Below are 72,089 nucleotides of genomic sequence, written 5' to 3'. Positions count from 1 at the left end.
GTATGCTATATATTTACATGATCACCTATTATTACAGCATTTGACACCTTTTCTTTATTTAGAGCTGGGCACACTGGGCTGCTATTTTAATATGGAACAGAGGGAGCTCTGAAGCTAGCCTTGTGTCTCACGTTTTGGCTTTTTAGAGGGGTTTCATCAATGGTAAAGATCATTCAATCATCTTTTTGTAATTAACTAATCAACTTGGAGCCAAATGATGCTCCAAAACACAATGTTGTTTTACTTTAATGCATACAAACCCCACACTGGAGAATAAAGGGTTAAGGAGCAGCTCTGGGGCCAGGCGGCCCTACCCTGCTACACCTGCAAAACCTGCACAAGCTGAAGATGGAACTTAAAAGGGGAAGCAGAGCAGCCCAGAGGGATGCAGCCCATGGAAGGGAGCAGACGAGTGCTCTGAGCTCTTGAGAAGAAAGAGGACCCTAGGAGCTCTTGCTGCTTGAGGCTTGGAGATACTGACCTGACCAAGCCTGCAAAGCAGGGATGAGTGACTTTTGAAGGTCAGAAACTTTATTTTTGTGTTTGGTTCTTTATTTTACCCTGCAGGAAGAGGGGACCCTGGTAGGAAGTGATCAAGGGAGGCAAGTGCATAGCACCCCAAGGTGTGCAGATCTTACCTACCTACTATTTGGCCCTCCCCCTCCCAACCCCCTAAAGAGGGGACAATAAAAGAAATCTATCCCTTGGAGGGGGTCCTAGTTGGGGAAGATCCTAAAAGTGCAAGAGTCTAGACCCTTAGGCCCTGAGCCAAGGGGGGAGCCTTGAAACCCTTACTGACTTCTGAAGATTTCCACATCCTTGGACTCTTTATGTGTACCCTGAAAGGGGTGAACCCTCAGAGAGCTGAGTTGCTAAAAGGATAGACATGACAGATCTATAGTGAGTCAGAAGAAGACAACCTGCTACACCCTGGTCTGACCATTAGGCAGCCCTGCTGGTGAGGTTCCCCTTCACACTCCCATAAGTGTTGCAATGAGAGTTGAATTCTTCAGAAAATCTGGCCCCAATTATGAGTGCAGATCACTAAAAAATCTGGCACTTGGAATCAGTTTTAGTCCTGGGATTTGTGGGCTCAACTGACTTCAAGAAGAGTTGCGTCCACTTACGCCAGGGCTGAATTTGGCCCTACATGTCTTTAAACATATCCAGATTTGTAGCCTAACGTCACTGAAGATTTAATAACTAGAATAATATTTCTATTAACTAGAAGAAAAGGCCCTTAATTTTTTTTAATTAACCTTGAAACTCTAAGATGATGAATGACAGATTAAAACCCAAATAATTACACTGGGAAGACTATTAACTACAATGCGAAGACTAGTCATTGAGGGCCCAATCCTGGAAGCCTTACAGGAGCAAAACCTGCACTGCAGGTTAGGCTTTAGTTCTTTTTTCTTAATTTTTGTAATATTTTTCCTCTTTTCTTATCAGAGATATATCTGTATAAGGAAAAACGTCTCAAATCCTAGCTATTTTCTGTGGGTCAGATTCTGTCACAGACACCTTGTACTTTCTGGACAGCTAGGAAAATATAGCTGGTATGTTCAGAGGTAACTGAACACTTCCGTGTTCAGCAGGCTGGGATATTTTACTGGGCATAATCCCCTTCTTCCATGGATTATGCCCAGTGCCCAGCTGTTCTACTTGCTCCGGGCACTGTGCTGAGGATTTGACCCTTAATCACTATTTGGGCTTATGTTTTACAGAGGATTATATTGCTGTCCATAACATGGTACTGGATGCAATCTGAGTGTATGTGCACTCCCAGACTTGCACACTATTCTGAGACTACTTTTGTGCAAGATACTTTCGAAAATAAAGGTTATGGAGCCAGATCCTTTGCTGGTGTAAATCAACATCATATACCCCATACATTACCCCAGCTGAGGATATGGCACTTTGAATCACCATGACTATGATTAAATATTAGAAAGAGAAGGTTGAAAGCCCATCAGTATAAACTGGTGACGTGCAGTACCACAAACGTTTTGGGAAAGTTCACACAGTTGAGTCTGGCGTCAAAAGTGGAACCATTGTGTACAAAACTGCTGATTTGTGTACAAGATTAAAATTGAGAAAATACCATGTATTTAGAATTATGTGGGCACTGGAACATGAATCTAAACATTTCCCAGTCCAGTCGCTCCTACTTGTGAAACTTAATCAGGAGAACAAGAATCGTAAAATAAATCCATAGAGCTGCCAAGTTGGTGTCTTTTGGTAGGCTGGCAAAAGTTCTTTGAGTTTTGAGCACAAACAGAGCTGGCTTTAGGAGTGTTAAAGGAGGGAATGAGGGGGAAGAGGGTCAACAGAAACAATATATTTCAGATAAACACATACACAAATCACATCCTTTGTAGCAACCTCTGAGTACAAGCTAGCAGGAGGGATGCAAAATAGAAAGAAAAATTATCACCTTAATGATGACAGGCATTTCTCCCTTTCCATTTAAAAAAAACATTTCCCCCCATTCTATTTTGTAGTTTAATTCTTTTATTTGATCTCCACTTATTTTTTCCTCCCCTGCGGGAAAACTCCCAACCTCTCTCTCCTTGTCTGCCTTCACTCTCCAGTCCTGGAGTGTCTCCCTTCCCTCTCTGAGTTCACTCATGTGCACGGACTCTGCACACGCACTTGCCCACATCCTGCTTCTATCACTCCCTTCCCCCTCACCCAGAGGACACAAAAATACCTTTGGGACCAGCTCTCAGATCTGCCTGGCTCCCACTCTGCCAGCTCTTCTGCCATTTCCATGTCTCTACCCCTTCTCCCTTCATCCCATGTGCCCCGGGAGGGAAGAAGATGCTTGTGGAAAGTCATCGATCTTATCTGTCTTTCTCTCTTAGTTAGTTCTAAGATCTCTATCATCAAACCCCTTTCCACAGGTATGGATATGACATGGCATTCTCCATAAAGAATTCAGCCTTCTGTGCCCCTGGTGCACTTCTGGCCACCTGGTATTCAGAAGTAGCTTTTGGGATGGGGAAAAGAGATGATGATGGTGCCTCCTAAAGTGTGGCACCCATCTGTAAAACTCCATATACCTAATTAAGATGAGAGCACCTTAACAAAGAACACAGGAAACCTTTGAGAAGTAAAGCACTTTTCACCCAGTGCTGCTTGCTTGTGCTGTGTTTTGCTTTTTGCCAGAGAAATGGAGCTAACCTTCAAAGTACGTATTTCAGGGATCATATTTTAAGCATTTTTTTTCAGCATTCTAACCAGCAGCAGTAATAATTCTTCGTCCTGATAATGAAGTGATGCTATTCAGTTTGAATCAGGGAAAATAACTCCTGATCAACTTCAAACTGAGTCTTTATAAGAGAGCTGTCCAGCAACATCCATTTTACATTAGTCCCACAACGTTTCCTGAGTTAAAATATGAAAAGTATTTTGGCTCTATACAGGTGAGTGAAGGTGGGTGGAAGATAGTGTTTCCATAGTGGGGTTTTTTTTGCCTCTCCTTCTGTGTTATAGTCATTAAGTTCTAATATGCTCATCTCATTTGCTCTCAATTAGTTCCAAATGTGCCTATCACCTGAATTGTTAAACAGATTTTATTTTGGCAGCTGAGGTTACTATTACAAGAAAGAAGGATCCCAAGTAAACCCCGGTGTGCAATGATTTCAAAGAACTGTTTTCAGAAATCCCAATCTTTCTTTCTAATCCAGAAAAAAGATTTCTAGCAACATTTTTTAAATTCATAGATTTTCTGCTAGAATTTTATTCCTTTTTTTAAAAATTGAGTAAAAAATTCCTTTGTTGCCTAGAAATAGAAAATGTCAGGGAGATAAATCAATGTAAGTGAGTTTATATCTGCCAAAGTTAAATTTAGATGTACCTAGGACATGTGCCTAATCTACTAACTGAAAGGTATAAATATGAGATAGTGGAGAAGGTACAAAGGCTTACAGTTCTTTCCAGGCTTGAGTTCAAGTTTCCTTTTTCATTGCTTTTTCTCACGTAAGTGGTGTCCTTGAGCAAAATCCCTACTGTGGGTGAAGGGGGCCAACACAAGGCTATGTATTATGTAGCCTTAGCCTCCACAATGGAGGAAACTAGCTTGGTAGCTCTTGTGTTAGCCCTCTGAATTTCATCCTGGGTTGCTTTTGTGCTTCGGAAGTGTCTAAGATCCATAGAATGCATTATGGCAGAAAAGCATAAGAGGTTCTATACAATATTTTCATTATTTGAATCAACTGGTTCTCAAAAACTGTGAGTTCTTGCAAAAAAAAAAAAAATCTGTAACACATATTCAACCTCCCAGGTGCCAAACACAGTCCAAGTGGTTGAATCAGGATCTACCTAAAGTAGTTTTGGACAGTTGTCCTGTGTAACAGTGTGGCTTGCCCCTTTAAGGGCTAGAGGCTACAGCCAGCCAGCTGTATTTAGGAGGCACACCTGAGAAGGGATCCACTGATTCCCTTATAACAAGTAGCACAGAGGGGGAGTTCTTAAGGACAAAGTGTAGTATAGAAGCTGCTGCTGGTTCCAGCAGAGAAACCTGTACACTGGGGAGTGACACACAAGCAGGAAAGGCCTGGGAGTGAGCTGATAAGGAGGTAAGCGGATGGACTTGAGAACTTTTTGAATGTTTTGTTAATTTAAGAAACTGAGAAGTGCTGTGAATAGATAAAAGAGTTAGTGACTAACTGAAGAAGCCCCTTGAAGGGGGAAACTGAGGCAAGGGCCTGCCTCCACGTCTGCTTTGAAGCTACCAGAGGGTGTGTGGGAGGTGACCACCTGATGACACCCTTTGACCTGCATGATGGCTTTTTGAATGGCTAGCAGCTAATGAGACTTTTGCACATGTAGAATGATTTTTATTTAAGGCCCTCATGGCGTGTTGCAGTTAAGCTTTAAGCATTACCTGTGGCTGGCATTATCATGATTTTTTTTTTAAAACAAATGGTTGAGGTAAGGGACAGAAGTTATGCACCTAAGGTGAAGACTACATTAAATAGTGATTCTGGGGAAAGGCTGGGAATGGAAATAGTCCCCTGCTTTAACCACTAGTCAGCTGTCCTATGACAGAGGACAGTTATTTGATACTCTGTCCTAAAATAGTTCCATGATCACTGTACTTAAAGGAAAAAGACTCCTTACGTAAGACATTTAAATTTATCCCCCACTTTAGGGCAAATTCTAGTTTTAGTCACCATATATACAGCTCCCAGTGAAATCAGTGGGAATTCTATGAGTGTATCAGCATACAGAATTTTGTTCTTAGACCAGCATTTGGTAGCAACAGTGCATGTTTTTCCTCATTACCCTTTACACAAACTCCTGGGGCAACCCACTGCAAGTGAATGCTGAACAGGGCCACATACACTTGTTCAGGTTCCTCCTCTGCAAGGTGGACCCCCCTGAATGCATTCAGGGGCACCACAAGTTGGGGTAGCCCATGACAACACAGAGTCACCACGCCAAGAAGCTGGATGTGGCACAGGGCTTCCAATAGCTCTCCCTGGAGATTGTTTTGCGGGTCCTGTCTGTTGGTTGTAGGGGAAACAACTTCCCCCTCCCGCTCAAACACAATGGAGGAAACTCAACAAGTACAAACTCACAGAGGGCCTGATCCAAACCCAGGAGAAGTCAATGAAAAGATTCCTATTGGCTTCAATGGACTCTGAATCAGTCCCAGAGTTTCCAGTTCCCTTAAGGTGGTGGTTGCACATACTGGAGCATGAGGTCCTATGTTTAATACTTGTTTGTTTTTTCTTTAATGACAAAGGAAATGTTTTTCATCAAAAACTCAATACATTAAATGAAGTTATGTTTGAACTCCACTAAGCAAAACAACTCTAAACATATTCAGAAACTACCCAGAACATGGTTTGGTCATTTTTGAGTTACCTGATCAAGAGCAAAGAGATCATCTTCAGAAATTCACATTCGGTCTGAGAATAAGAATTAGACACATCAATCCGAAGTGTAATTTCTTAACTATTTACAGACCTATGGTCTTAGGCGCACATCCTCAAATTCCATTGATTTCAGTGGAATTTAGGAGTCAAAATACCTTTTGAGGATCTGGGCCTTAGAGCACTCTTTTCACAATATACACCTGAAAAATAAGAGATTAGGATGAAATTTCTTCTTGCCCTCTGCATTTCACTGGTTTTATGCAGAGTTCAGTGGAGTTATACCAGAGCAAAACTGGTGTAACTGAATAGAGAATGTGGTCCTAATCTCTAACGTGGTGGCAACAAATCTATAATATGTAAATGTAGATCCTACAGAAGGCTCAAAACATGGCAGATAAGCTTGCAACAAATAATTCACTTTTAAAAAATCCTGTAGAAATTAGAAGATGGAATTATGAACAAGGCTATGGCAGAGGCACTGCTGATAAACAGAGTTTTCAACTTAACCCCCATTATCAGGAGTTTTGAAAGTGCTTGACGAATGAGATTACTGTGCCATTCTGCATCTTTTTAATTGTTTTACAGTAATTCAGAGCAGAAGCATGGGGATGGGGCTGTGCATAAAAATGCAATTTAGTTTTCCATTGTTGGCAAGGAATAACTCTATTTTGTCATGTACCATATGTTTAGGGAACCAGCTGGCTCCACAATTAAATAAAACATTTTATAATGTGGGAGCTTGACTTTATTTCTCCCCACCCTCACATTTTACAAAAACAGAACCTTAAAACTCCCAGAAATTTCAATGGGCCAGGATTTCACCCCATATGTCTAGGTGATATGGTGCTCAGTCAAATTTAACCATACCCTTCTCCATGAGTTTAAACTGGTAGCCTAAAAAAACACAACATTTATATCTTTTCAAAGAGAAACCACACTTTTCAGGCTACACTGGTGCCAATATGCCTTGTTAACTTCTGTAAAGAAATATAAATGATGGAGCTAAAATCACAAGATGTGCCCTCACCTGGAGACATGGGCAGCAAGAAGTACATAACTTTTACAGGTCAAAAATAGTGTTTGTGACGCTAAGAACCCCTCAATGCCAACTGGCAAAGGGTTCACTGTTCTGTAACAACAACTCCTATCAGGACTGGCCAACTCATTGCACTCCACATGCTCTTTTCTTAGTATTTACCCAAAAAGGGTCATGTAAAGTGTCTAATAAAGGTTTATACCATACTGATCTTCATCATCATTGTGGGATGTGTGTACAAATGATTTTGAAGGAGTTGTATGTACTGAAAATATGTTTAGAGACTGTGGAGACAGAGCTGACAAGCAGGCTTCTTCATACCTTATCTCCTGCCTGGATCTCTCTATTAGATGTAAATTAAGCACTGTAAGTGAAGACAATGGAAGTCCCATCTGCATACAGAATAAACAGAAGTATGTGAAGATACCTTGAAGCCAGCACTCCAGGAAAGGAAGCCTAGGGAACCATCCCAACTCGGGGAAAAAAACAATGGACTTTGGGATAGAAGAGGAAGGCACAAGGACACTTTTTTTAACTCCATCACTGAGGGAGCATCTGTGAATAGTGGATCCTGGCCAGGTGGGTTGGTGATGCTGGGAGTTTTCTGGTGGTGAGAAACTACTTTAAACAAGGATTTTAACCTGTTAAAGTTGAACTCTACATCTAAAGTTAGACTCTGAGAAGTGTGGTGTACTTTTTATTTGATATGTGTAACCATTTCTGTTTCCATTATCCTTACTCAGTATCTCTTAAAACTTACTTACAATTGTTTCACTATAAATATATTTCAATGCCAGAATGTTATAGAGGACCTGATCCTGAATTGTGCCCGTCAAGCTGTGTGTACACTGTCCGTTGGTGGACAGCTTATGTGGCAACTTCTGCGAGTGTCCAGTGACGGGCTGGATGCTGCAGGGAGCACTCCAAAGCCTTGGCGGTTGGTGAGTGTCTGTCACTAGCCTGGGCAAAAAGGGCGAGGTCCATGGAGACCTGGAAATCAGTGCATGTGTGTGGCCAGAGGCTGTTGCTTTCGGGGAGATGAACTACTTCAGGGACAGACAAGACTGCTTCAAGCTAAGCTCAGGTAGTTGTGAGGTGCCTCAGAACCCTAGGTAACTCTGGGGGAGCATCACAGTGTCTCTGATGCCCTTTTAAACCAATTTGAAAAATAAACAAAAGGAGACTTTGCATACGTTGGGCCTGGTTCCCTAGTATATTGGAGTTGCTTACCACCATTTTGCTGGCACAAAGCTGTTCTAAAGCTAGCTTAGCTAGCCATTGGGTGATCCTACTGCACAGGGAGATCCTTGTGTGCTCTAGAATTCCTATAGTGCTACTACCCCTCATCCCCTTCAAGGCCACTGGTGTAGGAGGCATGGCAAAGGGTTCCTTGTGCATGATTGATCCCTAGCATTCAGGGGATGCTAACTGCTGGCATGAATTGGGCAGCCCTTAGGTAGCTCTAAGTGATGCTGAAGACTTTACCGGCTTCAGAACATTACTGATATTCGAAGACTGCAAAGGTGACATTGCATTAGAGAAATAAATAATGATCCTTCCATTTAAACTCCCCCCACCATTAAGATGCACCAATCATTTCTCAGCCACAGTGCAGAATCTGGGCCACTGTTTCTATGGCACATGAGAAACACCCCTGACTGCAATAATGGATATAGGCATGATAAAAATAGAGATCATCGTGGAGATTGTAGGAGAGATCTGTGTTACTTTGTATGACTATTATATGTGCCTTGATTTATGTGCTTGATATTATTCTGACTAGCTGTACGGAGTTAAATCAAAGGAGGCTGTTAGGTGGGAGCAAACAGGACATAAAACAATGATAGACAATAGGTGTCTGCAGGAAGAACACCCAGTGTCCTTAAGAGAAACAGTGGGTGAGCTAATAATTGGAGAATGCCTACCTGCCAGAAGGTGGCAGGCCTATTTTTTTCAAGGCCAGAAAATAAAATCAAAATAACACTATGCCATAAAATTGCCCCATCCTAGAAGAAAAGATGTGGGAAACTGGGAGTAGTTTCTTGAGGAGACACACTGATATAGACAGTAGATAGGGCATGTGGCTGGGCTGTGGAACTAAGGCAGGGGCTCTGATAGGCTTGCCTAAGTTTTGAGAGTGGTGATGGGCTCTGCAGGGAAGCTCCAGATATAGGAGAGTGTCAGGGTTCCCTCTGGGGTACAGATGTGGGGACCCACATGAAAGACCCCCTAAGCTTATTTCTATCAGCTTAGGTTAAAATTTCCCCAAGGCACAAATCCTTTTCTTGTCCTTGGACGGTATTGCTGCCACCACCAAGTGATTTTGACAAAAATCCAGGAAAAAGGACCACTTGGAGTCCCTGTTTTCCCAAAATATTCCCCCAAGCACCTTCACCCCCTTTCCTGGGGAGGCTTGAGAATAATATACTAACCAATTGGTTACAAGGTGAGCACAGACCAAATCCCTGGGTTTTTAGGACACTGAAAATCAATCAGATTCTTAAAAGAAGAATTTTATGTTTTTAAAAAAATAAAAGAATCACACCTGTAAAATCAGGATGGAAGGTAACTTTACAGGGTAAATAAAAAGATTTAAAACACAGAGATTTCCCCTCTGACTTTTCATTCCTGTTTTGTAACTTGAAAGCAATTACCTCTTAGCATAAGGAAAATTCACAAGCTAAAACAAAAGATAATCTAATGCATTTCCTTGCCTTTACTTACAATTTCTGTAATTTTAGATGTATCATTTCAGGTATCTTTTCTGGACATGGTTTACCTGCTTGGTCTCTCTCTCTGTCCCGAGAGGGAACAAAACAAAGAGAGCACAAACAAAACCTTCCCCCCCCCCCCATTTTAAAGTATCTTCTTTCCTTATTGGTCCTTTTGGTCAGGTGCCAACCAGGTTATTTGAGCTTCTTAACCCCTTACAAGTAAGGTGGTTCCGTACCTCTGGCCAGGAGGGATTTTATGTTATTGCATATATAAAGGTTGTTATCCTTCTCTTTATATTTATGACAGAGAGTGTTGTGGGTAACCCTCTCTCCCTGCTTGATGTGTCGCCTTGGGCAAATGGACAATACATCTGTTGGAAGGAGCTGTTGTGAGTCACTTGGATCAGCTGCTGGTCACAGACACCCAAAGAGCAGGGTCCTGAAAGTATCAACTGCAGTTTGGCCTCTTATGTTAACACAGCTGTAAACAGGGAGGAGTCCGCTGCACTGAGATCCATTCTAAGCATGGTTGAACTGTGGGGATCCCCCTGGAGTGAGGTGAATATAGGGAAGCTTATCAAATGAGGTGTGCACTCGTGCCTTATACTCCCTTGCAGTCCCTCACCTTGTAACTTGTGGCAGGATGGTGGAAGTAGGGGTGTTGTAGCCTGGTAAGCAAGTCTAAAGTGGGATGAACCACAGAGTTTCACTGTGGGGGGAGGAATGCAGGTTGAGGCCTGTTAGTGGGAGGGAGAGCAGGCTGAGGCCTGTCACTTGGAAAGAGTACACATGAAAGAGAGAGAGAACAGGTACAGCTCACCCCTGAGCTGTCAAAATAATATTACGGCAGGAGTCACCAGCTGGTGATGTTATACAGGCTTGGAAAGTTCACTTTCTTAGTGTGTGAGTGTTGTGCTTTCTTTGAAGAAGCACCAGTGGTTATTAGTTTTGTAATGAAGTTTAATTCTGAACGCGCAGTTGCAAGCAGCAGGAGAGTTCGCTCTCTGCTTTAATCTCTCTAACTGGAGTCAATTCTTGAGGCAGGGTTGCTGGCTGAGAACAGGACACTAGTATTTTGTCTGTGGTCCTGAAAGAAGGAATTGCCTGTGTTCTGTTTGTCACCACCTCTGGCCAAAGACAGCTGTATATAATGTAAAATAAACACATTGCACTTAGAATATACCAGACTCCCCATCACTGATTTCCCCCCCCTCCAATTCGAAGCTGACCTGCAAGGCCCCCCAAATCTGCTACTGCTTGGCACAGAGAAGAACAACAACAATAATAATGTATCAGTCCCTCGTAACTTAATCATGCTGCATGTACATTCACTGACAAAGCAGGCTGTGATCCTTACAAGCGAGAACATATAAGTCATGTGTGTTTCTCCTTCAGAGCACTCAGCTCTGCATGTGCTGTCATCCTGCCTTGTGTATTGAGTCACTGTTCTCTTGGCATGGGGTATGTTAATACTGTCATCAGTGGGGAAGGCCTTGTGTGGAACATGATTTTGTGCTTTGAACTTATGTGGCCATGCATTTGAGTTATATCTCGTCTAATACTTCCTTTTAAAAGGAGACCTAGTTGTTAAGAAATCATTAAGCAGGAGCATGCAAATTTCTTAGTTCTGCATTCCAAATGTAAACAATATAAAGCATGTTATCCCAGTTAAGTATTAAATTACAAGTGAATAGAGCACATGAGAAGATAGGGACTGGCTAGATCAAGTTGGATGAATATAAGAAAACAAAGAATAAATCTTTTCTAGCATTCTTACAGAAGATTCCCCAGGATTCTATCTTCTTTAAATAATTATAAATTTCTCTACAACAGTTCTTCCAGTGAAGTTGGTACAAATTTTGACATTTTGCATGCAGGACTTTTATTAAATTAGTTCACTTGTAGACATTTCTGTGGTGCTCATCATCATAGTATGTAAGCATCTGTTGAAAAGCCACTTCAATTAACCGCTTTTTTAAAAAAATAAATAAAACAAAACCATTCCCATTTCTCTCTGACTTCCCCTAGGTTATATGGGCAGAAACTACAGTAAGGTAGTACAGAAACTTTTTTTAAAAATCTATATCTAATTAGATCTTCAGTCTAATATCCAGGGCTGGTGCAGCTTCTAGTGTTTTTCTGCATCCAGAGCTAATACTTTTGAGTGCTAATCCGATTTCCTTTATGTTTACGTTAATTTAATTACGTTCATGACCTCACCCTGGGGATCTACTCTGTGTATCTAGAGGGTGGCACAGCCTTCACATTCTTTCATCACAGCAAAGTGCTCTGCAGGTGAATGTGGGGGAGAGGTCACTTTTTAAGTCATTAGAAGTGTCAGAATCACCATCAACAGACAAAAATAGCTAATATGGTGATATTTTATACTTTCTATAGTACCTTCCATCTGAAGTTCTCAAAGTGCTTTGCAGACATGAATTCAACCTCACAGACTCCCTCTTATTTAGTTTAGTATTATCCTCATTTAATAGATGGGCAAACTGTGGCACCCAGAATGAGAGCGGTACAGGAACTGGCATTTCCATATCAATGGGAAATTCTGTGATTTCAGAATTTTTTTTCCTTTAGAATTAGAACAAAATGTCAAATTTTGAAATTTCCTGAAAAATGAAATCTTAAAAAAGAATTCATTATGGGTCAATTGAAACATTTTATTTTTATAAAATAAAATTACGATTATGATTTTTTTTGTTTAAAAAGAGTCATTTCATGACAAAAAAATTAGTATGTGCCTTTCTGAAAAGGTGAAAATAGAAAATGTTCCATTTTCAATCTTATTAAAATGCTTTGTTTCAATTTTTTTATCAAAATTAAATTTTGTCGACATCAACATTTTCCCATGGAACATTTTGATTTCCATGAATGGGCATTTTCGGATGGAAAAACGTTCTGTGGGAATGTCTTAACCTTTGGCTAACATTTTCAAAAATGTCCACTAATTTTGTGTCCCACAGCTTTTTGTGTGCCCAACTTGAGCTTGTTATTTCAAGCTGGGCATCTTAAAATTGAGGCAACCACAGTTAGGCCAAAATTTTCAAATATATCCACTAACTGATGCATTCAAGGTCATGAACAAAATCTCTGAAAGATCAGAAATAGAAGCCAGATTTTCTGACTCCCAGTCCTGAATGTTAGTCGTAAGGCCATCATTCCTTTATTTTAAATACATCGCAGTTAGCTTAGCTTAGTTTACCATAGCTTTTGAGATGATCAGATTCATATTTTTGCTAAATCTGACTTCATGGTGACAGATTTTAATAGGAAATTACAGGTTTATTTCAAAAGAGTCTCCTGAAAGCAAGTGTACCCATAGTTACTAATTTAGAAGACTGAATGTTCATCAGAACAGGATACCACACATTGATGCTTTTTGAAATAAGCACTATAAAAATCTTCTAAAGAGTTAAAGGTATAATTTTTGAATGTTTTAAAAAGGTCATTATTAATGTTTATTATGGTAGTGCTTAGGGACTGACTGAGAATGGGACCTTATTGTGCTAGGCACTGTCGAAACAATAATCAGCAATCCCTGCCCTGAAGAGCTTACAATCTCACAGACAAGACAGGGTAGGAGAAAGGGCTAGAACAGGGGTTGGCAACATTTGACATGCAGCTCGCCAGGGTAAGCACCCCGGCGGGCCGGGCCAGTTTATTTACCTGCTGACACGGCAGGTTCGGCTGATCACGGCCCCTACTGGCCGCAGTTCGCTGTCACAGGCCAATGGGGGTGGCGGGAAGTGGCGCGGGTGAGTGGTGTGCTGGCCGTGGCTTCCCGCCGCCCCCACTGGCCTGTGATCGGCCGAACCACGGCCAGTGGGGGCCGCGATTGGCCGAACCTGCCGTGTCAGCAGGTAAATAAACTGGCCCGGCCCGCCAGGGTCCTTACCCTGGCAAGCCGTATGCCAAACGTTACCGACCCCTGGGCTAGAACATACAAGCAGAGTGAACAATGTGATGGCAAGAAAACTCTTTTTATTTTTATTTTTGTGTGAGTGGGAGGTTGTGTTAAACTTTTCAATTTCTTGACTTTAAGAAAGTAGCAATTATTATTATGGTAGCATCTGAAGGCATCAGGATAAGCATGTCAGTCTGCTAGGTGATAAACACAAAGTAAGGTTTGAAATGCTATCCCTCAAGGGTGAAGAGAAGACAGCCTTTCACACTACTGGAGATGTTGATCACCTTATCAGCCCTCATGCTGCAGGACTGATAGCCTTTTTTATGCTAGTTAGTGTAGCTGCAGATTCAAGTCTTAATCCTTGTTGGGATTTTGTTGTTGAACTGCCTGTCTTGTATGGTTTCTAGAGTTGGCTGGAAACTAGAATCTGCATTCCCTAGGGAATTCTGAAATTAAAAAAAAAAATGCTTACAGATCAAAACAAAAAATGAGATTGAGAAATTTCCTACAGAATGGGAATTCCAGAATTTCATTTAAAAAAAAAAAGTCAAAGCAGCATTTCATGCTGATCTTTTCTAAATGTTTCTGAGCCTTCTGGAGCCCCAGAGCTCAACAGGCAGGAAGCTAGGCACCTCAGGGACCCTTACTCCAATGTTTTTGGGCTGCCAAATCGCTGGGACCCTGGGAGCCCTGACTCTCAGGCATCCTCCTGGTGATCTGCCCTGGAGCCAGAGACCCTGCAAGCCCTGGAAGCCTAGGCTGACAAGGAAATGCGAGTTTGGGAGCAAGGGCTTCCAGGCTTTTGGCTCCCTGTCAGCCAGCCAGGTGGACCACCAAGGAGCCAGGTGGGCGAGCTGGCAAAAAAATCAGGAACCCTGCCATCAGAATGTCATTACATCTGACATGTTTATGCAAATCATTTAGCTTTCAATGAATCTGCATTTTTCCAGTGGAAAAATGTGCTGCTGGAAAATTTCCAAGCAGCTCTACTTATTACCTTTATGCACGTTTTTGGGGATAATTTTGTTTCTGGGGATAGAAATAGAAAGTAAACTCTGGGCTGAGTAGGTTATGGGCTTGCAGACTAAAACACAGAGACTGCTGAGCCTTCTGAAATGAATGAGTCTAATGCTGCTATGGTTTCATATGCAGACCTCCCCACTGAAATCAATGGTAGACTCTGCATTGAAATCAATGATCAGATATTTCTGTTTATAAGAGGATCAGCAATATGGTTTGTAGGGTTAAACTCAGTCCAGTGTGCTGAATTTTACTGTATATTGAACTAAATTCAAATTGGAAGGGGCAGGAAGAAGGAAAGACTGGGCCTGAAGAGAGCTGGATTCTGTTTGTGTCTACCATAGAATTTGTAGGTGATTTTAAGTAAGTTGCTTAGGCCTCATTCCTGCAAAGGCTTATACATGTGTTTAACTGTAAAACCGATTAGTAATCCCATTGATGTAATTGAGACTATTCACAGTGTATGAAGTTAAGCAAGTATGTAGTCTTTGCAGGATTGGGGCCCTAAACCGTATCTATTGCACATCTGTGACATAGCAGTTCTTAATACTTACCTGCCTCACAAGGATGTTTTAGGGTCAAGTTAGTTAATGTTTGCAAAGTTCTTTGAGATACTTCTATGGAAAGTGGGACGTTATTAGTCTTACTATAAATTATTCACATGATTGCACTTTTGTGGCATTCAGTTCAGTAGAAGACTTACATGGCCAAACTTTAACCTTGGGTCTACCCACATTTTGGGGATTGTATATGCTATCTTGTTTTCTTTATTATTTGGCTCTAGTATTTTTGCTTAAAAATGTTTTTTGTGCCTCCAATATTTGTATTGAAATCTGGAACAAAAACTCAGCAAATTCATCAGGCTATATAGGCTAGTCGAGAATGATTAATGTCATGTGCTGGTTTTGGATGTAGATATGCCGCAGATTGCAGTGATTTGTGGAATCTGAGATTAAATTGTAGCCTGCCTGTGTCCTCCATATATTGTGTGATGGTTGGGGCTGATTAATCATAATCTGTTGCACTTGGCAGACTGTGGGGATTTGAACATATCATGGACTTCCTTTGCATGGATACTATAGAACAAAAAATTAAACTCAAGGAGAGCATTCAGTTTTTCCACTAAACTTAGTCTGAATGTTGAAATGTACTGGCAATTAATCTTAAATTAAGTGATTGAATAGCTAAGCTTACACCCTAGGTATTTATATTAGGAGCCAATCTTGCAGTCTTTACTTACCTTAGTAGTCCCATGGAACTTGATGGGGCTACCACGTGAGTAAGCTTATCAGGATCAGGCCTTCAGCTGCAGAGCTGGGGAGATGTCTGGATTTTGAGGGAGGAGTTGAAGCGTAGTTTATTATTTGCATTTTATTAACTCCCCATAAAAATGTATCTGCTTTGTTTTTTCTAGACAATATGTTTACTGGTTTTCATTATTAGTCACATTGCAGGGAAATTATGATTACAGTTCATTGTCAGTTAAATGTTCATGTTGGGAGTGAAATGTGAATATGTTTTCACTGTTCCTAGATTTCAGTGCTTTCAAGGCAGGGATATGTCCTTTCTGTGTGCATGCAGCACCTACCACGATACGGCCCCTTTCCCAACTGATCCCTCTGGTGCTACTGCAATACAAATAATAAATGAGGGTCAACATTTTCAAATGCGCGTGCCTGAAGGTAAGTGCCTACATCATCCCAGGGGTGGCTCCAGGCACCAGTGCAGCAAGCTGTGAGGGCAGCATGCCTACGGGAGGTCCGCCGGTCCCGTGGTTTCGGTGGCAATCCGGCGATGGGTACGCCGAAGGCGCGGGACCGGCAGACCTCCCGCAGGTGTGCCGCCGAAAGCTGCCTGACTGCCGTGCTTGGGGCGGCAAAATACATAGAGCCGCCCCTGCATCATTCATATTTAGGGACCTTCACTGAATTCTGTGTTACTTGTGATACCTTTCAGAATCAAGCCACTTGTTTTTAGGCGCTGAACTCTGGATGTAAGGGCCTAACATTCGCCATTCATGTTTGAAAACCTAGGCTGATAATACGAATAATTGGGTAGAAATAATCTTCTTGTAAGTAAGAGACTCTGAAACGTATTGGACCCACTTTTAAAATGAGAAAAGAAGAGAGTTTGGTTTCAGAGATTTGGTTGTATTTAAGTATTTAATATTTTTCATTATGGCAATGTGTTGATATGGAGTGACGCCCAGGCTTTTTCTCCTGGTACGCTTTCCTTAGTTGCTGTGAGTAGTGCAAATGATGAGACACAGACATAGCTTTTGAAAGTGTTCTCTGCTGCCCCTCCTATGTGTGAATATTTTAAGCCTTCTGCCAAAAAGCATACTATGTAAAAGCCTAAGGAGCACTTAATCTCCACTCTTATAATCGTATCAGAATGGAGGCTATAGTGGCTCTCACTCTTGACTGACCGTAGTAATTTGTTGGTATATTCCAGTGGTTTTCAAGTCCTGTACTGCTCCAGGTTCATGCATGGTGCTGACAGTGATGTCAGTGTAAGGGTTACACAAAGGTGAGGGAAGAGTAAACACTGTGGGTGGAATTCTGACACTTTGAAGTCAATTGGAGTTTTGTAATTGATGTTAGTGGACCCAGGATTTCACCCTTTACAAATGACCTTAAAGATTTGTTCTGGGCTAAGATTAGGCATATAAACCTCAGCCTAGGATGTCTATTTTTTTCTAACATAGTTGTTTTAGATCTTTAGGCCACTGGTAATTCACAGGAGTTAAAATGCATGAGTGGGAGGTACTTGAGTTCACCAGGGAGGTGTTAAGATACTGTAGCAGCCCAGGACCATTAAAAAAAAAAAAAAAGTATTGGGTGGGCCCTGATACTGTGCTGAGCTCTGCATGGATGAAATCTCACTGACTTAAATGGGGCTCTAAATGAGCACCAAGAACTCACTGAAGAATCGGGAGGCCTTAGTTTGCTTTTTGTTGCTCGTCTAATGTATTGGTTTGTACCACTGTTTGAAAAACAATAGATGTGTATAAAAGACTCACACGCACAAACAAAAAAAGATGTATTGAACTATCTCTTTTGCTTTGGGTGTATTTTGGAGAGAGCTTGCAGCATAGGAAGACTGCATTTAACTTGGTTCACGTCTTCAATCAAAGAGATTGCAACCAATTTCTACGCTTCACTGGGGACATTGACTGAAACCTATTTTGAAGGGAGTGATCACAAGGGCTGGGAACTACCAGTCTTCTATTCATCTCTGGTGCTCTTCTCTATCCCCTGCAGCACTTCTGTAGAGCAGAAGACTGATGCCATCTGACAATGGTTCTTTTCCATTGATAACGTAGCAATTTTCAAATAAAAAGGAAACACACTCTGCCTTTTCACTAGTAATGTTCTGTTCTACGTGGATTCTTATACCACCCTCATTACTACAGTATCTGAGCACTTGACAGTAGTCTGCCATAATCCGCCATGTTCTCATTTAGTCATTACAAAGTAAAATGCTTTTTAGAATATTCTTTTGTAGGCAGGTAATCTTAATGTGAGCTGCTTGCCACCCTGGACTGTGTGAGAATCTCCTACTTGTGTCAGCTGTAGCTATAGAAAGTGTCCTAAGGTTCAGTCTGTAGTTAAAGAAATGTAGAAACAATTCCATTTTGTGAGTATCAGCTCTATAATGTCAAAAATTGAGTTGAGCAAATTTTCAGTAATACCTTACTCCCAGAATGTTAGTTTAAAATCTCCTTTGAACTTCTGTATACAATTATTTGTCTACCTTCCCTCTCCCCCCCACCATACAATAATTCTGTAGTCTGAATATTTATTGATATGTAGACCACTTATTTGTATCACAGCCTAAGACCCTGGTCATTCAGTGAGCTCTATGCTGGGAGAACCCTCTGCCTGCATGGAGCTGTCGGATCGGGGCCTAAATTAGCAGTCTTTCTTTCTTCCAGGTCATCTCTGCATTTGCTTGCTTAAATGGTAGATAGTAGGCTAATCTCATTCCACCATAGCTTTTAAGCTCCCATATTTGTAATCATTCCATGATTTGACTCAGTATTGCTGTAGTTAACAGGAATACTCATTTGCAAAGTAAGCAGGGTTTGACACGCATTGTTCTAAGTGGAGTGAATACTAAATTTCTGAAATATCTTGCCTCTGAAAGGTATTTTAAATATTTCTCTCATGCATTGTATGAGGCCAAAGATGATGATCAGACTGGAAATAAGGCATACATTTTCACCGGGAATGTAATTAACCTTTGGAACAATTTACCAAGAGTCGTGGTGGAGTCTCTTTCACTGCCAATTTTTAATCAAGAGTGAATATTTTTCTAAGAGATATGTTCTAGGAATTATTTTGGGAGAAGTTCTATGGCAATTTTTTTTATAGGGGGTCAGACTAGATGACCACAATGCTTCCTTCTGGCCTTGGAATTTATGATATAATAACTTGGCATAAAAAAGTTCTCATCAGAGTACTTGGCTTTCTGTTCTGCTCTTTTTATTCAAATCAATCATTTTATAAAAGTGATACTTGGTATGGGGTCTACTAGAGACTTTTTGGGGTCTATACTGGTCTACCAGAGACTTTTTGATCTTCCCTGTGGATTCTGTTTATAAATTACATGTGCTTGGCTTTTAGCTGTCCTCTGGTGTCCGTGCCTTGTCGTGGCAGGACACATTGTGTGCTCTAATGATCCCCAGAGTCTGGGTCAGCGGGGATTTTTTGCTCCTGGTAGGTTCAACCATACCGGATTGGTCTGTGGGGGAGGGGACAGACAAAACAGATACCCAGTTCCTCCCAGTTGGGGGTTAGGCACAGGGCTAACAACCCTGTCCCGTAAAAAACAAAATATGTTACGGAAACAGGCAACGGAGAAATTGACCATTACTGTGTGTGATGGCCTTCAGAGTCAATGACCCACATGACTGCCAGTGATGAAAGCCGAAAGGAAGCCACTGGCATGAAGACTGAAGTGCTCAACACCAAGGCAAAAAACAAACTTGGTTTTTGGAACGTACGGACAATGTACGAAACAGAGAAGCTAGCTCAGGTCACAGCAGAGATGAGACGCTACAGCTTACACATCTTGGGTGTCAGCGAGAGCAGACAGATAGGATCAGGAAGATTAACAGCAGCCTCGGGAGAAACTTTGCAGTATTCTGGACAGGATGATGGACGACATCATGAGGGTGTTGCCGTTCTTTTGAAGAAGGGAGTGGAGCATTTCCTGCTTGAATGGAAATCCAGCCGCAGCAGACTTATGAGATCCAGACTGAAAGGGAAACATAATAATATGACTCTGATTCAGTGCTATGCTCTGACAAATGACAGTGATGAAGACGTAAAGGAGAAATTCTACCTTACACTACAGGAGGAGTTAGAGAGATTACCACACCACAACCTAACTATCATCATGAATGCCAAGGTCAGTAAGGACAAACAATGACAGAACAATGGGAAGACATGGGTGAGGCACCATGAATGAAAACGGAGAAAGGCTTGTTGATTTCTGTAATATGAATGACCTAGTCATTGGCGGAACCATATTTGAACATCGTGAAATTCATAAACTGATATGGTGTTCTAAAATTGCAGAGATAAGAACCAGATTGACCATATCCTGATCAATGACAAATGGCGATCCTCACTGACAGATATGAAAGTGAGAAGGGGTGCAGATGTTGGCAGTGACCACCACCTTGTGACAGCCTCCAACAAGCTAAAACTGAGAAGTGTGGGTCCACCAAACAAGGGACATAGATGTTATGATATTGACAAGCTAAAGTCCCTTGAATACAGAAAGCCTTTGTTTTGCAGCTAAAGAACAGGTTTCAAGCACTTGCAGACCTTGATGAAGAGGAGGGGAATGCAGATGAGGAGATCAACAAGAAGTGGGACAAAGTAACAATTTATAAACAGAGCAGTGAAGCCTGTCTAGGCTACAGGCAGAAGAGAAGGAAGGAGTGGATTACACCCAGTACATGGAACGGCATAGAAAACCGACTAGCTCTGAAGAAAAAAGTTTTAGACACAAAATCCCAAAAGCTAAAGCACAAATACCACAAGTGGTTTAGCAAGGCACACAGGGAGGTCAAACGCCTTGTGAGCGTGGACAAACGGCATTATATTGATAATCTGGCAACACAAGCAGAAGATGCAGCTGCTCGTGGTGAACAAGAATGCATCTACAAAATGATGCGGCTTATCAGTGGTAAATGGCAGACACCAACAAACACTCTCATCAGGAGCAAACAAGGCCACCTACCAACAACCGAAAAAGAACAAGAAGTGCGCTGGACAGAGCATTTCAAAGAATTGCTGAACAGGGAGCAACCTAAAGAGGAAGCAAACATCCAGGATGCAGAAGAAAATCTTGATATCAGCACGGACACCCTAACTAAGGAAGAGATCAGTCAAGCCATCAAATCCTTAAAAAAATGGGAAAGCTCCTGGAAAGGATAACTTGAATGCAGAATTGTTCAGGGTAAATCCTGAGCTAGCACCATCTATCCTGGCCCCTCTATTTACATCAGTCTGGGAAAGGGAAAAAGTGCCAGATGAGTGGATCAATGGGGTTACAGTGAAGATACCAAAGAAAGGAACGCTCAGTGATTGTAATAACTGGCATGGTATCACACTTTTATCTATTCTGAGCAAAGTATTGTGTAAGATCATAGTCCAGCATGCATCAGAGGCAGTTGATAGCATTCTTAGAAAAGAGCAAGCTGTTTTTCGGAAAGGGCATGGATGCACAGACCAGATCTTCATTCTACAAAACATAATAGAACAGTGCTTAGAATGACAATGGCAACTCTACATAAATTTCATAGACTTTGAGAAGGCTTTTGATAGCATTCACAAGACCCGCCTAACTATGGCGCATTCTATGGGCATATGGAATTCCTTTCCGAATAATCAACATAATCAAAAGCTTCTATTTCAACTTTACATGCAGTGTTGATCACAATGAGCTCAGTTTTGAAGTCAAAACAGGAGTACATCAGGGGTGTGTCATGTCTGCAATCCTCTTCAACATTGCCATCAACTGGGTAATGTGGTGTACAACATAAGACATGCCAAGAGGCATTAAATGGACACTCTTCTCATCCCTTGAAGACCTGGGCTTCGCAGTTGATGTTTGTGACGTTGCAGTCTATATTATTTTATAAAAATATGCTAATGAGTGAATATAATGTAACTGGAATATGCTTCATGCAAAAGGTCTCTTGTAAGGTATCATTACAAAGCTTATAATCTACTGAGTATGTTCATCCTATTTCTATAAATGTATCACTTTTGTTTCTAAAACTAAAATGAGGGCCTATTGTAATTATGCAAAGTGTGGGCAATTAATGGTGGTTTGGAATCTTGACAGCTCCCATCAACCAGGACAATTGACTGTGGATGGTTTTGTTTGCAAGCAAGCCTTCCTGTGAGTCAGGCTGGGAGGAATGAAGGCTTGGAGTCTTACAGTGACGTGGTCATGTCACCTGAATTGGAATCCATCTTTAACCTGATGCTTTTCCAGTGAGGAGGGGTGGGAATCCAGAGAGACAAAGGATTCCCGCCTTATGCAAAAGATATATAGGTGGGTGGAACAGAACAAAGAGGAGCCATCAGCCATGAGGAATCCCCTAACTACCACCTGAGCTGGAACAAGGGCTGTATCAGTGCAAAGGATTGTGCCCAGACTAGGAAGGTGTCCAGTCTGAGAACAGAAACTTATTGAAACATCTCTAAGGGTGAGATTTTACCTGTATTCAGTTGTATTACTGTATTAGGTTTAGATTTGCGTATTTTATTTTATTTTACTTGGTAATTCACTTTGTTCTGTTACTACTTGGAACCACTTAAATCCTACTTTCTGTATTTAATAAAATCACTTTTTACTTGTTAATTAACTCAAAGTATGTGTTAATACCTGGATGGGGCAAACAACTGTGCATAACTCTCTATCAGTGTTACAGAGGGCGAACAATTCATGAGTTTACTCTGTATAACAGGCCTGCACACCTCGTAAAGCAGCGAGAGCCATATTACTCCAAAGAAAACAGCTAAGGGCCAAACCCACTGGCCCCCCCCAAAAACCCCCCCCCCCCCTGCCCCCCCCCCCCGCCAAAACACCCCCCCCCCACTCCAGTGCCGCCCGGCCCCGCGGAAACAAACCCTCCTTCCCCAGCGCCGCCCCACTGAAACCACGGTATTGAACCTTAGTAATATGTTATAGTGGGCCCCTAAGGTAGTATAATTAAGGTAAAAGAATAATGTCTTTTTGCTAGAAGTAGAATAAGATCTTCCCCCCCACTTTGTAATCAATTGCCTTGTTGAATGAATGAGGTGTGAATGAGGATGGCTTGGAAGGCAGGCACCTCCAGACAACTGCAACCCTTGGAGAGGGGATGGGAACTAGACCAAGGACAATCAAACCTGTCAAGTGGGCTGACTAGAGAAGAGAAGACATACTGACGGCCTCGGGGGTTAAAAGCAAGCACCTTCCTTTGGGAACACCCTCTTTGCAGCATTAGGACAACCCCCAGCCCAGAGAAAAGCAGCAAAAAGGACCAATTTTTATGAGAGCAAGATCAGTAGAACAGATCAGCCACCGACTCGCTGCTTGCCTCCTCGCCCCCCCCCCCCTCCCACCCCCCCCCCGCCACTGCCCACCCGCTCGGCTTGTCATCCTCCCACCCTCTGGCTCGCCTACACATCCCCCGCCGCCTGCTCGCCTCCTTAACCCCCCTCTCCCACCACCAGCTCACCTGCCCCCCGCCACTGCCCACCGCTCGGCTCGTCATTCCCCCACCCCCCTGGCTCGCCTACTCACCCCCCAGCACCCGCTCTCCTCCTCAGTCCCTGCCCCCACTGCCGCCACCAGCTCACCTGCCTGTCCGCTGCCGGCTCGCCTGCTCCCCCTGCTGCCAGCTCACCTGCCTGCCCGCCGTTGGCCTCTTACCTTCTGCCGCTGCCCCCGCCCCCTGCCGCTGGCTCACCCTCACTCCCCAGCCTGCCACTGGCTTCTTCACCACCCCACCCACCCGCCAGCCGGCCAGCCAGCATGCTAGCCATTGGCTTGCCCCACCCTGTCGCTTGCCTACCCACCCCCTGCGGACCACACAGTGAGCCCACATGGGCCACATGCGGCCCGCAGGCCGTATGTTGTGCAGGCCTGCTGTATAAGCTTTATACAGGGTTAAATGGATTTATTTGGGTTTAGACTCCATTGGGAGTTGAGCATCTGAGTGTTAAAAATAAGAACACTTCTGTTAGCTGCTTTCAGGTAAGCCTACAGCTGTTAAGGGACGTGATTCAGACCTGGGTCTGGGTTTGCAACAGGCTAGCAAGTCTGGCTCAAACCAGGCAGGGCACTGAAGTCCTAAGCTGATGGGGCAGGGAAGCAGGGGCAGAAGTAGTCTTGGCACATCAGTTGGAGGCTCCAAAAGGAGGTTCTGTGATCCAACCTGTCACAATGTTGCTCTCCTATCACATTCCCAACACCATATACAAGAAAAAAAACTCGACTCAATGCATTCAGCTAGCAAATTGGACTGAAAATCAACCACAATAAGACAGATACCATGACCTTTAATATTTCCTCAGCATCACCAGTAAGGATAGAGGATTATGTTCTCATCAATGTAGAAACATTCACATACTTGGACAGCACCATCAGCCAGGACGGTGGAACAAGCCAGGACATCCGGAACAAAATCAGTAAAGCCAGGAATACCTTCAGGAGCTTAAATACAGTCTGGAAATCATCAAAATACAACCCCAAAACCAAACTCAAGATTTATCAGAGCTGCGTACTTTCAGCACTACTTTATAGTGCAGAATGCTGGGGAATGAGAAAGTATGACATGTCCAAACTGTCTTCGTTCCATACAACCTGCCTCAGAAAAATCCTCCGAATATTTTGGCCCAGAACAATGTCAAACCAAGATCTATTGACACAGTACAGACAAGAGGATCTGAGCACCATCATTGCAGGAGGTGTTGGAGATGGATCGGTCATGTGCTTCGGATGGAAACTGATTCCATCACCAGAGTAGCAATAAGATGGACACCTGAAGGCAAGTGAAAATGAGGCTGTCCGAAAACAACATGGCCAAGAGCTGTGGAAGCCGAGCTGAAAAACCTGGGGCACAGCTGGGAAACTATTGAAAGACTTGCCAGAAACAGACAGGATAGAAGGAGCTTCATCACTGGCCTAAACGCCAGAGGCGTAATGGGAACATGATGATGATGGCTTTTCAGATCCAAATGATCTGGATGAAATGAGAACAGCTGATCTATTTTGGATGGGAGCACTTAAAATTGCCGTAATATAGTGAGGAGTTCCAGGGCCACAAAGCTCCATTGGTTGTTTAATATGTAAAATTGTCTCTTTCTCTATACCAAAAACACTATTCTCAAAGGCCAATATCCAAAAGGGGGTATCTATTATTAGTCACCGGTACTCAGATTTAGGCATGTAATCAAAAACCTAATTTTAAGAAATCCATGGCAGTGCAGGGTACTCAGTGCCTTTGACGATCAGGCACTTTTAATTAGGTGCCTATTGCTTAGGCATCTAGGCTTGAACGTTTTTGTCCAAATACATTTGTTTATAGAAATGCACTTCTACGGGCTAATTTTTATTAGGCAAGATGTTTTCGAAAGCGACTAGTCACTTTGGGTGCCTCCATTTTTGGGGGTCTAGCTGGAAATACCTTGAAGGGCCCTAATTTTTAGGAGGTGTTGAGCACTCATCCTCTGAAAATCAGACCCCTTCACTGGTGTTTCAAGTTGGGCACCTAAAAATGGAGGCTCCCGAGCTGACTAGTCACTTTTGAAAATTTTAACCGTTGTGCATGTTGAGGAATGGTTTAAAACTAATCCACTCATTTAAAATGAATCCCAGTACTGCATTGTTTATGAATAGAGAAGTTCCTTTTCTATAAAGACCGTGGTGCATAAGTCACATATTCAGTTCCTGCACTTAAAAACAAAGTCTTGCGTCCCACCTTTATTAAGATTTCTTGAAGTATAATAGAAAATTGATGTCCTTTCTTTTCTGTAAGAAAAGTTTTGGTATGCTAAGATAAGTGTCTAGTCCAGCAACAGATATTACTAGTTAGAGTTTATAGAGCCATTAGCTATAGACTGGCTCCAAAGAAGAAACATAATTTTTTGATTACATGTTTAGTTAGTCTTGACCAATGTATTTTGGATTACCCTATTGGAAGACATCACTGAGGTCTGGATAGCCAATGGAATTAGCTGAATTTGGGGTGACAAATGTTGGTTGCCTTTATTGTGAAAATAGAGGAGGTAGGTAACATTATCAGTCTACATCAGATTGCTTAGAGGTCTGAAAACTATAAGGTCATCATTGACTTAGGAAACCAAAGGTTAACAATGAAATTGTGAGATGTCTTTTCATTTTGTTGGATAATACAGTTGCAATCAATGACCAGAGGTCTAGCCCCTCATCTCTTGTGGATTTTTGACCTAGTTTTAAAGCCACTGCATAGCCTAGCAGTCTTTAAACTATTCCAGGCTCTAGAGAGTATTAACTCTTACCTCTGACAGCAACACTGAATTTTACAAAAAAATGTTAAAGGCTATATATAAGTAACCCTGCCTAAGAACCAATAAAAATTCATTGGATTGATTAAGCTTTAGCAGAAATATTGTAAAAATTCAGCCAAAACAACAATTTCTGATAAACTTCATAGTTCACAAAGACTAAAATCCATTCTAATTTACAAAAATAACAGCTTGCATTGGAATAGGTTTCTGTAAACTTATTTGTTTATCTCCAGACATAATTAATGTAACCGAAGAAGGATTAAATATGGCTTGAGTTGTGTTGCTTTTTGCAGACATTTTGGACTGAATTCTCTTTTGGCAATGTTTTGTCCTATTAAAGTTTGTTAGTCAGATTTACTTGATTTACATAATTATATACCATTTTCTGGTTTTCCTTCCAAATTGTTCCTAGCGATCTGTCAATAAGTAAAGCTCTAAAGAAGACAGCTGAAGTCCTTACAAGAGGACGCAAATATTTTTATGTGTAATATTTAAATTTTAGGGCAAAAACTATACCTTTGTTTATGATTCAACTTTGTTTCCCCAGGATCAGCATTAAAAAAACTCTCACTTTGTGAAATTACAGGGATTGGGGTTTTCATTCTAATACCAAAGTGGGTCTTAAAGTAGGGATTAAAGTAATACATGAGTGTTCTTAAGATTTGAGACTAATATTTGATTTAATTACTTGTTGAAAACCTTTTCAACCAGACCAACAACTATTTCTTTGATCTATGGAATTCTTCATGTGATGGATGAAATGTCACAGCTAATTAGGACAAATAATGGTATCCATGGTAATGGAAAGCATATACCGAATGGGCCTGATTGACTACTCTGTTTTACCACCAGTGTGACTCTGTTAATGTTAGTGGAGCACCACCAGCATAAAATGGGAGTAATGAAGTCATGAACTGAATAGTTCCTTCAGCTTCATACTGGTGGTTGAGCATATAGTTTACAAAGTTGGGGATATTCAGGATCTAGGTTTTCAAATTCTAGGCCAAGATGCATCTGCAACATGGAGCTTTGCTGTGCAGTTGGAAGCACTTATGCAGACATCCTGTCTCTTCCCCTACGGTTCTGGTTCTGGTTCTGCCCCCAGTGGAATCCAGTGAGTGTTTGCCCTTGATTTGATATTGGAGGAGGCAATGCCTTGGCATTGATCTGGCTTAAACTTGTGAATAGACTGAAGTGAGTGTAGGGACCTTGACATCTAGAGAGACTGATCTGGCTATTTGCTACAGGGCAGCATCTCTGTATGATAGTTGTGAAACAGAACTGTAGCAGGGGAGAAGATATGGGATCCCATCAAGGTAAAGACAATTGTACATGACAATTCAGAAAGAAGCCCCGGTGGAAACTGTGGTATATTGAAAAACTGTATTAAAATTGTAAGCTAGCATTTTAAATTAGGGTTTTTTCCCCCAATCCTGCTTGCAGGATCTTTCTAGGGCAGAGCTTTCTAGGGAAACATGTGAACAGCATTCAGTTTGAAACCAACCAGCATACAGTAAAGTGAGGTGCGGTATCCCTCTGTTTTTAGGGAGCAGCCTGCTTTGTCTCTCTCTGTTTTAGGCTTATGTGTGTTAGGGTTCTGAATTCTAAGGAATAGTGTTATGGTGCAACCTTCCAGAAAGAGTATTTTATATTTTTATCTAGCTTCTCTTTGTGTGTGCTGTGAACATAACAGTAATCAAACCAATATAGGGACCCTAATTTGGTCCCAGCTTTCCCCCCCTGCTGGAATTATACTGGAGTTACTGAAATCCTAGGTCTGTAGTTACCCCCATGCCACAGGTAGGGGGTGGCGGGGTGAGAATCTTGCATGCTGCTTTAGAGGTGAAGTTCTCTATCCCCTTCCCCTTTTATACTGGGCCAAATGACCCCAGGGACAGTCTGTCTGATAAGTAGATGATTTACATAGATGTATACTATGTTAACCTGAGCCAGAATATGCCTTATTTTTGTAGCAAAGGTAACAGATTATCTACTTCTCCTACTGTTCCTCTCTTCTAATAAATTTTAGATTCTGTTAAGAAGACATGAGATGGAAACGTCACTTATTAAAGCTCTCCAAAAAGCCATTCACCAAACACCAGCACCACAAATTAAATAATTTATAGTGTGCACCTTTGGGATCAAAACCCAACATACATCTCTTAAAATGCCCTGTTCCAAATTCATTAATAACTATGATATAAGGGCCAAACTGCAATATCTTTATTCTCACATTGGGTAATACCCTACTCCACACGTAGCCCTATTAACTTCACTGTGACTACTCATGCTGTAAATTATTCCTTGTCAGTAAGGGTACTCCACTCTGGCCCTAAGAAAGTTAAAAGATGCTTGAGGAAGTTCTATTATACATGCAGTGCTGTCCTCTATTCTTCAGCTGGCACTTAATACTTGTGCTATTCCACTTTTTTCATCTCATTCATAAAGATTAGTGTGATAAATCACAAGTACTCCTGTTCTTCTTTTTGCGGATACAGACTAACACGGCTGTTACTCTGAAACCTGTGATAAATCAGAATGCAAGCACTCCATCTAAGATGGGCTAGAGCACAATAATTAGTTCATGTCTAATTAGTAATATCTTTAAAGATGATGTAATCCAAGTTTTATTTGGGCAAAGGGTGAGACCTGTCTCCTCCTCTTCACCTGTCCTCTTCCTGTTGGATGGTAAATAATAAATGAAACAAATTAACAATGGTATTGCCAATCACTTATCCACATCTGCTAAAAGCAGGAGAGATCCAGTACAGTGGGCTAAGCGTGGAATCAGAAGCTAAGCAGTGCTCCGTGCTCTCCTAGCTTGGACACTCAGCTGCCTCTGTAGTCTTGGGTAAGTCATTCCAACTAACTACATGTTTCCCCCCTAACTGCCTCTGTTTTCAATCATTTTTCTAAGAGTGTTATGAGACTTAACAAATTAATGTTTGAAAAGTAGCATGGGTCAGAAGCATGCATTCCTTATTCAGGCAAAGCACCACTGAAGTAAATTAAGTGATTAAATTAAGCTGGAGTAAAGACTGTGGAATTTGGTCCTACATTATCACTGTGTGTTTGAAATGCATCAGTTCATAGTAAAACATCATCAGAGACATGCTCATGCAATACATGGATGCCTGATTTGTAACTCCTTAAAAATATGGATTTGGCTGTCACTGCAAGTGGATAAATTTCATCCTGCACATTAGTGCTTCAGTCCAATCATCACTGAATTCAATGTGAGTCTTCATTGACTTCAGCGCACTTTGGATCTGGTCCTAGCAGAATATGTGTTTGAGTACCAAACATGGTTAGAAACGGTTTACATCTGTCTGTCCATAAGACCTGTGGAATAAATACTAGTGTATATCTCCTATACCTATGTGATCTAAATGAAGTAGGACCTACTGTATTTTGAAGTGAAATTTTGTGAAATATTGGAAACACATTACTAGTCAAATCCTGCTCATTTTACTCACGTGAGTAATCCCATTACTTTCAGTGGGACAACTCAGCTGCAAAAGGTGAGCAGGATCTGGCCCATCACTAGAAATGACTTAATTTTTTCTGTTAAACACTTTTTGACGGATAATGGTATCTTTTCTTGAACAAATGATTTTGTGGAATTTTTTTTTTTTGGATGAAAACCAAAATTTCCCACTGAAAAGGGAAGGAAAAAAAAGGAGGAGGGGGAAATAAACCACATAAATATTTCAGTTTTTGAAAAGCAAAAGATTTTTATTTCAATTTTTTGGAGGAAAAAACTATTTTTGTGGATATTTCTCCCCAAAATTTTACATAAAAATAGCTAATATTTTTCATAGCAAAAAGACAGATAAACTTGCAGCATGTCCCTATGAAGATGACTGATGTACTGATTGTCTTAGAAGTGTACTTTAGAAATAAGTCATTTTCATTAATCCTATTAGTAGATTTTGTTTTGTAATCGTGTTGTACATCTACACTGAAATAAAAAACCCATGGCACCATGTCTCTCTGCCTGGGTCAGCTGACCTGGGCTTGTGGGGCTCGAGCTGCGGGACTAAAAATAGCTGTGTTAGACCTTCCTGGTTGGGCTGGAGGGAGCCCCAGCTCTGAGACCCTCCTTCTCTCTCCTCCCATGTGGTTTCAGGGCGTGGGCTGTAGTGTAGATCCCTTTTACGGTATGCCTACACCAGGGGTCCCCAATGTGGTGCCCACGGGTGCCATGGCACCTGCCGGGGCATCCATGTGCATCTGCCTACTGGCTGCCAGACAAGCAGCCACCAAAATGCCGCCATGAAGTGGCAACGTCAAGAAGTGCTACCGCTGAAATGCCGCCAAATTTCGGCGGCATTTCGGCAGCAACGTCTCTTGATGTTGCCGCTTCACAGCGGCATTTTGGCGGCTGCTTGTCCGGTGGCCACAGTCCTTGGCGACTAGTCATCCGGCGCCCATCCCACGCAAAATGTTGGGGACCACTGGCCTACGCTGTAAACTAAGCCCGGCCTTTGGCTCAGGTTTGAGCCCAAGTCTCCCTTCCTTCCACACATAAATCAGTCTGACTTGAGTCAACAAGCACTGAGGACCCAGACCCTAGAACCTAGTTGGGGGAGGGCAGGGGTCAGGCCTGAATTTGGCTATGACTTGGATCCAAACGCTATCATTTTGCAGTGTGGACACAGGTCAAGCCGCAGACCCAAAAGAGAAGATCTGTGTAGTGCAGTAAGGCTGTGTTAGCATGACTGAGACTTGGATCCAGCAGTTGTAAATCCAGGTTTACAATGCAGTGTGGATGCTTAAGTATGGGCTTGGAAATGCTGAGTCCACAACCTGGTCCCACAGACCTGGACTTATTGTGCAGTGTAGACATACCTTTAGATGGTGACATACTTTACACTTAAGTGATAGGTGCCTTGGAAATATTTAAGACTGGTAATAAATAATGAGGGAAATTGGTGGTGGTGGGTTTTTTTATTTTGGTATTTTAAATATTAAATAAGAGAGCCACGAGCCTAGATAAAGGGCCAGATATTTAAAAGTATTTAGGTGCCTAGTGGGTTTTTCAAAAGCATCTAGGTTCCTAACACCTATTAAAATCAGTGAGTTTTAGACCTGTAGGTATTTTTGAAAAAACTCGCTAGGCACCTAAATACCTTTACAAATGTGGCCCAGAATCTCTGTATTGACTCAATTTATTAAGCCACTTATTTAGTACTTCATTATGGAACACGATTTGTTGTGGTTTCTTATGTTTCGTGCTGAATAAACACAGTGCTGTGAAGGACTGAAACGGGGCTGGAATGATGATATACAAGGAATAACAATAGAGATATCTAGAAATGCCTCCCTAATTTACTAAATCAAGACATAAATGATATAAATTCTTGCTGGCAATCAGTTTTGTTCTGTTTCCATTGCCAAGTGCAAATATTTTCTTTTCCCTGTTCTATTGTTACCACTGCCATTGTGTCACAAATTATACATTTTATGTAAGAGATGTAAGTCACACATGGGGTAATATTTTAAGGAAGCAAGTCATTTTACATGACCTTTAGTGTTATAAATTTTGGTAGTGACTAGTTGCAATTTGTCTGCTTACTCCAAGGATTAGTTACTTTCATTGTGCAAACAGTATAATGTTGAGAAGCTGAGTCACTTAGGAACTGGAACAGGTTTTGAAAACTGATCTGCTGCCATTGACGTACATGTGAGAATAAAAATGTTTTTATTATAGTAATAGAAGATTTTAGTGCAATGGGCCGGAAGGAAATCCACCACAATCAGTAGTACCTATCAGATTGAAAGTGGGCACAATTACCACGCAAATTTGAAATGTCTTGTTTCTGGAAACCAATTATTTAAATGCCCCATTCAAATTATATTCATTTAACTATTAAAATGGTATATTTCCACACACTACTCTCCCTGTCTCTACAATTCAATCAGGAAAATTAGGTCATTGGATAGCAAACCATAGCTTTAATTATATGCCTGCCAGTCCAAAAAAAAAAAATAAATAAAATAAAGGCTTTAAAACAACATTGCACTGGCCAAGAATTATCCATTCACCAATGGAGTGAAGAAGCAAACCGCTCTTTCTGTGAGGAATAATAGAGCTGTTTCTAAATTCACTAGTTAACATAATTCTTACATAGTTATATCAGAGATCTACACCTTTGTTCACTATAGCTCCTTCAGCAAAAGAAAGGAAAATGAATAATAATAAAAATCTCCTCTCCTTCCTTCCTAAACACCGTCATAGAGAGACTTATACAATCCCAACTGTGGTCCTAATTCAGCAATTCCCTTATGCATGGTTGTAACTTTAAGTGTGTGCTTAAGTATTTTTGTTGTATTAGGTCCTTTGAGAGGAGGTGTTTGGAGAACTGATACACTTTTGCCCACTTTTTGGGCTGCATTGTCCCACCCTGAAATGCCCATTCCCCCCAGTGGAGAGTTTTAGTAGCTGCTTTCAGCTGTCATTTCATCTTCCCAATAGACTTCTTGCCTCAGAATTCTGTACCAGTACTTACACCAGCAAAGCCTTTTGTGTATCAATTTCCACTGGATGCACTATGGTAAAGGAAAGATTTAGACAGGGTTAAATGCGTCCCCATCCCCAAAACATATTTTATTAATAATATCTGTCTTACAAGATGAGATAAGTGAGGCAATAAATAAGAAGTTCACCAACAACTTTCTTTCCTTGATTTGTATTCTCAGACAACAGAGGTGCTTTGCATGTGTTTTTCCAAAACTCCATTTTAAAGCTTCTGAAAAATTATCTATTTTCACAGAAAAAATTACAAATGACAGGGTCCTTGGACATTTTTGTATGTTGCTATGGGAAGAATAACCAGTGTTCCAGAATATCAGAAATGAACACTAATAGAATGAAACCTTGCCTGAAACGGTGTTTTTTTCAGGTAAAATGTCACACTTTTTTACCCTGTTTGCATGCTCCTCTCTCGTCACTTTCTTGAAGGTGATATATAAAGAGGAAAATAAGTTTTGTCCTTTTTTTTCTTTTTAAAATACATAAAGACTGGTATGTGTGCATTTTTACACTAGTAAAATCACTACTTGACTTTACCATATTTGGTGGAGCAGCTCTGTAGGAGTTAAACTAGCTTGCTTCTGACATAAGAGAAAATTGACTGAAACCTTTGAAACTGAAATAAGTAGTCTGACCTTTTATAGAATTTTGTTTGTTAATATGTACTGTATTTTACTCAAGCATCTGACAAACACTTGGGAGAAAAGCTCTCAATGAAAAATGTTGCACCTTCACCTTTTTAGTTTGTACTGTTCCAGTTCCTTGTCCTTAAGAAGCCATCTAGATACTGCACGCTATGAGATGAAGAACAAGGGGAATATGCTACCCAGGCAGAACACCCCTATCTGTGGACTCATCAATGACAGAGGGAATCACTGGGCCCTTTATTTATATCCGCTTTTGTGGGATTGTTTTATGAATAATTAAACCTGTCTAACCCTGATAATGTAGATCAAAATAGAATTAGAATCACCCTTAGAATAGTAATAGAATTTAGTCATTTAAAATAAATTAGAAATATATCTAATTTTGTTAGATTTTTGAGCTATATGAATTGTTCTGTTACTTGAAGTACTCCAAATTTGATTTGGCTAGTAACATGGGGGTAGGCAGGGCAACCCCAGCACTTTGTTTTAAGGATCATCATGTGTTGTAGACTCATAGACTTTAAGGTCAGAAGGGACCTCCTGCACAACACAGGCCACAGAATCTCACACACCCACTCCTGTAACAAACCCCTGACCTATGTCTAAGCTATTGAAGTCCTCAACTTGTGGTTTAAAGACTTCAAGGTGCAGAGAATCCTCCAGCAAGTGACCCAGGCCCCACGCTGCAGAGGAAGGTGAACCCCCCCGCAGGGCTTCTGCCAATCTGCCCTGGAGGAAAATTCCTTCCCGACCCCAAATATGGCGATTAGCTAAACTCTGAGCATGTGGGCAAGACTCACCAGCCAGACACCCAGGAAAGAATTCTCTGTAGTAACTCAGATCCCACCGTATCTAGTGTCCCATCACAAGCCATTGGGCATATTTACCACTAATAGTCAAAGATCAATTAATTGCCAAAATTAGGCTACCCCATCATACCATCCCCTCCATAAACTTATCAAGCTTAGTCTTAAAGCCAGATATGTCTTTTGCCCCCACTACTCCCCTTGGAAGGCTGTTTCAGAACTTCACTCTTCTGATGGTTAGAAACCTTCGTCTAATTTCAAGTCTAAACTTCCTGATGGGCAGCTTATATCCATTTGTTCTTGTGTCCACATTGGCACTGAGAGTAAATAATTCCTCTCCCTCCCTGGTATTTATCCCTCTGATATATATATATATAAAGAGAGAGCAATTATATCTCCCCTTATGTACATGGCCGATGGAAATTTGTGATTACGACATCATAGAACTGGTTGTTTTTCATGTGGGTTTGCAATTTTCTGGCAGACAAATTGGATCGTTTAAACAGGATTGAAAGATGGTGCCAGGCCATCTCTCTCCTTGTAGTAAAATGAAATTGGCATTGCAGCTAGCAGGAGCAATCGTGCAGCACCGGCCAATCTAACTGCCAGATTTCTACATTCTGAGGTAGCAAGGCATGTAATCAAAAGAGCTCTGTTAAGCACATTAATGCAACTTAGCCACAGTGGGGGACAATCCATGTTGTAGATGCCCATCTGTTAAAACAATAACAGCTTACAGTGATGGACACTAGAAAAGACAGACATTTTAATATCTCATTTATTTCAGTGGGCATTGTATCAGGCCCGAAGTGCTGCTGTATGATGGCAATGTTAACAGGAGAATTTACTGAGCATCATGATCATTACCTTATCTGCTTGTTGTTGTTTTTCGACACCTTGGTCATGGTGGAAAAGATTTAGCAAAAAGGTGACTTCAGAGCATGCTCTAGGGACCTGACTTAACACCCACTAAAGTCAAAGAAGCTTTTGCCTTTTGGATCAGGCTCTAAAAACAGTCAGATGTTGACTTCATTTTACTCATTCTCACTGTCACAAATGAGTTTACCTGAGCCACAGACTCTCTGCAGCTCTTGCATGCTTTAGCCTGTTTCATTAGCTACATTGTTTCAGAGGAGCAGAGCTGTCTGAACATAGATGTTAAATGTATGATAACTTGAAAGATAACACAAGAGATTAATAGCAGAATAAGAGACATTTTATCCATCAGAACCTGACTATAGCAATATCTGGTAGGCATACATGCTACTGTACATTACTGAGCACTGGGGTAAGCTGAGTCTGATGTATGCAACTGGCGTTAGTGCCTTCAGTGAAGATGTAATGCGGTTTTTGAATGATCCGTAGGTGCCTATTCCCTATTGAAATTCAATGAGGATTCGGTACCTAATTCCCTTAAGGCTGAGATTTTTAAAGGAACCTAAGCCTTTGTGCTCTGAGTTGTTCAGGAAGCCATACTAGATAATCATATTGGTGTCCTCTGGCCTTGAAACCTACGAATGTGCTATTACACGAAACTTTGCACATGCTGAGTAATGTGTACTAACTGGCCTAAGGCTCAGAGAAAATTGCAGAAAAGAAAAAAAATGGGTGAGAAAAAGGGAAAAGAATAGTAGTGATGTTACGGTGGGGTGGAGGGGGAGCTATTATAGACCACCAAATCAAGAAGAAGTGGATGAGGCATTCTTCAAGCATGTGACAAGATTAGCTAACACATGAGCTAGTATTAATGGGGGATTTTAACTTCCCTGATAGCTGTTGGAAGCAAAACATAATATGTCCTGAAAGTTCTTAGCATGTGTAGGGGACAAACAACTAGGGGGTCATCCATTTTGGATCTTTTTTTGACCAACAGGGATGAATTAGGTGTGAACGTGAAGGTTGGGAACTTAGGAAGAAGTGATCATGTTCTGAGACAATTCAAGATCCTCTGGAAAGGAGGACATGAGAGCAGCAGATTTCAACCAACTCAGAGAAATAGTAGGTAAGATCCCATGGAAAGACCAATTAGGAAGAAAATGAGTCAGAGGTCTGACAATTCCTAAAAGATGTAATACTAGAGGCTCAAGCTATTCCAATGCAGAGGAAAGATAAGAAGAGCTATAGGATGTGGCTACACACAGGGCCGGCTCCAGGCACCAGCCTGGCAAGCAGGTGCTTGGGGCGGCCACTCCGGAGAGGGGAAGCACGTCCAGGTATTCGGCGGCAATTTGGCAGACGGTCCCTCACTCCCGCTGGGAGCAAAGGACCTCCCGCCGAATTGCCGCCACAGATCACGATCGTGGGTTTTTTTTTTTTTTTTTGGCTGCTTGGGGCGGCCAAAACCCTGGAGCCGGCCCTGGCTACACAAGGAGATTTTTAGCTATGTAAAAACCCGAAGGGGATACATATAGGAAATGTCACTAAGGATATATACATGGGAATAGCATGAGAGTGTAGGGACAGTTAGGAAAGCCAAGGCAAGGAATGAGTTACAACTGGCAAGAAGTGTTGGAGACAAAAAAGAAGAGTTTCTACAAATATGTCAGACAAAAAAGAAAGATCAGCAATGGTGTGGGCCTGCTGCTCAACGGAGAAGGTGAGCTGGTAACAGAAGATGATTAGAAGATAGAGCTGCTCAATGCCTACGTTGCTCCAGTCTTCACACAAAAAATAACATGCAACCGGATGACTAGTGAAGTTATCATAGACAATAAGGGGGAAGGGATGCAGATCAGGAAAAGTAAAGAACACATCAGAGAGTTGATGAATCTGAATGAATTCAATTCAGCAAGGCCTGATGCTATTCATCCCAGGGTGCTGAAGGAATTAGCTAAAGAAATCTTGGAGCCACTGGCAATAATAATTGCAAACTCATGGATGACAGGAGCTGTCCCAGAAGACTGGAGAAGGCTAACGTAGTCCATCTTTAAAAAGGTGAAAAAGGAGCAGCCGGGGAACTATAGAACAGTCAGCCTAACTTCAATACCTGGGAAACTACTAGATCAATGTATAAAACAATCCACTTGCAAATACCTGGAGGATGACGGGGTGATCACTAGGAGCCAGCACCAATTTATGAAGAATAAATCATGCCAAACCAGCTTGATGTCCTTCTTTGATAAGGTAACTGGTTTGGAGGATAGGGGAAATGTGGTAGACATAATATGCCTGGATTTTAGCAAGGCTTTTGACACAGTCCCATATGACGATCTCATAAATAAGCTGGAGAAATGCGGGATCAGTAGAACTACCATTAAGTGGATACATAATTGGTTAAACAACCACAAACAAAGAAACTATTAATGGAATGATGTCAGATTGGAAGGAAGTCTCAAGTGGGGTTCTCCAGGGATCCATTCTGTGTCTGATGTTGTTTAACATATTTATTAATGGGCTGGATATAGGAATAGAGCGCATACTGATCAAACTTGCAAATGACACAATGCTGGGGTGGGAGTGGGGTTGCAAACACTATAGAGCAGGGATTGGCAACGTTTGGCATGCAGCTCGCCAGGGTAAGCACCCTGTTTTATTTACCTGCTGACCCGGCAGGTTTGGCCGATCACGGCCCCGACTGGCCACGGTTCGCCGTCCTGGGCCAATGGGGGCAGCGGGAAGCGACGCGGGCGAGTGATGTGCTGGCCCTGGCAAGCCGCGTGCTAAATGTTGCCGACCCCTGCTATAGAGGATAGAAGGAGAGAACTCAAATTCAAAGGGATCTTGAAAAATTGGAGAAATGGGTTATAGACAACATAAAATTCTACAAAGACAAATGTAAGGTGCTACACTTAGGGAAGAAAAAACAAATGCACAAATACTGAATAGGGGAAAAATGGCTTGACAGCAGCACTGCTGAGAAGGATCTGGGAGTTGTGATTGATCACAACCTCCACAGGAATCAACAATGTGATGCTGTTGCAAAAAAAGCAAATGCAATTTTGGGTGGCATTGACAGAGGCATAGCATGCAAGTCATGTGAGGTGATAGTACCACTCTACTTAGCACTAGTTAGGCCTCCGCTAGAGTACTGTGTCCAATTTTTGGTCACAGCTGTATAGAAAGGATGTAGAGAAACTGTAAAGGATCCAGAGATGAGTGACAAAGATGACCAAAGCGAGAGAATGCAAGCCATATGTGCAAAGGCTGAAGGAACTGGGTATGTTTAGTTTGGGAAAGAGGAGATTAAGGGGGGACATGATAGCAGTCTTCAAATACTTTAAAGGCTGCCATAAGAAAGATAGAGAAAAATTGTTCTCTCTTGCCACAGAGGACAGGACAAGAGGCAATGGGTTCAAACTACAGCATAGCAGATTGAGATTAAATCTCATGAAAACCTTTCCTAACTGTAAGAACAGTAGGACAATTGAACAAACTGCCTAGGGAAGCCATGGAATCTCCTTCACTGGAGGTTTTCAAAAAGAGGCTGGATAGCCATCTGTCTTGGATGGTTTAGACACAATAAAACTTGCATCTTGGCAGAGGGTTAGACTAGATCAGTGGTTCTCAACCAGCGGTACTAGTTCTCAACCCTGGGGGTACACAGAGGTCCCCCAGGGGGTACATCAACTCATCTAGATATTTGCCTAGTTTTACAACAGGTTACAGAAAAAGCACTAGCAAAGTCAGTACAAACTAAAATTTCATACAGCCAATGACTTGTTTATACTGTTCTATATACTATACACTGAAATGCGAACACAATATTTTTATTCCAATTGATTGATAATTATATGGTGAAAATGTGAAAGTTCACAATTTTTCAGTAATAGTGTGCTGTGACATTTTTATGTCTGATTTTGTAAGCAAGTAGTTTTTAAGTGAGGTGTAACTTGGAGGTACACAAGCAAATCAGATTCCTGAAAGGGGTATAGTAATCTGGAAAGGTTGTGAGTCACTGGATTTGCAGTCCCTTCTAACCCTATGGTTTTATGATTCTGTGGTAGAGCTAGAGCTTTTCAAGAGAAGAAACAGGCCTCAAACTCGCAGCCCTCTGTGTACTTTAGTTTGCCTTTCACTTAAGAAAAGTTTATTAAATACAACACTTAACATGTAATATTTAAGAATATAAAACCATTTTGGCTGTCTTTTAACAACAAAAGAATTGCTCCTCCCAAAACACAAATACCTGGTAACAGCTGCTTTTCCGTTGGATCATTGATTGTCTGCAGGAGTTTAGGTCATAAATTACATGAATTCTTCCCAAAGAATACTTATCTACTATACTACTACTGATACTGATCTCCTTTGTAAAGTGCTTTGAGATCTACTGATTAAAACAGCTGTATAAGAGCAAGGTATTATTATTACTAGATGGATACATTAATTTTATTCCATTAGCCCACACCAATAATATATGTGAAAGTAAATTCTGTAGTTTACTGTAACACCAAAAAAATAAAATATTTTGCAGAACAATGTACCAGCAATCTAGTCTCTCACAACTCCCAATTTTTTCAGGCAACATCTCTAAACCAAAAGCCTGAGTAACTAGCTGAGCTTTACATTGTCCTTACAGGCTTTGTTGGGCTAGTACAGGGGTCGGCAACGTTCGGCGCACGGCTTGCCAGGGTAAGCACCCGAGCGGGCTGGGCCAGTTTATTTACCTGCTGACATGGCAGGTTCGGCCGATCGCGGCCCTCACTCGCCGCAGTTCGCCGTCCCGGGCCAATGGGGGTGGCGGGAAGCCGCAGCCAGCACATCCCTCGGCCCGCACCGCTTCCCGCCACCCCCATTGGCCCGGGACGGTGAACCGCGGCGAGTGGGGGGGGGGGGGGCCGCGATTGGCCGAACCTGCCATGTCAGCAGGTAAATAAACTGGCCCGGCCCGCTAGGGTGCTTACGCTGGCGAGCCGCATGCCGAACGTTGCCGACCCTGGGCTAGTAGTTTGAGTTGAAGGCTCTCTACTGAGACCATCTTGGGCTCATACAGTCCTCTAGGGTGGAATTCTGGCTCTACTTAAGTCAATGGGAGATTTACTACTGGCTTCAATAGGGCCAGAATTTCACCCTCGGGGCATTCTTGCTGATGTCAACTGTTGAGAAGAACAACGCGGAAAATTGCAGTCTCTGAGCCAGTATCTGAAACATATAGTGTTTTACAGTTCTAAATACAAACAAGAATGTTCCCTCAGGAAAGAACTAGCTTCCTCACCCACCAGTCAGAATTGATTGAAACAACACTCCTCTGATGGTTCTGTTTGTATGGGGATTCCTAGATGTGGAAGAATTAATTAATTGTAATTCAGAAGCACAGAATTCTCCTGAGATGCACAGAATTAGCTTTCGCCTTAAAAGAAAGCCTCTTTACCTGATGAGATCTACATTTTTAAAACAATTTGACTTTTCATAGTTTATCTACATACTATTGCTCCATGTGCTACAAAAACCGTGCCAAAACAAAACCACACATACTATTTAGCTCAGAATGCTCCTTTGTGTTCATCTGTTTCTCATTAATTTTTTCCTCTGCTACGTACATAACCCTTGCTTTAAAAAGTGTCATTACATTAGTTTGTATTATAGTATTTTTCACTCTGCTGTATACCAATATAGAATCATAGAAGTGTAGGACTGGAAGTGACTTGCTTCCCATGGGATCTTACCTACCAACTCCTTGAGTTTGCTAAAGTCTGCCTTCTTGAAATCCATTGTCTTTATTTTGCTGTTCTCCCTCCTACCATTCCTTAGAATCATGAATTCTATCATTTCATGATCACTTTCACTTGAACTGCCTTCCACTTTCAGTTCTCAGCCAGTTCCTCCCTATTTGTCAGAATCAAATCTAGAAATGCCTCTCCCTTAATTGCTTTCTCCATCTTCTGAAATAAAAATATGGTCCCCAGTGCATTCCAAGAACTTGTTGGATAATCTGTGCCTTGCTGTGTTGTTTTCCCAACAGATGTCTGAGTAATTGAAGTTCCTTATTACTACCAAGTCCTGTGTTTTGGATGATTTTGTTAGTTGTTTTAAAAAAACCTCATCCACCTCTTCTTCCTAGCTAGGTGGTCTGTAGTAGACCCCTACCATGACATCACCTTTGTTTCTGTACCCCTTTTATCCTTACCCACAGACTTTCAACAAGTCTGTCTCCTATTTCTATCTCAATCTCAGTGCAAGTGTCTACAACTTTGATATATAAGACAGCACCTCCTCCCCTTTTCCCCTGCCTGTACTTTCTGAACAGGCTATACCCTTCTATTGCAATATTCCAGTCATGTGTATTATTCCACCAAGTCTTTGTGATGCCAACTATATCATAATTGTGAGTATTCACTAGTATTTATAGTTCTTCCTGTTTATCCCCCATACTTCTTGCATTAGTATACAGACATCTAAGATACTGGTTTGATTTCTCCTTTATATAGTGGCCAAACTCTTCCCTCAGACACTGGTGAACAACTCCCATTGAAAGCTCTGGGAGCCAGATGTAGGTTTCTGAAGGCAGAATTTGATGATAACATTTCTATAAGGTCCATCTAAAACAGGGGTCGGCAACGTTCGGCACGCGGCTCGCCAGGGTAAGCACCCCAGCCTTTCCTCTCTCCCTCTTGGGAGGTTTGCATCTGGGGCTGAGGAGAAAGAGGTTGAGCTGGCATAGCCAACTCCTATATCTTCCCAGGACACTTGTGATGCAAAGGGAGTAGAGCAAGGTAGAAAATCTGCCCCCAAGAACTGATTGTGGTCCCTTGACCTCTTTGAAACCATGTGTTTCACTCTCAAGTTGAAAAGTTTGGACATCACTGATCTAAAACTTTACTGAAAAATAATGGCACATTCAGAATGCATGATTGTGTAGTGTGATATCATGATTTAATTACTTATTTGGAGGATTTCATAATTTGCATATAGCTTTATCATTTGTGAGCAGAAGTCAGCACATTTTGGAAGTCCCTTTTTTATGAACATATTTGCTAAAGCTGACTCATGATTCAACATGCTTTTGCACAAACACTTTGGCAAATACCTTTTGTTCCCATGAATTTTTAGGAAAGAGCATTTGTGAATACAAGTATGAATTTATTTGCTCATGAAAGAAACATGCACAATTCAAAATTCACACTATGATCAATATTCATTATTATCTGATAAGAGTTATTTGATGAAGAAATTCATTATTCTGAATAATGAATAAATTTAAGATTTCCCCCTAATGCGGGGAGGCAAAAAAACCCTTCAGGTTAGTTATAAATATTGAATAATTTGCTCAGTTGTGTTAAGCCTAAATACAACCCAATGTATTAATCAGTATTTTTCCTTGTTAGGAGAGCTAACTGGCTAACTACCATTCATGACGTCTGAATAATGCTGCCCCTTCAGCCCAAGCAATAAACCAACATTCAGGATTTGGTTTATGTAAGGGTGAGAAATTGTTAACTTACAAAAGATGTACACAAATTTGTTTCCCTGAATACAGTAAAAACAAACAGCAGGTAGTTCTTTTGCTCATAAATCCCCAACTCTGCCACTCTAGCAAGTTCTGTGCCCAAGAAGTGCTCTCTCTTTCCTCACAGGCCCACACTCACAAATCTTCATGGCTTTCTGCGCACACAGCCTGAAAACTAATATTGCAATCTCTGTTAATCTACCTGCATTAGCTCTGGTCTGGACATTGCTTTGAATGGTCACCACCATTGTTCACAGCTGTTTTTTTTTTTTTTTTTTTTTTTACTACCTAATGGGACTTGACCGCTTCTTCTGTTGAGCCTGAAGAGTGAGTGGCACATCCACTGGCTTTAATGAGGTCTGTGGTTGGCTTTGGATCCAAGACCCACTTGCTAGAAGCCATTTTCACCCATCAGCATAATATTGTGTTCTTGATGATATAATTTAAATGAGCCTAACTATTATTTATTATCACTGTGTATTTCTGCTAGGAAATGCAACTATTTTTAAATATAGAAAACTGGATGCATCTGCTAGTGTTTCCAGGGTGATTTATAATATCTACCTTTTTAAATGACTGGAGAAGGTTAGTATATAAAAGTTCAAAGCAGGATGTTTTTCTTCTGTCATCAGGAGAGTTCATCCCTAAATCAAGCAATGTTTTATAACTACTGGATGGAACAAACTGTTTAAGTTGAAACTGGAATTCTAACCTTTAGCTACAGAGTCTGGCTGGATCTAAATTTCCAAACTGAATAAAATATGAACACTTGGAGGCAACATGCTTTTAAAACTATTTTACATTAATGTAACTTACAATAGGCAGTGCCATGAAATAATATCTAGTAACATCATGGAAAAAATGTGTAGTAAAAACTACTGGCTTCTAACCTAAGTAAATGGCAAAATTCAATCAAAATTTATCTTGCTCTGCAATACAGAAGCTCATGAAAGGCTGTGCAAGTCCCCCAAATTTATTTTGAGGCTTGTGTGGGCTGTTGAAATATAGAAGCAGTAAGATATCTTTTTTTTTAATTGAATCAGTCCCTAGTCTAGGCCCTGATTTGGCTCTAAGCACATGTTTAAGTGATTTGCTGACTAGACATGCCCATGCTCACGTATTTATATCATAGAAGATGTAAGATGCAAGACTTGTTTTATTCCCTTTTGATTTAAAACTGACAACTCTGGAACAGGAAACTTTGTTTTAAAAAGAGTGTCAAATCCCTGTGGTACACCTTGTCACTCACAACAGATATGGCATGGCATTTCACATTTTGGATAGCAATATCTGGGAAGTAGTGGAGTTCTGTAGTTTAAAGCAGTGGTTCCCAAACTTGTTCCGCCGCTTGTGCAGGGAAAGCCCCTGGCTGGCCAGGCCAGTTTGTTTACCTGCCGTGTCCGCAGGTTCGGCTGATTGCGGCTCCCAGTAGCCGTGTTCGTTGCTCCAGGCCAATGGGGGCGGTGGGAAGCGGCGCGGGCCGAGGGATGTACTGGCCACCGCTTCCAGCAGCTCCTATTGGCCTGGAACAGCAAACCGCGGACACTGGGAGCCACAATTGGCCGAACCTGCAGACGCGGCAGGTAAACAAACCGGCCCGGCCCACCCGGGGCTTTCCCTGCACAAGCAGCGAAACAAGTATGGGAACCACTGGTTTAAAGGAATGGAGATCAAAATAAGAATAGACAGAAATTAGGGTGCTTACAAACTGGAAAGATATTAACGTAATTAAACTACATGGCTTCTTGTGGTCCCAGGCTTTATGGTTGGAAAAAGTGTTTTGGAGGTTTGGCTCAGAAGGGCATCCAGAAATTTTGGAAGTTGATTTTCAGTGGGAGCAGAATTTGGCAAATGCTGAGTACTTCTGAGAATTCCACATAGGGTGACCAGATGTCCCAATTTTATAGGGACAGTCCTGATTTTTGGGTCTTTTTCTTATATAGGCTCCTATTACCCCCACCCCCGTCCCGAGTTTTTCACACTTGCTGTCTGGTCACCCTAATTCCACACTTCCTGCTTACCTGAACCAAGCAGCTCTCTGAAGTAAGCCCAGAGTGGTAGATCAGACTCTCTCATGAGACTTCCATTCCTATATTTTCTCTTTCTGATCAAGCTAAAGTATAAAAATCAGTGTGTGTGATAACTTGGCATTTTAACTTTTGGTAGTAGCAGAAACCAGGAAGTGTAGGGAAATGCAAAAACAAAACTTTCCAAAAAAGGCAAATTAACCAAATGTTTTGGAATTTCAACAGTTTCAGTTCAAGTTCAATGGACACTTTAGATGTAATTGTGGGTTGGTTCTGATTTCTAGCTGATCCATTTTGCCTATTCCTAGTTATGCAACAAGTATAAGGCAATGAATATCGCTGAAAGTGTAGTTCTGCTTTGGAAAGTGACTATAAAATAACATTTGGGGGCTTCCCATTAATTGTGTTGCAATGAATTTTAGAGTAAAATGTGTTTGACGAATAGGGAGGGGTGCTTAATAATAAATATTGATCTATACCCTAAAATGTGGCTGGCTTACTGGATTTTTAGAGAGATGAGATGGGTGAGAAATTGGTCCAATAAAAAGATGTTACCTCACCCACCTTCTCTCTCTAATTTCCTGGGACCAACGTGGTTAATACAACACTGCATAAAACAATGTCCCTTTTGGTTTATGTATGATCCCTAGAAATCAAGATTTTGCAAACCCCAAATTCTGCCCTCAGTTAGATATAGCCCTGTAACTGAAAATCAGTTCACAATGTTAATACATGAAATAGAAGGGAATCCATTTGTCTATAGCTGTCTTGACTCTGTGTGTGCTAACAGGAATACAACAGCTTATTTTTGTGACTAAAATAGGCACATTTAACTCTGAATGCACCCAGGAGAACGGAGGAAGGTGCCTACATTAAGTTCATTGGAGTCATGGCAATTTATAGCAGTTGATGATCTTGCCCCAACTTCTTAATTACAAAATTTTTGGCAGTGGGCTGAATAGAGCTAAAAAGATCTAACTACCTGACAAGTACAATGGAATCTAGGTGCCAAAAATTCAAACCTTTCTGAACAAAGGAGTATTTGATGGGCATAATGTTGGTAGGTCGGTTATTTCAAATGCATGATTTATCACTGAGCTGGCTGTACTCCTATCAAACAATGACTGGAGGATGTTTCACCACTCTACTCCACTGATAGTGTCCAGAGTTTACAGTTCATGCTGCCCACATGATGATTTTTACAGTCGTAAAATCAGGCAGAAGAAAGAATTTGGAAAGAGTGGTGGTGTGGGGGTGGGGAAACCTTATGCTTTCTGACCCTCCATCTGATCACTGGAGAGCTAATCTGTCCCTTTTACGTAGGTTATGGAGATCTGAAAAAGAAAAGCAATGGAATAGCCAGTTAATCACATCACAACACAGTGGAAATGCCAAAGTAGTAAAATGCAGTGAGATCTATGATTCACAGAACATGTGAAGCATTGAACTTATGTGCCTGAATGGAACAGAAACAGAAAACAGCAGAAGTGCACGTCTCTTTTAACAGTAATTTTTAATGACACTGGAAAGTAGAATGCTTTCTGTTATCCAATTCTTCTGACACGCCTTATATTCTTATATTCAGCTTTTCTGGTGTGTTGTCTAAAGGGAAACAGGAAAACACAACTAGGATCAGCTTGAATAGTGTTTCCTGTAATTAAATGACATTTTGTAATTACTTTCAGGCATATAAATTTATCTTTATGTAAGAAGCACAATTTTCAGCTTAAAGTAATTGGTTCATATTCAGGATTGGTGTAAGTGGGGGAATTCATTGCATTCAATGGAAAGGCACCTGCTTATACCAATTTTTAATTTGACCCCTTATGTCTACAGTGTTACCTTTACCTCTATTACTTATGATTTTTTTTTTCCATGTTAACAATGACTATTCTGCAGCTGGTAACTTGCTGTTTGAAGATAGGCGTTTTTTTCCTAAGAGATGAGTGGTAGAGAGAACCAATATATAATTCTATTAGCCTGGGTATACCATAATTATTATAAATAAATGCCTTATTTAGTCATCTGTAAGACAAGACATGGTAACGTTTCAGTTATTACAGCCATTTTTCAGATATATTGAACTCTATACTATTACCCTGCTGAAAATGAGCTAATTTTTTGTTGTGGTTCTTCATCTTCTGACCCCTTGTCATTGCTATTCTTGCTCGTTAATACACTAATATAACATTAACAATCTGATTCCAACAATAATTAATCTTTCTAATCTCTGTCTTACATTATAGTATCATAGAAATGTAGGGCTGGAAGGGACCTGGAGAGATCAATTCCAGTGCCAATATAATTCCAGTCCATAAAATCTGCTCTTTGGACAAAAAAAAATATCTGCCCTCCTTTACATACCTGCAACCACAAAGGTGTCACCATACTTGAGACTATAAAGAGCTGACATCCTTCCTCCCTCAGCTGCCTCCAGTGACAAAAGCCATAATTGAGAATTCAGGCCCAAAGTTCTAAAAAATCCCCCACCGAACAATCTATGAACATAAGGCTCTCCAGACAGACAGCAAGCTGGAGTTTTTCAATGAGGGAGAGGATTGTTTACACACAGCTCTTTCCAAAACACCCAAACCAATCAAAAAAGCACTTTAAAGATGTCAAACATTTTAAACATCTAACTTCCAAAACTTTTCTTATGATGCTCTTAGAAAATTATGCTGATGGTCTGATATGGCCTGTTTCATAACTGAAGTCAAAGTGAAATGAACTGAAGGGGAAAGTGAACTTTAATGGTAAGAAAACCTTACTAAGGCTCACACTTAAAAAGGCTACTTGACTACCAGAGATTTGGGTCTGTGGCCTCCATGAGTGGCTCTGTCATAGAGAGTATGTCACCCAAATAGACAGATGAGCATCCCCCATTTTGATGAGACCTGATACTTTCTGAATTGGTTTAGTTAATGTCACAGTACCAAGCAGCCTTTGCAGCCCATGAATTCTATGGTCAAAGAGCTGTGTGGTAAAATCCTGGCCCCATTAAAGTCAGTGGCATAACATCCATTGACTTCAATGGGGAAAGTTTTGCACCTTTTTATTTTTTCTGCTAAAAGCTGTGTGTTTATTCACAATCACCTCAATAGCTGCATGTGAAGCTCCAGGGTCCACTATGCTTTATTTGGACACAGTTGTGGGTATCTGCGTGGGATGCTGGAAGAATGGCCAGTGGTTAAGATGGTAGCTGAAGCCAGAGGGCCAGAGAGGACTGCAGAAAGGTACCCCAGAAGGGGTCTGCCCTATGAAAAACACTTCCTTACCTCACTTGGGTGTTGTGAGATAAATACACTAGCTTGTGAGGCGCTCGGGTATTATGGTTACTAGGACAGAAGATCTGTAGATCAGCCAGACCCACTTGGCATAATCTACCACAAACTCTCCTGGCACTCAACCAGCTGCCTACAGCAGAGAGAGCCTTTCTGCTGAGATCCCACTCCGTAGTGTAGCCAAAAAGGGAGTGTTGCTGAGTGAGGAAAATGCCCCTGCTGTAGGGAGCTGGCAGAAGAGACAACCAGGCCCTGCCACAGCCTCAAATGAAAGTACCCTCCTAGGGATAAAGGAGGGTTGGTAGCCCTTTGGGATGCAGAAGTGACTGCTGGATTCCCTATTATTCTGCCTTTTTATTTAAAGCTATTCCACTAGGTTTATAATGGGACAAAAGCATCATTTTGCTGGTCCTGCCAAATATCCTAAGGCTGACCCTGAGTATTGCTGGAGCTGACCTTTCCTTTATTGGTTCTTGAGAACTATAGGCCAATGTGGTATCACTCTATCCCGGCTATAAAATCTTTAATTATGCTGTGTAATTGTAGCTGTGTTGGTCCCAGGATATGAAAGAGACCAGATGGGTGAGGTCATATCTTTTACTGGACCAACTTCTGTTGGGGAGAGAGAAGAGCTTTCTGAAGAGCTCTGTATAACCAGAAGTTGGTCCAATAAAAGATATGACCTCACCCACCTTGTCTCGCTAATCTTTAGATATTCTTTTTAGTAGATGGGGTAAAGATGTTTTTTTCCCCCTGTTCCTGTGGGAAACAGATCAATGCTAACTATAAATTGCTCAGATCTGTTCAAGCATCTGCTCCTGCCTCAACCCAAATATTGACACTGACAAAGCGGTAATCGCTTGCAGACTTTAAATATGAACAGAGGAATTCCCATTCTTTTGTCTCTAAAATATAATTCCACCTAGGACCCCAGAGTGTGTAGGAAAAACATGTTGCAAGTATTCCACCACCATACAATAGAAACAGCCTCTGTCCTCATGCAGGAGCCAAGAGGAGTAGGTTGGGATCATAGCATCCAGTGGGAGAGCTGCCTGAGCTGCTCATATTGAGGCTCCTTTGGCAGCCGCTTCATATATTTTTATAGTTTTGACAATAAGTCTACAGCCTGCTTTGTTGGTGCAAGGTCTTCTCGCATCTTGATTCCTCTCTACCACTAAAAACAGAGGAAGAGGGAGAATTCATGGGAGGGCCAAGCACAACTCACATAATTGGCTCAGTGCTCATATGCTTACGGAGAAGTAGAAGCAGCACATTCCCTACTGGGTTGTGCAAACAGTTATAATTATAATTAATCATTAAGTACTTACTTCTGCTGCCTTCACACAGGCAAAGTGCTCATTGACTTCAGTGGGTGTTTTGCATGAGTAATTCCTGCAGGATTATACTCATAAAGTGGAGATACCGTGGAAAAATTTAATTTTGGTAGTGACATTTGTGAGATTTCACCACAAGGTCACAAGTTCAAATTTGGCCTAATTTGGTAATGACTGAAAATCATGATGCTGATGGTGTCTCCTATGACCCTACATGAAATAAGTTGGTGGGCCTCAGCCAGTTGTTCAAGGGCGGGTTTCGTCATGAGAGGAACTACTATCACTTTTAGTAATAATTGTCAGCTTTGTTAGCGGTTGCAGCTGAAGGGCGATGAAGGTTTATTGCACTGAAAGGAAAATCTATTAAAACAGATTAAAATATCTAATAAAGTATTAAATATCTGAGGCCTATCATATCTAGATTTTCACAGATCCACATCACAAAGGGCCATAACATCTCATCCATTTAAAGTAGAACACTTAAAGTCACTTGGGATAATGGAAGTGAAGAGCCTAAATACCTTTGTGGATTTTGGCCTTAGTAGTGTTTCCATAACAGTAGGCTAGGATTTTCAGTGGAGACTACGAGCTATGTGTTCACGTCTTCTTGAATTTCAGTGCAAGTTGGGCAACCCAGCTGCCTTCTACTCCTTTGAAAATCCCATCCAGAATGGTTCGCATTCAATGGCCAGTGGAGTCACAATTCACGCATGCAGTTTGTAATATCAAACACCATGTTGGTAGTTAGGCTGGCTCAACAATTGCTACAATTTCTCCTCCTACACTTCCTAAAAAAAAAGAGGGAGGAAGCACATAGATGTTTGCAAAGCTAGATTTTAACGAGAGAGTCTTTCAAATGGGAACTGAGTAGCTTGCCAACATTCCACAGGTGTGTACCACATGGGCGATAATGTATGTGTATGTGATTGTGAGAGGTGCGATGACAGTTCTGTATTCCCCCATACATTAATCTTACAATACAGAAATGCCTCTGTTATACATTTAAGAATTGTTAGCATTAGTAGCAGAGAGATATTTAAGTTCCAATAGACCACGAAAAGGGAAAAGTTAACAAGAGGCTATAAGGGGGTGACATGTTCACCATGAATAGGAGTGGTGAGCAGGGGAGTAGGTAGAGTATAGATATGAGCATTTTTTAAAGCTTTACAAACAAACAGCCCTTCCTTCTCCACATTCGTTTTAGCTGAAGGTTAGCTTGCTAAGTAAAGTTTAACAACCAACAGAGTCTTACACATTGTTGTTTATAACACTTACTTTGATAAAGTTAGTGGAGACACTAGCAGCAGATGCTTGTTAAGCTGTCTGGAGTGGCCCACAAACATGAGTACCAATCTCGGGGAAGACCATTACAAACCAGGGCAAAAACCCCAAACTGGTTGTGTTCTATAATTACATTTCACCAATCAAGTATCAAGTGTGAACTCCTCAAGCATTATAACGGCCACAACATGGAGTCCCAGACAGTCCCATTGGGTAGTCTGGTCTGTCTTGCCACCTAGGCAATCCTGCCTTTGTGATAGATGGTCCCTTACACCAAAAATCATAACAATAGTCAGGTTGCTCCCAGTCCCAAAGGACCAGTCACTTACCTCAGGTTAATTGTACCTCAGATTTCACACCAAAGACAATGCTTATAGCTCCCTTAAGTCCCCTCCAGACCCCACTTCTGATCTTTTTCCTCCCTGCTGCCCCCAAGCAGACATCCATGTGTATGTATGTGTGTGTGTGTGTGTGTGTTCTTTGAATAAATAAACAAAAGAAAAGTCCTTTCCTCCCCCTTAGGAAAGAGGGGAGTCCACAGGTAAACAATGAGAGGCAAGTGTGACCTGGATACACTGGTCTACAATTGTTGAGAAGTTGTCTGCTTCAGAGGTTAAAATGTGCTATTTATTATGTATTTTGATGTGCTGAATTCAAATATGACAATTAAAACAACTGATTGGCTACTGTTTCTAAGATATTTAAGTTTTTACAATTTATGTCTATGTATATTGTGTAGATAGTAGAGTTTTAATCATAAATTGTAAACCTAGGTCTTTTCATGTATTTATGGTGGCTTTACATGATAATATTTCACCTGTCCTGTTTATGTAACACTTTAAAAATCAGCAAAAGGATTATATAAATAAAATTTATTATGAAACAAAAGGCAAAAAACTATTATGTACATAGTTTAGTCCTATTCAGTGTCTACTTGGTGCTTCTTGGCTTGTCTCTTGTATTCATTAAATGGAGCATCTCTTGTCACTGTCCAGCAATAGTCTGCAAGCATTGATGGGCTCCATTTGCCCTGATAGCGTTTCTCCATTGTTGCAATGTCCTGGTGAAATCGCTCGCTGTGCTAGTCGCTCACTGCTCCGCAGTTCGGTGGAAAAAAATCTAGATGAGAGTGCAAAAAATGTATCTTTAGTGACATGTTGCAACCAGGGCTTTTGTATGCCTTGAGGAGGCTTTTCACCAACAACCTGTAGTTGTCTGCCTTGTTGTTTCCAAGAAAATTTATTGCCACTAACTGGAAGGCTTTCCATGCCATCTTTTCCTTGCCACGCAGTGCATGGTCAAATGCATCATCTTGAAGAAGTTCACAAATCTGAGGACCAACAAAGACACCATCCTTTATCTTAGCTTCATTTAACCTTGGAAATTTTCCATGGAGGTACTTGAAAGCTGCTTGTGTTTTGTCAATGGACTTGACAAAGTTCTTTATCAGACCCAGCTTGATGTGTAAGGGTTGTAACAAAATCTTCCTTGATTCAACAAGTGGTGGATGCTGAACACTTTTCCTCCCAGGCTCCAATGACTGTCGGAGTGGCCAATCTTTCTTGATGTAGTAGGAATCTCTTGCACGACTATCCCATTCGCAGAGAAAACAGCAGTACTTTGTGTATCCAGTCTGCAGACCAAGCAAGAGAGCAACAACCTTCAAATTGCCACAAAGCTGCCACTGATGTTGGTCATAGTTTATGCACCTCAAAAGTTGTTTCATGTTGTCATAGGTTTCTTTCATATGGACTGCATGACAAACTGGAATTGATGGCAAAACATTGCCATTATGCAGTAAAACAGCTTTAAGACTCGTCTTCAATGAATCAATGAACAGTCTCCACTCATCTGGATGGTGAACAATGTTGAGGGCTGCCATCACACCATCAATGTTGTTGCAGGCTACAAGATCACCTTCCATGAAGAAGAATGGGACAAGATCCTTTTGACGGTCACGGAACATGGAAAGCCTAACATCACCTGCCAGGAGATTCCACTACTGTAGTCTGGAGCCCAACAGCTCTGCCTTACTCTTGGGTAGTTCCAAATCCCTGACAAGGTCATTCAGTTCACCTTGTGTTATGAGGTGTGGTTCAGAGGAGGAGGATGGGAGAAAATGTGGGTCCTGTGACATTGATGGTTCAGGACCAGAAGTTTCATCCTCTTCTTCCTCATCTGACTCAAGTGAGAATTATTCTGGTGCATCAGGAATCGGCAGTCCTTCTCCGTGGGGTACTGGGCGTATAGCTGATGGAATGTTTGGATAATCCACAGTCCACTTTTTCTTCTTTGACACACCGTTCCCAACTGGAGGCACCATGCAGAAGTAACAATTGCTGGTATGATCTGTTGGCTCTCTCCAAGTCATTGGCACTGCAAAAGGCATAGATTTCCTTTTCCTGTTCAACCATTGGCGAAGATTTGTTGCACAAGTGTTGCAGCATATGTGTGGGGCCCACCTCTTGTTCTGATCTCCAATTTTGCAGCCAAAATAAAGGTGATAGGCTTTCTTAACTATAGTGGTTATACTGAGCTTTTGTGATGCAAAACTCACTTCACCACAAACATAGAAGAAGTTATCTGCACTGTTCACACAAGTATGAGGCATCTCTGGTCACTTTGGCTAAACAGAAATGTGTCCCTTTGCAAAATCAAACACTGACAAATAAGAGAGCACAACACTGTAGAGTGAACCAAGGGGGCGGGTTTTCATCAAGGAGAAACAAACAGAACTTTCACACCATAGCCTGGCCAGTTATGAAACTGGTTTTCAAAGCTTCTCTGATGCACAGCGTGCCCTGCTGCACTCTTCTAACCACTCTAGTGTCTGGCTGCGCGTAATCAGCAGCCAGGCGATTTGCCTCAACTTCCCACCCCTCCATAAATGTCTCCCCTTACTCTCTCAGATATGCTGGAGCGCACAGCAAGCAGTAATAACGATGGGAATATTGGTTTCACTGAGGTCTAACCAAGTCAGTAAACTGCGCCAGCGAGCTTTTAAATGTCCAAAGGCACATTCTACCACCATTCTGCACCTATAGGTGAACTGCTCCTTACTACTGTCCAGGCTTCATGAGCCATGGGAGCAAGGGGTAGGCTGGGGTAGGTGCGACCACACGGTGCTGCCGACTGGGAGAGCAGCCTGAGGCAGAGGCCTCCAACTCGTATGATATTTCAGCCAGGAATGAATCTCCGTTAGACGAAACTTAAAGAAGAGAATGATCTGGAGTCATTCCCATTTTTGTCCAGGCCAGGAGCACCCACGTCTGCCCAGGTTGCCCTGACCAACCTAACCGAGGTCGGCCAGGAGCACCCATGGGACGACGACGACGGCTAGCAGTCGTATTGTACTGTCTGCCATCCTCAAGGCAAGGCAAGGGGATGCTGCTGTGTCGCACTGCAGTACCGCATCTGCCAGCAGCACCCAGGAGACATACGGTGACAGTGAGCTGAGTGGGCTCGATGCTTGCCGTGGTATGTCGTCTGCATGGGTAACCCAGGAAAAAAGGCAAGAAATGATTTTTTGCCGTTGCTTTCATGGAGGGAGGGAGGAAGTGGGCCCTGATGACATGTACCCAGAACCACTTTTGACAATATTTTTGCCCCATCAGGCATTGGGAGCTCAACCCAGAATTCCAATGGGTGGTGGAGCCTGCGGGAACTGTGGGATAGCTACCCACAGTGCAATGCTCCGAAAGTCGATGCTAGCTTCGGTACTGTGGATGCACACTGCCGACTTAATGCACTTAATGGGGAAACACACAATCGACTGTATCAAATCAATTTCTAAAAAATTGACTTCTATTAAATCGACCTAATTTTGTAGTGTAGACATACCCTGAGTGACCAGAGAGGTTGAAGTGTTCTCCTACTGATTTTTGAATGTTATGATTCCTGATGTCAGATTTGTGTCCATTTATTCTTTTGCGTAGAGACTGTCTGGTTTGGCCAATGTACATGGCAGAGGGGCATTGCTAGCACATGATGGCATATATCACATTGGTAGATGTGCAGGTCTATGAGCCCCTGATGGCATGGCTGATGTGATTAAGTCCTATGATGGTGTAACTTGAATAGATATGTGGACAGAGTTGGCATAGGGCTTTGTTGCAAGGATAGGTTCCTGGGTTAGTGTTTTTGTTGTGTGGTGTGTGGTTGCTGGTGAATATTTGCTTCAGGTTGGGGGGACTGTCTGTAAGTGAGGACTGGCCTGTCTCCCAAGATCTGTGAGAGTGAGGGATCGTCTTTCAGGATAGGTTGTAGATCTTTGATGATGCGCTGGAGAGGTTTTAATTGGGGGCTGAAGGTGACGGCTAGTGGCGTTCTGTTATTTTCTTTGTTGGGCCTGTCCTGTAGTAGGTGACTTCTGGGTACTCGTCTGGCTTTGTCAATCTGGTTTTTCACTTCAGCAGGTGGGTATTGTAGTTTTAAGAATGCTTAACAGAGATCTTGTAGGTGTTTGTCTTTGTCTGAGGGATTGGAGCAAATGCAGTTGTATCTTAGAGCTTGGCTGTAGACAATGGATTGTGTGGTGTGTCCTGGATGGAAGCTGGAGGCATGTAGGTAAGTATAGTGGTCAGTAGGTTTCGAGTATAGGGTGGTGTTTATGTGACCATTGCTTATTAGCACAGTAGTGTCCCGGAAATGGACCGCTTGTGTGGATTGGTCCAGGCTGAGGTGGATGGTGGGATGGAAATTGTTGAAATCAGGGTGGAATTCCTCAAGGGCTTTTTTTCCATTGGTCCAGATGATGAAGATGTCATCAGTATAGAGCAAGTAGAGTAGGGGCATTAGGGGACGAGAGTTAAGGAAATGTTGTTCTAAGTCAGCCATAAAGATGTTGACATACTGTGGGGCCATGCGGGTACCCATAGCAGTGCCGCTGACTTGAAGGTATATATTGTCCCCAAATGTGAAATAGTTGTGGGTGAGGACAAAATCACAAAATTCAGCCACCAGGTTTGCTGTGACATTATCGGGGATACTGTTCTTGATAGCTTGTAGTCCATCTTTGTGTGAAATGTTGGTGTAGGGGGCTTCTACATTCATAGTGGCCAGGATGGTGTTTTCTGGAAGATCGCCGATGGATTGTAGTTTCCTCAGGAAGTCAGTGGTGTCTCGAACATAGCTGAGAGTGCTGGTAGCATAGGGCCTGAGGAGAGAGTCCACATAGCCAGACAATCCTGCTGTTAGGGTACTAATGCCTGAGATGATGAGGCATCCAGGATTTCCAGGTTTATGGATCTTGGGTAGCAAATAGAATATCCCTGGTCGGGGTTCTAGGCATGTGTCTGTGCAGATCTGTTTCTGTTCTTTTTCAGGGAGTTTCTTGAGCAGATGGTGTAGTTTCTTTTGGCAATCCTCAGTGGGATCAGAGGATAATAGCTTGTAGAATGTGGAGTTATAGAGCTGCCTAGCAGCCTCTTGTTCATATTCCAACTTATTCATGATGACGACAGCACCTCCTTTGTCAGCCTTTTTGATTATGATGTCAGAGTTGTTCCTGAGGTTGTTGATGGCGTTGTGTTCAGCATGGCTGAGGTTATGGGGCAAGTGATGCTGCTTTTCCACAATTTCAGCCAGTGCACGTTGATGGAAGCAATCTATGTAGAAGTGCAGTCTGTTGTTTCAGGAGGAGTCCATGCAGAATTCTTCTTTTTGTAGTGCTGGTAGGAAGGATTCTGTGGGTTAGTATGTTGTTCAGAGGTGTGTTGGAAATATTCTTTGAGTTGGAGACGTCAAAAGTAGGATTCTAGGTCACAACAGAACTGTATCATGTTCGTGGGCCTGGAGGGACAAAAAGAGAGGCCCCGAGATAGGACAGATTCTTCTGCCAGGCTAAGAGTATAGCTGGAAAGATTAACAATATTGTTGGGTGGGTTAAGGGAGCTACTGTTGTGGCTCCTTGTGGCATGTACCAGTTTAGACAGTTTAGTGTCCTTTTTCCTTTGTAGAGAAGCAAAGTTTGTGTTGTAAATGGCTTGTCTAGTTTTTGTAAAGTCTATCCATGAGGAAGTTTGTGTGGAAGGCTGGCCTGGTGTGGAGTCTAGAACCTACATCAAAGTAAGATCTAGGAAGAAAGGAGAACAAAACCCTGGAATGTATGAGTAGAGGTTGGGAAACTTAGTGGTTTTGGTTTGGTGGGGCTTTGTCCAATCTTTATTTTAATTTTGGCTCCAATTTTGTGTGCTCTGTGACTTTTCTCTTTGAGGTTTAGGTTCAAATGAAGTTGAAATCTCAAAGAAGAGCTTGGAGAAACAATTGAGTTTTCCTAGTTTCAGGGTGACACTAAGTAAAGGCTTCGAGTTATGTAATGGTGTCCTTCTGAGAGGAGGGGATTTGTCTGAGTCTCAGCTTAGAATTGCCTAACGGCTGGCCCAGATTCACCAGGAAGGTTTGCAAACCTCAGCAAATCTTTTGGCAAACATAGATCAAGTTTCAGCTTTATAACAGAACAACAACAAAAAAAACAAGATGAATTTCACCAGGTAAAGTCTACCATGCACAAATATTAAAGAATAAAAATAATACATTGCACTTATATAGTGCTTCCTATCAGATGATTCCTTATTTTCCAGGTTAAGGAAACTGAGGTCCAGAGGTCTGCCAAAGGCAAACGAGAAGTCCATGGCAGAGCCAGGGATAGAGCTATCTTCTCACTCTCGTTCCTGTGCCTTCACCATGTCTTTCATTTTTAAAAATTCTGTTTCTGGAATTAATATTTTTATGTGCTATTGTGCATAGATATGATGCCATTTATGTAGAGATCTTTAGCTTTTGAGTTGAATATTATAATTAAAAAAAAAGTCTAAACTGCAGGAAAGGTTTTCATTTGAACAATGTGCACTAGCAATAAGTGGAAAAATATTTCTGCACATTGCTTCTGTATTTTGCCTCATGATTCTCATTAACATTAATGAGATTTGTGTGATCAAAACCTGTGCACCCTCCCCCCGAATATGTTGCCCTGTGTATCAAATTTTAGCCTGAAGTGAATTTTAATTAGTGTGTATAAGCACTGCTTTGAACTGTGTGTAATGGACACCACTGTAATACCCTTATAAATTAGCTTTATATAAATTAACTTTACAAACTGCATCTGACTTTGTCAGTAAACCCTAATTCTGGTACATAACAGAACATAGGTATATGAATGAAAATAATTGTTGACTGCATATTAAAAATCACACGTCTGTTTTTCTGTTAGGTCCCTTTTATCCAGTGCCACTGGATTCTTATTTTTCATAACAAGTAAGCCTTAGAAATATAATTTATAGGAATAAACAATAAACTTGTTTTTTCACTTGTCTTAGCATAGAACTCTGCATGTTTAATAAGAAACAGGCACTAATTATTTTTCTGACTTGTGTTGTGGTCTCTTGATGTCCTGAAGAGACATAAGTAAAAACCGCTAAGCCACATCATAAAATACTTTATTTGCTTTGAGGTATCAGTTAATTTTACTTGGCGTACAGTACACTTGAAACAATAGACCTCTCTGGTATAATGAACAGGAAAGCTGCTTTATGTTCCTTTGTGAAATAATAGAGTTTGTCTCTTCCTTGTGTCATATATCAAAGCCACATATAATACAATAGTTTGGAGATTGGCTACACAGATTTTTTTTTAACAATCTTGAACTTCCATCAAATAAGACATGAAGGGGCATATTTTTAAAGGGTACTTAGATGCCTAATTTCCATTGAGAGTTTTTAAATACCTTTTGGAAATCTGGCCCTGAGTAACTTGTTAAAACTGAGAAGCACTTGCTCTAGACTGGTCCTTGGTGCATGATGTAGCTAGTTCGTGCCCATTGGACCTTCCCTTCTGCACCACAGCACAGCAGCCTAGTGTCAGCACAGTATCTGCTCTCCCCTGTGCGGTGCTAGCCTGAATGAAGTGAGTAGGGAAGAGGCTGGGCCTATCTCCTCAAACAGGCCAGCAGAGCTACACAATCTCGAAAGGTTGCACCAGCAGCTCTGCTCCTCCCGCACACCCAATGAGCTCAACAGAGGGAAGCATTGTTCCTTCCAGAGCTCCTGCTGCTACATGCCCAAGAATGCATGGAACTAGTCTTATTATATGCAAACCACAGTCCAAGAAACAACATTTCCCTCTGCCTCCCTCTTTCATTTGCTTCAGAATAGGTTAGAGGGAAGTGGATTGGCATATGGTAGGTGGAGAAGTAGTGCTGAGAGGTTCTTCTCTCCCCTCTCACCCCTGTCACGGAAATCTTACTTTTAAAATGATCAGAAATAAGAATACTGAACATTTGATATGCACTGGTGTACTTTGCATCTACCTTGGTAACATAGTCAAATATCAGCACGAAGAATGAGTCAGATTTTATAGGAGGGGCGAGTTACTATAAGGGAAGTCCTTTATCAATCCAATAAGGGCTGGTAGAACTCATTAAATCTCCAAGGTCAACTGGAACTCTGTTGGATTAGTGAAGAACAGCAAAAATGACCCTCCTTTTTCTTCTTCATCCCCTCTTCCTCTTCAAAGTTGATACTTTTCTTTGAGTGAGATCTATTTGTAGATTAATGTAAATCAATATTAGAAGAAATCAATATTTACATCAGTCAAAATGAATACATTAAAAATCAGTCAATATAAATAAATCAATAAGATAGTCCAAGTTAAGCAATAGGTCTAATGTTTATCCTTCCAAGTTATCAGGAGCCAGCGTGTGAATTCCTATTTCCTTTAATTACAGTTAATTGCACGATTAGTCCCCATGATCTCAGCGGCACAATCCATGCAAATCACTACTGGCCAATGGGAGAAAGGGATCCACAATCTGGCCCAAAAGGAAGCATTTTATCATATGTGTTGCCTTGTGAGAGTTATGGCTTTGCCCTAATATGAGGACATTGAGGATAACTATATTTTTAGGGATGGAGAATTGTTTTGGCTGTAGTGACATGCCCCCTCCTCTCCCAGTGTAAAGCTATTTTTTTCCCCAAAATTTTCTGAAAAACCATTCAGATAAATCTTGGATACTGAAACTGGAAATATTGAGATATCAGAAGGAGACTCTTATCTTTCTGATAAGAGGTTCAACCATTCCTTACCCACTCAAGTCCCAGCACCATCTTCCACTAGATCAGAGTACCCCCCCTCCTTCACCTTGAATTTTCTTCAGGAGGGAAGTCTCGTATCCCTCTCCCAACAAGTATCCCACTTCATTACCCACTGTCTTGCAAATCCAGTGTAGCCCAAGGTCCAGTGGGCTTCAGCAGCATCCATGGAAACTACAGATGATAGCTTACAAGCTGCTGTGTGCTGGGAGAACATTCTGGTTCATGCCAGGAAGTACCCATTGCCCTCCTGGCAGGAAGTTTTAGCATTGAAGCTCAGAGCATAAGGTAAGCAGAGAGGAGGCTCCTGGACCATAGTCCTGTTCTGTTTTCTTATGGAATAAAGCTTTTTTCCTGGGGGTTTGTTGGAGTGGGTCTGGTCTGAGGCAAATACACCCTGACACATGCTGCAGAGCATATTGAGGCACATTAGGCCCTACGCCCCTAGAGTTGTGTAAAAGCCACAAGCTAGACTTTCCCTATCTTGAATAACCCTCTCCTGTTCACTATCCCAATATGGGGGTTACACCTGAATCAGGGATCCTCCGCCCACCACTATCTTCAGCGATCCTCTGGCACCCCTCTTTTGCACACTCACTGTCTCACAAACCCTCCAGCTTTCCACATTTCTACCATGAGATGGCAGCAAGAACTAGAAAAGTTCATCTGGTCCTTTTGCTGCTGCTACTAGCCTTTATCCCTCTGGTTAAGATGCCCCAGCATGCACTGGGCCGATCTCAAATCCTCAGTCTTTGGTGCTCCTGCAGATGTGGCAATTAGGGAGTGTCACTTAGCCACAATGGTGAGAGATGGGGCTTCCTGGATTCCATGGGGAGAGGATGAGTGAGAGACCCAGAACAGAATAGTGAAAGACAGGAGGCAAAGAGCCCCCCCCCCACTAGCAATGTGACTCCCTCTAATCTATACAACTATAATTAATTCTAAATTATGGTAGAATTTCAGCACCTCACCAACATGAATACAGTCATCTTCGCAACACCCTCTCAGGAACAAACGTTTTATTATCACTAGTAAACTAAGGCATCGGGATAATAAGTGACTTGCCAAAGGCTGCACGGGACACTTGTGGCAGAGCCAGGAATTTCCTGTGTCCCAGTCCAGTTTCTTAGGCATAAGTCTATCCTTCTCTTCCCCACACCCCAATAGAGAGATGCTCCCAGTGGTAATATTCTTTCTTTTGGCCTTTCCATGGACAGCCAAACACTTTACTGGATAATTTGCCCTGCCACCCACCTGTTAGATACTTTTTGACGGATTGCCAAACTGTCCAGCATTTCCTGTTTCTGTACAGGACATATACAAACACGGTAGGTTTACTGTGGATTAACAATGGTGTACTTAAGAATAGATTTGGCCAGTTATGTTCCGTGAGTTTCAAATCTTGGGAAAAAATGATCGTTCTCCTTCCTTTAGTAGTTCTTCAATTTTTTTAAAAAATTATGCATCTGTTGTGGTACTGGAAATAAAATGACAAGACTGAGTGGAATGGGTCAAACTGAGAATTGCTGGCTTTCTGTCACAAAAAACCATGAAGCTAGTACTACTAGAAGTTTACTTCTTGATGCATTTAAAAATGTCTGCTTCTAAAGGAGGAGCTTCTTCCTTCCTATTAACTATTTATTAAGGGGCAGATTCTGCCACACTTTCTCATACTGAGTAATACATTAGACTCCAGTTCCACAAAGCACCTAAACAGAGCTGGGCAGCATTTTTCAGACAAATAGATTATTTGCCAAGAAGTGCAACTTCAAGTTGATCAGAACTGTTTGCAAATATTGGTCAAATTAGATTAATGGTTTTAGCCCCCCCAAAAGTAAACAAAATCTGAAAAAGTCCAAATGTTTTGTGTTTTTTTTTTGACATTATTGAAATGAAATGTTTTGAGTTTTCATTTCAAAATGATATCTAATGTAGAAATTTTAGCTTGATTTTTGACTTTTTTTTAAAAAAGTAAAACAACAACCGCCTCCCCACAACAAATCAAGAAAACACACCCAGAACCAAAACCAAATGTTTAGTTTATGGTAAAATGAAATGTTCTTTGTTCAACCCAAACCAACTTGTTTTTCTTCAATTTTGGTGAGACAAAAACAAAATATTGTCATTTCAGGTTTCCCCCAAACTATTTTCTCCCTCCCCTTTTTATTGGTTCTGCCACAGAACCGAAAAGTTAATTATTTGCCCAGCTCTATACTTAAGTATGTGAATTGACTGGGACAACTCCTGTTTAAAGCTAAGCATATGATTGATTTTGGGATCAGAATTTGAATCTACAATCAGTTCCACTGAAATCCTGGAGTAAAATTCTACTCCACGTGGGTAAGGATGGCAGACTCTGGCCCCTGGTAGCTGTCTAGAGAGCTGGTTTGACATAGCAGATCCAGTTTCCCTTTCACACACTAATATCAACAGGCAGTTGCTTTGCTGTGTGAAAAACAGGACAGAAAGAATTTGAAAATCACAAAACTGCACTGTATATTTCTCCAAGGGCTTCACTCAGTAACAAGTGAGCTTTATTATCACAAAGAGAAATAGTTTTGTAAAGGTGACATCATGGTAGATATTTTATTTTAAAAATGAAAATGACAATGGGACTAATTCAGTGCTGGGTTACACTTCCAAAATGATTGGAAGGGTGGTGAGAGAAGTAACTTGGAACAAAACGGCTGTGGGCAGAAAGTCCACTTGAGAGGGTTGGAGCAGTGCAGAACACACCTAGTCACTGCTGCAAAAGTAGTCCTTGGTTGGTCATTTGAATGCCAAAGAGGGACGAGTAGGCATGGCCAGGAGCCTGAAATCACCTGCCCTCTGTTTGCAGCTCATCATCCCCTGATGGTGCAGGGGGATGTAGTTGACTGTGGAATGGAGTAAAGGATTTTCTGAGTTGGTTAATTTGTTCAATAAAGTTTGCCGTCATCACTTAAAGCAGAGAAACAGCAGGGAGCCATGACCTGACAGTGTTGCTGATACAGCATCTCTTTAATTTACCACGTTTAAACAGAACTTTTGTTAATCTCCTCAGACAGGATCAAAGCCTTAAAGGAGAATACACTGCATGGTAACAGGTAGAGCTAAACAAAATCAAATACAATGTCTATGTGAGGAGACTTATCTCCAAATACGTATGTCTACATATAAATAACCGAAAACATGCCAGATCCTGTGCAATCTCATCAGAAGGGAGGAAGTGAATCTTCTGATTTGGTTAACGTGGCTAGAAGTTGCTTAATCAAGGCATGCAGTTTTTTCATCATTTATAAGATATTTCAATAAATATTGACATGGAAAAAGAACATTAAACAACATTCCTCTTTGCAGGCATAAATCTGTCTTGCAGTGCTCCTGGAAATGGACAGCTTCTTAAATTATTCTTAACACACAAAGCACACTTGACGTCAAAAACCCTTGTGTGACGCAGGCTATGCTTTTCAAGACAACACTGAAGAGTGCTTGGCATCTAAGTTGTCTTCTAAAATGATTGAGAGGTTGGTGAGAAAAGCAACTTCTTGCTTGTAACAGAGGTGAGGGTTAATCTCCAGTCTCAATTATCTGCTGCGCAGACTGAAAGATATTTTTAAGACATCTGCTTTGGAGCCACTTTCAGTTTACCCTACATTCTCTTGGTATAAAAGGACAGCACAACTGACCTATTTGGTTACACTGAGTGTACATTTGAACACAACAAGGTGTAATAAAAAGGTAAAATAATATCTCAGTCTCACAGGCACCATTAATTAATTCCGCATCAGATTTGAGCCATGCAGATTTAAAAAAAAAATCATTTGTTTAGTCTGGGAAATGCACTCAGCACTTTGCTTGCTCTGACATGAGTAACAGATGCTCATATCTCTTCTGCACTTATGTCTTTGAAATTTGACCTCTGAAAAGTAACCCATAAGTGGATGATAGTTGGAAGTTTTAATAGCTAACGCTGAAAATGTGTATACAGAGACTCTGGAGTGACGCTCTGCTAAAGCGAGGTTAGTGCCTGCTGTGTTCAGATGGGATTAGTGCCTGGTGAGATGACGTGCAATGTGTGTGTTCAAAGAAAAGAGAGGCCAAAGGGGAGAGACCTTTTAACATTATGATTACACACCTTGAACAAGAAAAAACTAAACTGAGAGACACACATTATTGTGTAATATTAAAAAAGAAAAAAAAAACCCATACAGGTCCAATTCTGTTCCCACCAGTCATACCACTGTAATCCCATTGGGGTTCAGAGGCTTGGGGACTTATTTATGCACGGGTTTAAGTGCCCTCAACTTCCACTGACCTCAATCAACAGTAGTCTCACTGACTTCAGTGAAACTGCTCATGTATGAAAGTACTCAGTATATTAAATAAGGGCTTTGCAATCAAGACCAATAGCAGTTGTGAAGAATAGGGCCCCTCTTGTACTCTGGCTGTGCCACTTGAATCATATAAATCTTATTCAGCTTTTCTCTGAGATGTTGCATAAAAATGTCAAAAGCACCAAGTGACTTAGAAGCCCAAAAGCTCATTTTCAAAAGCGACTTAGGAGCCATGGGGCTTCTCTACATGGTCAGTTAGTGCATGGCAAGCCGGGTGTGAATGTTCAGTGCTGTAGCTGGCCATGGACCTTGCTACCGCCCACAGTAAGTTCTGAGTGTGCTGTTTCAAACAGCAGCAAGTTGCACTGATTTGTAAGTCACTTAGGCATTTCTGAAAATGTTACCAATTCTCTGTCTTGTTTCCTTATAAATGCTGTCAATTACACTAGCCCAGTACAATACTGGATTAGTGTGTTACAAATAGATTTCTGTGCAATCATCTTTATTTTTATATTTTATAACAAACTCTTTGATTGGTTAAAATGAACAATTGTAAGAGTGATATATGAAGAAAAGGCTAATGGAAACAATCCTATTGTGGAAGAATCCTAAATATTACATCTTGAATGGAGGTGAACTACAATGAATGAATACATGCAAAGTGTTGAATGATTTTTCTATTTGATCACTGAGGAAAGGCAGGTATTTCAAGACTGTGAAGATTTTTTTTCCCCTAGACACAGTTATAGAGAACTGTTGCCACAATTAGGCATTAGCATGCAATGATGAATATGTAAGAATCTTTACCACTATAGCAGTTGTGTAGTTGTGTGTTCTTGTATGTCACTGGTATGATGAAGAGGCTGTATATCAGAGTTTGGATGTTATGATGAAAGATTCATGGTTTACCTCCATTTCCCAGTGCTCAGAGGGAGTGCTGCAGGAAGATGGTGCTTGGGGAAAACGTTTTTGACTGGTGGTAAAATACCTGCATAGTTAAATAATGTAATCCACATTTTAATATATGAATGCCGTATGGGACACTTTGCAAATGATCCATGGCATATTGAATGATAGCACAACTATACAGACGGATCCTGAGAGGTGCCAAGAACCTTCAGCTTAGCACTTCTTGGGATGAAGGCCACAGATTTGACATAATGATTTAAAAACTGTTGGCCTCCACCTAAGAGGCAATGAACACCTTCTGTAAATTGCTGTGCATCTTCCATCCCGTTAAACTCATTGGGAGTTGATGATGATCAGCACCGTACAGGCGAAGCTCACCACTATGCAGAATCAGGACCTTGGAGATTATATTTTATGACTTTCTGTCAAATCCTGATTCCTTTTCAAGCTAAAGAAAGCAATTTGACAGAATTAATAATAAATCTCAAAATTAGATTCAGGGTTTTATTTATCAAAGCATCTTCTGATAACTATCTTTTTAAACTACTTTGCTTGCTATTCAGCAAAGTTCATTGCTCTAGGTTTGAAGGAATAATCAGACCCAAAATACCACTGATATTTTTATTCAGCTAATTTTCAGAAATTTTCACTTTCTTCGTATGAAAGAAAACTATGTTGCTGTTTGGAGCTGGAACCAGAAACAAGCTTCTGTGTGATGTTCCTAGGAGAGTAACTCTCTTGGAGTTCATTAATTTTCTGGTCACTGAAGTTGACTTCCAGCTGTAAAATTGAAGTGTATGTGGTTTTTGCATTAACATGCAATATTTGTATTTTAACTGCTCTCTGGTTGATGGCTGCTACTGTTGACTGTCAAAGTTGCACATCACATATTGTAAAGTCACTCTGGCTGGGAATGTGACACTTGAGAGCTATGATCGTGCAGACCCTTACATGAAACTCACCTAGTGCAGAGGTCGAGCACAAGGCCATGCATTGCTTATGACTCGCGGATTCTTGGCCCTGTGCAGCTCCAGCCCTGGCTTCAGTGCAGGTTAGATCAGCCTAGGGCCAGTTGAAGTATTTGCTAGCTGGACACAGTGTCCAAGGGACCATAAACCTGATGAAAATTGGTGGATCACATTGGCTTTCTTGCCATGACCTCCTCTGCCCAACATTCATCCTAGGTTGGGACTTTGATGGAGGTAGTGGTAGGATCCAGCTACACTGGCTTCACACCAGCTCACAGTGGCTCCCAAGATACTGACAAGATACAGCCAGTATCGGGTTTCCTGACACTACCTGCACAGATGTGCAGATAGTAAAATATCCCCAATAGTATATTTCCAGAGATGAAACACATTGATCTTTTCTTGCTGATACCCACACTTAATATTTCATTTTACATGTTTTGGATCAGATGCCTATATTACCCGTGTTACTTTAACATCTATTCTTAGAGGCTTTTGGCTGGAATTTGTAGCAGAAAATAAGAGCAGACTTTGAAACCTTCCCCCAACCCCCACAAAAAAAGTTAGAGCTGATTCAAAAGCAGAAGTGGTCTATGAAGATCTGCACAATCTACGGGAGGTGATAGTTAATTTTTGCAATACAAAGATGGGGTTGGGAGAATATTGCTGTTTTTCCATAGCGGCAAGAAGTCAAGTCCAACAGCCTAGCAGGGCCCGGTGGGGCATCTAAGCACTTCACAAGAGGGAAGCAAGCTCAGGGAGGCCAAGAGGGGCACACAAGCCTCTGTGAAGGGAAGCCAAGTCCAAGTAGCTCAGCAGAGCCCATGGGTGTATTCAGAGACCAACGAGCCCAGAGAGCATGTGTGGTCATACTTTGAACACCTGCACACTCTACTGTGGGTGGTGGAGCTGGGAAGAGTACTACTACTTTTTTTGCCTTTCCCCAAACAGATCCCTGCTTGCACCCCTAGCCTGGGATGTTTTGTCTAACAATGGCAAATACCAGAGGTTTGAGAGGAAGGTAAGCCTTTCTCTCCCGTGTGAAGCCTGATCCAATGCTCATTAAAGTCAGTGGAAAGAATCCCATTAAAGTCACTGGGCTTTGGATCAGGCATTGTGTAATGCTATTAGGGGGGACATTTCTTCCTGGGCTCCCAGTGGGTAAAATTTAAGCCCTGGAGCACGAGGTTTAATATCCTATTATTTCATTGTCATAGTTTGTGTAACTCCCAAGTTCTCATGGGTCCTAAAATTATCCAATTATTCTTAAAACCTTATTCAAATATTTGTTTTTGATGAGCTAGTGAATTCCAGTTACAGCTCGAGGTAGTATTTCTCTATTTTGTTTTCTTTTTAATGTACTTTGATACATTTTCATTGAAAGGCTGATCAGTTCCATGTAACTCCACTGGAGATGAGTGAATAATTTGCAACAAATAATTTTTTTGCCTAATTTGCACGAGCAAAATCCAAACACAAGCACTTGCAGTGCAAAGACTTGAAGATGTGAATTTAAAATTCAAGTTAGGTGAAGGTTTTTGATGTTCATTTTGCATGCATATTTTCACCCATTATATGACTCTGAGTGCCACAGTTCCTTCTCTGCGGTGCACCAGGGGCAGTGCAACTCATAGGCAGGGCTTTTGGCAGAGCTGCAGTCCTTATTACATTACACAGCGCCTACCAAATCAGAATCTAGCCCTAAGAAAATGCAAATAGTTAAATTACTTATCACTCGTGTGTGTGTAGGTCTATAGTATATAAGTGGTTGACAAGGATTGTTTTAGTGTTTGAATACATCTCTACCCCGATATAACGCTGTCCTCGGGAGCCAAAAAATCTTACTGCATTATAGGTGAAACCGCATTATATCGAACTTGCTTTGATCCGCCAGAGTGCGCAGTCCTGCCCCCCTAGAGCACTGCTTTACCACGTTATATCCGAATTCGTGTTATATCGGGTCGCGTTATATCGGGGTAGAGGTGTATTATGTTCAAGAGTCAGATCCTGTACCCCCTCAAACACTAGCAGCCAGAATATATTATACCGTTCAGTGAACATGTCATTCTTCTGAGACATAACTGCACAGTGCCAAGCCAGGAACTTTATGTGCTGGTTCATTCTCTACCTTCCATCTCACTCTCATACCACCCCTCATTCTCCCCGCCCGGCACTGTTCCTTCATGTGGTTGAAGAAATTTTAGATTCACTCAAGCCTGGAAAGGATTTACAACACACCACAGAACTGTTGGCTTTTACAGTTTGGTAATAATTAACATTACTGTGGCAATATGGCTATTTCTGTGGCAATGTTAATACTTTTAAATGGTAATATTTTAAAGAGATACAAGGTGGGTGAGGTAAATATCTTTTATTGGATCAACTTCTCTTTACCTCACCCACCTTGTCGCTCTAATATCCGGGACCGACATGGCTACAACAGCACCGCATACAACAATGGAACATTGGAATGGTGAGGATCACTGACCATATTTTTTTAAAAATATGTTATTTATATTTAGCTGTTCTCCCTGAGCCTTAACTTGGCCAAAATACGAGCAGGAAGGATTTTGTCCGGTGAAAACCAGCCACAAACTGAAGCCAAATTATTGTCACTCTGAATTTTGGCTGTTAATCAGCTGGCTACTAAAACAATGCAGTGCAGCTGGTGTGGGCTGCTCCCTGGGTGCAGACGCTTGAGCACCAAAAAGATCCATTTTTGGGTGTGTTGTGGCTCTTGCTCTTTATCCAACTTACCTAATATGAAGGAACCACATGAGCACAGTGGGATCCAAGTGACCAAGTTTACAAACTCTAAATAGCAACCAAGCTTCCGACAGCTTATGGAACACAGAAGACAGTGAGGGCCAAGAGAGGGCTCACAAATGATTTAAAGGGATACCCAACTCCTATATGCTCCTTTCTCTGGCTTGGTCCCTAACATGCCGCTCAAGCCAGGTACCAATGCATGTGCTTTTTGCCCCATTTACACCTCCTTTTGAAGATGCACTATGCTCTTACCCCCGGGGCTTGCTACAGCTCAGATTGTGAGCAGAAACTCTGAACATTTAGCCCTAAAGCTTTGTCAGCCAGAAGAGGCACCAGTAACTTCAACATTCATTCACTTTTAGGGCATGTAGTGCCTAATTTTTTTCCCCCAGAAAGCAGCACCTTCCTGGAATTTAAAAGACTATGGAGACACAAAGAGAAATTTTTCTTCAACCAGTAAAATTGTCCTTCATCTGATACCTGACTTGCCTAACTATTTGCACTAGCAACCAAGTGTTTTCTTGCTGTCCATTCAAATAAAATAGGTCATAGGGCTGATAAGGATTTCCTGAACATTGGTTTTGGAGGCATTAGTGAATGATAGAGAAGACTGATACTGACCCTTTTTATTCTCCTGAGAGTGATTTGGTCAGTCCTCCACTTCGGGTCAATATGCTGTTCTCTATTTCTTTGCCTCTGGCTGGTTGGAGAGCTCCAAGTCTGAGCACATCTGACACACCATAACTGGCTTTATCTTCTCCAGCTTCATTCGCTAGGCAGTTCTGCTGCCACAATGATTCTTTCCAAAGCATCTATTTATCTAGGGCAGAGGTTACCAGACATTTTGTTGAGCGTCTCCCTTTGCAGATTCATGTTCTATGTGTTCCCCTGTCATGGGAGCCTGGGTGGTGGGGGAGGGGTGCCTGGTGCCCATGGGCTATGGGGACACAGAGGGGTGTTCACCATGTGGCAGTTGAAGAAGCTTTCCACTCTCTGAAGCGGTCACGTGTTCTTGGCTGCTGGGACCTGGCTCCCTGCTCTTTGTGCTCCTCGCTGCTCTGGGGAAGTGAATAAGGCCATGCTGAAGAGCGGGGTTGGGAGGGGAGTGGAAGGCAGCACCCTCTTGACCCCAACCTTTCAGCGTAGCCCCATCAGATCCTTGCACCCTCCAATAACCTTGTCAGCCATGCCCCACAGTTTGGGAACTCTGATCTATAGGACTTATATGGTCCCCATTACCGTAATATCTGATTACCTCATAATTTTTAATGTATTTGTCCTCTCAACATCCTCTGTAGCAGGGAAAAATTGTTATACCAAATTCACAGATAGGAAACGAGGAACAGAGACTAAGTAACTTTCCCAAAGTCACACAGAAAGTCATTGCAGAGCAGGGAATTGAACCCAGGTATCCCAAATACCAACCTAGTGCCCTACCCACTAGTCGGTCCTGCCTCACTGAGCCTAGAGGTTTGGTACCACTAAAGTACATAGGAAGAATGTTGGTGTGAAGATGGGCGGAAGCAGGAAAAGGGTTTTCTCCTTTTAGATCATCTTTATTTTTTTTTATTGATAGCTTGCCCTTCTGGAAATAATATTTTTGGCATGCATACAGCAGTGTTAACCACAGAAGTATTAGCAGCAACATGCCCCTATTCAGGACTGGTGAACTGATGACAGTTCTTTGGCAAAACCAAAGGCCCCACAGAAACCTGGATTGCCAGAGCATGTGTTGTTTTACTGCTGTGTTTCAGTTTTCTCTTTTTTCAAATCTTTTAATGAGTCTCAGCAGAGTGAGAAATCATGTTGTATTATACAGAAGAGAATTTAGAAGCTCAAGTCACACCCACTCTACAGGATTTCCTTTAAAAACAAAATATTATAATGAAACAAATAACTCTATGGAGCCACATTCAATCTTGGTATAAGCAGGGACATCTTCATAGATTTCAGCAGGGTTATACCTGTTTTCTTCAGGGCTGAATTTGACCTGGGGTGTTTATATTACTATAATCTTGTATGCATATGAGAAAGAATGTCTTTGTCTGAGACAGCTTGTAGCTGCTGATTAATGTGATAATCAAATAAAGCAAGAGGGCATAGGAAAAATTTGGACACCAAGTAATGTTGGGAGAAAGTGTTGAGTAGGGCGCAATAAATCTTTGTTTGGGTGGGCTAGCAAGCTGAGTACATACTCAGGGTCTGGGCTTGTACTACTGGCGCTGAAGCCCACACTGCACTGTCTTCACTGCTATTGTTACTCATGCTTGCTAGATTCAAGCTAGCTCAGGTAGGCTAGATGACCACAGCTTTTGCTGTGTAGGTATACATTTGGAATGGAGTGTTTGCTAATCAAATCCACAGATTACAAGCAGCTGGATGAGACTCTGGATACTTTGGGAGACAGAATCTATGTCAGACCATTTTCAGAATATACTAGCTGAGATTTTTCCCCAAGTCACGTCACTGCACGTAATAAGATTCCACAGCATAAAAGCTAGGGATCTGATTCACATTAATACTTTAAACCATTTTGGCAGTGTATAAGGCATCAAAGATTAAGTAGATTATATTTATGTCCACTTTAAGTCACCTTTACACAGCTAGAGTTGTGTAAAGTGGCCTTAGTGGAAATGGGAATCAGGCCTTGTGTGTGACTATACAATGACAAGAAATAAAAATTGGCTGTTTCCTATGGGAGTCATCAGAGGGGATTTGCCAATTCTGCAGAATACTTCAGGGATTCTCCATTGGATTTTCCCCGAGGGACCAGAAAACGCTCAGCGAGCCCTGCGGGAATGGTGAACAAACTTGTAGTAATCTCAGCTGTGTATTGGCAATACTAGAGTTTTCTTTAGCCAAATTACAAGTGTGAATTGCTGATCAAAAATAGGTGGTACTATAAAAATCCACTTGCACAGATTGAGTATGAGGACATTGTTCAGCTGATCTCTGAACTAATGTTGCTTTTTAATGGGGTTTCCTTGAAATCTGTCATAAGTCATGGCTGCAGCTTTTCTCTTGTTACTTTTTGTTTCACTCTTTCTTCTGTTCCGCAGTTTATTTAATGTATCCCTAGAATGTGCAATCTGAGCAATTTGAGAGTCATTATCTCCATGTTGTTATGGACCTTTTACATGGATCAGTGATATATGTGTTGATTACAGGGGAATGGGTAGCTCAGGATGAGGTTGATCATAGGAGACTGAGCCCCTTATCATTTTCATTCATTTGAGTCACAGACACTGAGCCTGATTCTCCTCTCGCCTACCCCAGCTTTACACTGTTGAGACTCCATTGGCTACAATGGACAGACTCCTGTTTTGTATTGCGGTATGGGAGAGCAGAGCCCTGACAATCATTATTTGGTGCCTTATGTGAAATGGTTTGGTGGTGTCGGATCAATTCTAGGTCACAAAACTCCACAACTCCAAGTCAGACCTTTCTTGTGCAGGAGCATAGGAACTGACGCACTGGATCATCTTGCTCACTGTCCCGTCACCAACCGTGGCTGCTACCACTTGCTTCAGAGATAGGTGAAGAAACAAAAACAAACTCTGCAGAAAGCATTTGTGGGAAATGTACTTCCGAACCTCTCAATAGGCTGGG

Source organism: Trachemys scripta, chromosome 1, assembly GCF_013100865.1.
Source record: "Trachemys scripta elegans isolate TJP31775 chromosome 1, CAS_Tse_1.0, whole genome shotgun sequence".
NCBI lineage: Eukaryota > Metazoa > Chordata > Testudines > Emydidae > Trachemys > Trachemys scripta.
This window is presented reverse-complemented; position numbering follows the sequence as displayed.